Source organism: Nycticebus coucang, chromosome 6 (assembly GCF_027406575.1).
Source record: "Nycticebus coucang isolate mNycCou1 chromosome 6, mNycCou1.pri, whole genome shotgun sequence".
NCBI classification, from domain to species: domain Eukaryota; kingdom Metazoa; phylum Chordata; class Mammalia; order Primates; family Lorisidae; genus Nycticebus; species Nycticebus coucang.
In genome coordinates, this window is record NC_069785.1 from 52,967,117 (window position 1) to 53,038,568 (window position 71,452).

The 71,452-nt window shown below is 45.9% G+C and overlaps 2 protein-coding genes and 1 long non-coding RNA gene across 3 annotated transcripts; 2 read left to right on the plus strand and 1 right to left on the minus strand.

Moving 5' to 3' along the window:
* The first annotated feature begins 3,605 nt into the window (after positions 1–3,605).
* Positions 3,606–19,053, plus strand: LOC128588581 (uncharacterized). The gene is made up of 4 exons (XR_008380804.1): positions 3,606–5,171; positions 13,832–13,898; positions 16,385–16,461; positions 17,263–19,053. It is a non-coding gene; the product is annotated as an uncharacterized LOC128588581 (long non-coding RNA).
* Positions 8,805–44,815, minus strand: TNFAIP8L3 (TNF alpha induced protein 8 like 3). Its single transcript, XM_053595484.1, has 3 exons — positions 44,679–44,815; positions 21,676–21,814; positions 8,805–10,740 (listed from the first exon to the last, which is right to left on the minus strand). Exons 2-3 carry the CDS (start codon positions 21,695–21,697, stop codon positions 10,178–10,180), a joined length of 585 nt encoding a protein of 194 aa, XP_053451459.1. The 5' UTR covers positions 21,698–21,814; positions 44,679–44,815; the 3' UTR covers positions 8,805–10,177.
* Positions 44,816–64,774: 19,959 nt separating this feature from the next.
* On the plus strand, positions 64,775–64,990 carry LOC128589200 (zinc finger protein 706-like). Its single transcript, XM_053596134.1, has one exon. It carries the CDS (start codon positions 64,775–64,777, stop codon positions 64,988–64,990), a length of 216 nt encoding a protein of 71 aa, XP_053452109.1.
* The last annotated feature ends 6,462 nt before the right edge of the window (positions 64,991–71,452 follow it).

Below are 71,452 nucleotides of genomic sequence, written 5' to 3' on the forward strand. Positions count from 1 at the left end.
AAGTCATGGAACTTAGAAGAAAATTTCTTTGTTTTCTTTTTTCTTTTTTTGAGACAGAGTCTCACTCTGTTGCCCTGAGGTTGAGTGCCATGGCATCATCATAGTTCACAGCAACCTCAAACTCTTGGGCTCTAGCAATCCTTAGGCTTTAGCTTCCAGAGTAGCTGAGACTATAGGCACCCACTACAACACCTGGCTAATTTTTCTATTTTTAGTAGAGATGGGGTCTCACTGTTGCTCAGGCTTGTCTTGAACTCCTGATCTCCAGATCACTAGGATTACAGGTGTGAGCCACTGCCCCTGGCCTAGAAGAAAATTTGAACTGTTACTTTAGAACAGTAGTTCTCAATCTTCCTAATGCCGTGGCCCTTTAATACCGTTCCAGTGGGTTGCGACCCACAGGTTGAGAACTGCTGCTTTAGAAGGTAATTAGAGATGAGAAACAGAATAAATATAGCAAATGTGAAACTCACAACATTGCCAGGACAACACAGGCCACGTATCCCAAGGTTGGATGACTTTTAGCAGTGTCCACTTCATGAAGGCAGCTATCTGAGGACATCCTGCTGACAGTCTCTGGTGATGGAAACAGGAGCAGACGAGCAATGGAGTGCGCGTGTGCTCAGTGGGGGTGCCTCATGGAGCAATGGAGTGCGCGTGTGCTCAGTGGGGGTGCCTCATGGAGCAATGGAGTGCGCGTGTGCTCAGTGGGGGTGCCTCATGGAGCAATGGAGTGCGCGTGTGCTCAGTGGGGGTGCCTCATGGAGCAATGGAGTGCGCGTGTGCTCAGTGGGGGTGCCTCATGGAGCAATGGAGTGCGCGTGTGCCCAGTGGGGGTGCCTCATGGAGCAATGGAGTGCGCGTGTGCCCAGTGGGGGTGCCTCATGGAGCAATGGAGTGCGCGTGTGCTCAGTGGGGGTGCCTCATGGAGCAATGGAGTGCGCGTGTGCCCAGTGGGGGTGCCTCATGGAGCAATGGAGTGCACGTGTGCCCAGTGGGGGTGCCTCATGGAGCAATGGAGTGCGCGTGTGCCCAGTGGGGGTGCCTCATGGAGCAATGGAGTGCGCGTGTGCCCAGTGGGGGTGCCTCATGGAGCAATGGAGTGCGCGTGTGCTCAGTGGGGGTGCCTCATGGACACAAAGGAAGAAGGGGGTGGGCTTAGTTTCAGAGCTGAAAAGGGTAGAGGTAAAAACAGTTCAGGAAGGAATTGCATTCTCCAAACCCACAGAATCTGAGATGCAAAGACTTTCAAGTTGAGCCCCCTATACTGGGTCAGCAAACTTTGCTGTGTCTGAAAATCACCAGGAATCTTAACTAAGCAGATTCCCAAGTCCTAGCTCCAGAGATTGAGTTTAGGTAGTTTGGGAGTGGGACCTGGAATTCTGGATTTTTGCTAGACTCATCCTCCATCTCTGGGAATTCTGATGCAGGTGGTTCGTGGTCCACATTTTGAGGTCCTCTGCCCTCTACAATGCCTAAATTTGTTCTGTGGCACTGCAAGCACACAGCCATTGACTCTGCATCCAGCCGGGGGGCTGCAGCATGATGGAGTGGTCAAACTCACGCAGCCCTGGTGTCTAATCCACCTCCCTGCAGAGGCCTCCCCTGTTAAGAGGCTGATGAGGCTTTTTCTTTTTTTTTTTTGTGGTTTTTGGCCAGGGTTGGGTTTGAACCCACCACCTCTGGCATATGGGACCGGCGCCCTACTCCTTGAGCCACAGGCACCACCCGATGAGGCTTTTTCTTAAGGGCATGTTGAGGTGGGGGATGAGACAGGATGCTTAGGAAGGGGCTTCAAGCAGGGGACAGAAGGAAATCTGGGCCTGCTGAACTAAGAAGTCTGAAGGGCCCATACAAACGTAGATATAAAGCGACTTAAATAACCAATGACTAATAAAAAGAAACTATCAATGAAATGAAAACTACCAATAGAAAAAGGGAATACTGCCTAGAGACACAAAGAGGCCAATGAAAGACTTGCAGCCAATTTCAAAGGAAGAAGATATTTATACCCTGCAGGCCTGGACCTTTCTGTCTATCTCACCTGTGCTCCTTCATGAGAGGGACCCACTTCCAACTCTCTTTGGAAGTGCGCTAAACTTTCTCTTTGTTTTTCCTAAATAAAATTTTTCTTAGTTACCCTGAAAGTTGTGTGACTTTTGCTCTGTATTCAAGCTGCCTGTGCTGTTCCAATTTAATTGTTTCCATTCATTATTACTTTCAATTACCACTGTGTCTTGGTTGAACTTTCTAGCTCAGCCAAGTAATTGAACCACCAGGTCAGCTGGGTTCAGGGAAGTGGGACCCCCGACCCCCAACAGGGAACGTAGATGGCACTTAAGGCTCGTTTTAGGATACAGTTCAGCACAGTGAGTTTTCATCCCTCATATAATTGGGATTTGCTTGCTCTGCATTTAAGAGCACAGAACAATTCTGACATTGAGAAATTCTTATGATTTTTTGGCGGGGGGGAATCGCCTTTTATGTTGCTAATAAGATCTGAAGGTGGACAGGGAGGTGACTGATAAGATATTGGGTTTCTTTTTGAGGTGATGAAAATGTTTAAAAATTGATTGTGGTTATGGTTGCATAAGTGAGTGAATACGGTCAGGCACCAGTTAATGATGGGGATATGTTCCAAGAAATGTGTTGTTAGGTGAGTTTGTCAACTGTGTGAAGGTCATAGAGTGAGTGCACTTACTCAAACCTAGGCAGTGTGGTGTACAGCCTGTTGCCCTGAGCTACAAGCCTGTACAGCTTGTCACTGTACTGAGTACTGTAGACCGTTGTAGCACAAAGGTAAGCATTTGTGTTTCTAAACATGGAAAAGGTCTAGCAAAAGATAAAAAATGGTTCACCAATACAGGGCACATACTAATGAATGAGGCTTGCAGGACTAGAAGTTGCTCTGGGTGAGTCATGAGTGGTGAGTGGCCTAGGGCCTAGGACACTGCTGTACACCGCTGTACTTTACAGACACTGTACACTTGGGCTATAGTGAATTTATAAAAAAAACATTTTTGTTTCTTCAATAATAAATTGACCTTAGCTTACTGAAACTTTATAAATTTTTAAAAACTTTGTAGACCCTTTCGTAATAATACTTAGCTTAAAACACAAACATCATATAGCTGCATAAATAGATCTTTATATCATTATTCCATAAGCTTTTTTCTATTTTTAAAATTTATTTCTTTATTTATTTTTGAGACAGTGTCTTGCTCTGTTTCCTGGGCTAGAGTGCAGTGGCATGATCATAGCTCACTGAAACCTGAAACTTCTGGACTTGAGGGATCCTCCTCCCTCAGCCTCCTGAGTAGCTGGGACTATAGGGGCACAGTCCCACATCCAGCTAATTTTTTCACTTTTGGTAATGACAGGGTCTTGTTATGTTGCTCCGCCTGGTCTTGTATTCCTGCCTCAAGCAATCCTTCTGCCTTGGTCTCCCCAAATGCTAGGATTATAGGCATGAGCTACTGTGCCTTTTTTTTTTTTTTTTTAACTTGTCAAACTTTTTTTGTTAAAAGCTAACAAACACACCCCTTAACAGGCTTACACAGGGTCAGGATCATCAAGACATCATCAGGTGATGGGAATTTTTCAGCTCCATTGTGTAATCTTAACAGGACGATAGTTGTATTTTTAGTCAGTTGTTGACTATATGTTAGAAACCCTGAATTGTACACTTAAAATGGGTGAACTGCGTGTTACATGAATTGTATCTCCATAAAGCTGTCAAAAAAGAGGTCTGAGAATCCCATAAAATGTTTCATTTGTTGGGGGAATGGCTTTTAAAATATATTTTAAGATAATTCAGATAGTATCCTATGTTTCACTTAAATCAGTAATGACTTATTTATGACTTTGCTTATTACCTGATTATCTGTCCTGAGATATTTTACTGGAGTCTGACACAATTTCAATTTGGAATATATGTCTTAGTTGAGGATTGGGCCTAACATTGACTCCCTGCAGCTCCCGCTAAGCTGACAGCCTGGCTGGCTACCTGGGCCCACCTCGTGCAGTTCCCTGGTCTTTACAGACTCTTGTTTTACCTTGAGTCTTCTGGCTGAAAGCTTTTTCCCTCTGAAATCCACGAAATTAGATCTTCATTCAAAAGTCTTAAAGAAAATAATTGAGTTATTTGTCAATTTGGAAGCTAGTCTTTCATTTAAATAATGAATAGATTTTCCTTCTAAGAAAACTACAGGGCAGAAATATCCAGAGCTGCTCTTCATGTTGCTCAGGACATGGAACTGTGGGACCGTAAGGATTCAGAAGGATCTGTGCAACAGTTGAGGTGAAGGGTAAGGACATCACCAGGTAGTGGAAAGCTAAGACTAAGCCTCCTGACTCATGGTTGCTGCCATGTCCTACACTTCCTGCTATCCACGCACGCTGAAAAGAGCAAGACACTCCAAAACACGCATCTCCCCTGTCTCCCCAAATCCAAATCCAATGATCTATCTCTAAAACCAAGTTGTAATTGTTTCTGAAACACAAAGTAGGGGCAGTCCCATCCCATTACCAGAGGAAAGGTGACCCTCTCAGCAGGAAGCTGGCTGATCCGGGAGGTGGATGGAGCCCAGATCACTCCTTGGGGACCAGCACATAAGCTCTGCTGTCACAGGCGACAGAACCTAAAAAGCACTTCTCTCCCTAACATACCCTAATTGCTGCTTCCCACTAGCCTCCGGCACTCACTCCATGCCAAGCTCTGGCTCCTATCCAGCTGCTCTTCAAGCTAAGAGCCAAATCCCATACTCACTTGTCCTAGGAACTGGTCCAGAATGACCTTAGTAGGAAGCTAAGAGGAGCTCTATATCAAGGCCTGGGAAGGCTGGCTGCCCAGACTCTGGCTGCCTGGGTGGGCGGTCTGGACCCGTCTCTGCAGAGACCTGCCCCAGCTCAGGAGGAACAATTAAGGAAAAGGCAAAGTTAGTAGTGGTGCTGAGGTGCTGCTGGGGGCAGGTCTGTTTGCTCTGGCCAACCTCTCTTTCTTTCTGGGACTGGGAGGAGGAATTTGATGCCACCAGTATCTGAGGGACATGTACCTCATTCATCAGGAACAAACTCCTGGGACTTGGGAACCACACAAGGTCTCCTAAGGCCCGAGACTGTCTGCATGCCAGCAGTTGAGGCTGGAACTTAGACAGCGTGAGCACGTGCAGGTGAGTTCCTTCTCCCCAGTTCCTCCTCCATTCCCTTCCGTAGGAGGAAGTGTCTGCTTTGTCCAGAGATGGACACTCTTTAGTCTCAGGGTTGCCTGGATGGGTTAGTCAATTCTTTGATTTGATTTAGATGTGGTAGCTTTTCTTGGCCTGTCTTGGCAGGCAGGACGTGTGGAAACCCACCTGTATGTGTAAAGCACACCTAGACCCCACCCGCTAACTCGCCTTTCAGCCTTTGAGCTCCCACAAATGAGTCACTGTTGAGGACAAGGTGACATTCACTCCTGCAAGCCTCCACTTTCATATGTGTAGCAATGTCTGTCAAAATTGAGCACTCACAGAACCACAAGTTATGTCTGACCACAAGTTATGTCTGTAGATCTCTGGGAGATGCCAGACCTCTTTTAAAAAAAACACAAATAAATTATTTTCTTTCACTTGAGATGCTCCATCAGCACAAACAACATTGCACACACAAAGAGAAACTCCGACTCTGAAACCAGATGGTATCACATGGCTCTAAGTTCATCTCCATGATTCAGAACGTACTTAGGTTAATTTTAGCTTTTAAAAGAAAGTTTTCAGAATAAAACAAAAAATTAAGAACTTCTCTTGAAACTCATGGACTCCAGCTCCCCCCGGGCCCTGTTCTAAGGACTTTCAGGGATTCATTGATGCTATTTGGAGGAATATTGTTGTAGAAGAGTCTTTCCCCCAGTAAGCAAGACCTCCACCTAAAGGAATAGCACAGGCTGCGCCCAGTTTGGGCTGTGGGTCATATCAAAGGGTCAGAAAAAATAAGGGAAGCCATTTGCCACATGACTCTGTGTTGGGAGGGCCTTGGTGATCCTCTCCTCCAAGGCCATCTGATTGTCAACATCCTAGTCCATTGTTGGACAGCTCCTGCTAATGTGATGTTTTCACAGCCAAAGTTGGCTAATCAGAATTTTCACTGATTGGTTTTGCTCTGGGTCTCTGGGATCATGTTGAATTATTAAACAAACAAAAACCAAAACAGCCGGGGCGGCGCCTGTGGCTCAGTCGGTAAGGCGCCGGCCCCATATACCGAGGGTGGTGGGTTCAAACCCGGCCCCGGCCAAACTGCAACCAAAAAAAATAGCCGGGCGTTGTGGCGGGCGCCTGTAGTCCCAGCTACTCGAGAGGCTGAGGCAAGAGAATCGCTTAAGCCCAGGAGTTGGAGGTTGCTGTGAGCTGTGTGAGGCCACGGCACTCTACCGAGGGCCATAAAGTGAGACTGTGTCTCTACAAAAAAAAAAACAAAAACAAAACAGCCCTCACAGAACCACAAGTTAGGTCTGACCACAAGTTATGTCTTGTGGGGGGCAGAGGACATACAGGCCTGATTTGAGCGCCTTTCTCTCTCTCTCTCTCTCTTTTTTTTTTGCAGTTTTTGGGTTTGAACCCGCCACCTCCGGCACATGGGGCCAGCGCCTTACCCCTTTGAGCCACAGGTGCCGCCTAGCTCCTTTCTCTTTTTATATTAATGGATATCTGCAGTTCATTGGAGCAGCCAATGAATCTACAAGGTGTCCCAAAAGTCACCCCTAAAGTCCCCAAATGCAAGGAAAATGGGAAATTGTAGCTAAATGTACCTTTATTTCTAAAATACTCTTTTTTACAAAGAGGTGGCCCACATGTTGAGAATATTTTGAAAATATTGTTTTAAAATTTTATAATGAACATTTTGGAAATAAAAGGACATTTAGCTACAATTCCCCCTTTTCCCTATATGGCTACGTTAGGGGTGACTTTTGGGACACACTGTACTGATTTGTTTCTGAAAAATGTACAGATGGGGGAGATGGGAGTCTGGAGAAGAGGCGCAGATGGAGAAGTCTTTTCATTTTGATTTGTCGCCGAGCAGAGACCTGGAGTTACAGAGGGTGTTAAGACGCACAGATGCAAACGCAGGGAGGCAGAGTGATGCCACACATGGCAGGCGGCCGCTGGCAGGCAGTGTCTGCAGGGTTCAGAGTCATGAGGAAGGACACGCACACCAAAGGGCAGGCTGGGAATTTCATCACCAGTCCCCAGGCTCCCCTGTGGGGACAGAGCTGAGTGTTCGGGGAGGGAGGGTCGAAGACCAGTGAAGCTTCCAGATGACTGGTAAGAGCTGCTGCCTCCACGTCCAACCCATGACGAGTTATGTCTCTGCTTGATCCTGAGCCGGGCACTGCTCTCTGAGGTCCGTGTGGGGCTTCTCAGTCGAGTGACTTTGCACTGTTGCTCCTTTTTGAAATTAGTTTCCTTTTCCCATTTTTGCAAAATGATTATGTTCGTTGTTGGGGACACCTAATTGTGGATACCTCTATCTTTGCTTTTGTGGTTCTCATTACTGGAAGTTGTGTACAGAGTTCTGAGCACAGATGCACACATACAGAGAGGCCTGTTTTCAAAAGCATCTGCCAGACTCTCTCACATTTTTCCAGCCAAAACAGATATTCGGGGCCACCAGATGTGGTTAGCGTCCTCAAGATAAACCAGTATGACTGTGTAATAAGATTCTGTCTTTGGTCTCTAGATTTTTCTATGAAGTTTTTGACATGTGTAGGTCTTTCAAGCTGCTTGATGAAACTCGAGAATCACTTGAGTTTGGATGCCAATAGCATGTCTGAAATGTGTGCTTGGGATTGGTTTTGGCTTTGTATTTTTAAATGAGTTGCTTATGGGTAGGCAGCCCTGCTCCCTGGCCTTAACTCAGGGCCCTTGTATGGAGGGCCTACTGGTTCCTGCAGCAAGGGAACCTGAGGCAATTAAAAGATGTTTGGGTCCACACTCTGCCACTGTGCCTGACCAGAGCAGGAGGGACCTGGTTTCCCTAGGGACTCGTGGGCTGTCACAACCCAAGATAGCCGCTCTTCTGCCACCACTGCTTGTGCTGTGGCCTGTGGAGGCAGAAGCCACAACCTTCTATGGCTGCAGATCCTGCCCTCTTCCCTACTGTGTCTCACATGGACGGGAGACAGGTGCACCTGTTCCTCCCTGGTCTGAGTTCCCTGTAATGGTCCACTTAGTGAAAATCAAGCTTATTTCTAGAACCATTTCTTGAGCTAGAAAGCAGCCCTCGTCAGATGAGCACACCAAGGCAGGCCTTGAGAGCCCAGCATGGAAAAGTCTAGCTACTGACTACTGTCTGGCAGGCAAGCAGGAAGGAAGGGGAGCCAGCTCCTAGGAGCACTGCCAAGTGACCAGGACCGCCCCAGCCACATATGCACAGGGCATCCTCATTGAGCCCTTGCATCTTGAAAAGAAGCCCCAGGCCATGTTGGTTTGGTATAGAGAGCAGGGGCTGACTTCACTCTTCCATATTCTGTACTGAATATCCATCCTATAAACAATTCTAGCTGTTGTGGCTGAAGAACTTGCTGGATGGTTTGCAGTCATGTGGACTTGGGAGCCAGTTGAGGCTGAATGGCCAAGGTAGCCTCTTCGGACTTCACTACACACCCTCCCACAAACCATCTCTTTTTTTGTTTGCTTTTTGCTTTTGTTTCTATTAAATCCCACAAACCATCTCTTGATGCCCCTGCTGGAGAAAGCCCATGGGGTGCCATGAGCTCATATAGTTTTTTACATTATTATCAGATGCATGAAAAGCACATGAGGCTGGGAGGTGAGGCAGGGGGACCAAGTCTCTTAAAGTGGCACAATGTTGTAAGGAACTAAATACATTGTCCTGTTGGTTAAGACTGGGATGAAAAGACCTCTGAAGCTGCAGTGTGAGGATGGGACTGTGAGACCTTTGGAGATGGGGGTCTGTTCTGTGGGTTAGCGCCCCACCAGCTATTCACAATACCCACTGTGCTTTCCTGGAGCTACTTCCCCTGGAAACTGGGTGTACACCTCTTACTCTTCATTTTCTTCTTTTCTAGCTTGTTGTTCTTAATACTGTATGAAACTCAAAGGAATTTTATTTTATTTTTTTATTTTTATTTTTTGCAGTTTTTGGCCGGGGCTGGGTTTGAACCTGCCACCTCCAGCATATGGGGCCAGCGCCCTACTCCTTTGAGCCACAGGCACCGCCCAGGAATTTTGTTTTAAATCACAACTCTAAGACTGCTTTTTTGAAGGGTACTTTTAATTTATTAATGAACCAGAGAAAACAGCAGAAAATGACTGAAAGGCCTAGGACAGACAGGGGTGGTCCATTCTGCCCCACTCACATGCTTATTCCCCTTGCCCAGTGGACGGTGCCCTTGGGTGAGGGGAGGCTGGCCCTGCAGGAGGAGCACAGAACATCTCTGCTTCTGTGTTATGGGTGGGACACTCTCTCCCCAGCCCCCGTGAGAGGTTTCCCTACACGGGGTCATGAACCTGCACATCTAAGAACTCAGAAACACAGCTCTTGGAAACCAGTTTTCCAATTTGCAACCATACTTTGGCTTTCATCATGTTGGAAGCGGCACACTTAGAGGCAGACTGCAAACCCAGCCCATAGATTCTATTGTTCTTTTCTTCTCTGCTGGTTAATCGTCTAGATCCAGGTTTATACCTCTCACACCCAGAAGAGAAAATATGAAGACCTTACATTCATGTTCTCAAAACCATGAACATACATCATCTCATTCAGTCCTCACAACAGCCCTGTGAGGTAGGCAGGTGGCATCGTGGTTCCAGGACACGGAGGACAGAGGTGTAACTAGCAGAGCTGGGAACCAAATCCATGTGGTCCAGGGCTCCTGCTACTCCTTGAGATGAACTGAGCTCACTCAGTGATGAGCAAAGCAGCCTATCTGCTTGGAATAGATGAAATGTCCTTTCGGACTTGCAAACACAGGTGATTTTAAGTACAGACCTGGTCAGAGAGCTCAGAAGATAAACACACCTGAGCTTAGTTCAGTATCAGCATCAGAGGGACGAATGGACAGAACACAGACATCGTCAACAAGGGTTTCTGCTTAGCTACATGATTCTCACCCGGACCGTGGTTGGGTGCCATAATGTTAAAGCAGCAAAGTCCAGGAGGAGGGAAGGCATTCAGAGATTCAGAGGACTTTCTCATCTAGTAATTTATTGATTCCTTCACAAATCCTCTTGAGGTTGGGCCGACAGTCTCCATCTAGGCGATAGAGGGTGGAGAGGAACTCCAGGTCGGCAAAGTGGTTGAAGACGTGGTTGATGCGCCCGTGGGTCCTGGGCGTCAGGTGTCGCTGTACCAGTTCATGCACCAGGTCCTTGCACTCGTGCAGGAGCTTGGACAGCACGTTCCTATCAAAGGTGTATTCCACCTCATAGAAGCTGACGATGGTCATGGCGGTCTGGTTCAACTTCTTTCGGAACTTCTCCACAATAACCACCTCCTCCTGGCTGAACTGGTTGTTCCGGTAGAGGATCCCAATTTTGATTGCCACCTTGATTAAGTCTTTCATGATCTTGTGGGCTTCCTTCTTGTTGTGGGTGTGCTCTTTGGTGACTTTGTAGAGCTCATCAAAGATCTCGCTGCTGGTGTCATCAATCAACATATTGGCCACAGTTTTGCTGGCTATTTTGCTCAGAATCTTCTTCTGGGCTTGGAGGGCAAGACTCTTTGAACTAAAAACATCAGGACCTATGGTAAGAAAATAAATAAAGGTTACACAAATATGAGGACTGTTTATTATATTTCTACAAGTAAAGCATACTAACTTGAACTCACGTTCTTAGAGCAAAAACACATGTGTTTGTATTCCCCCACTCCCTCATGAAACCCCACCGCTGCCTGGTTACCCCTCTTTCCTCTCCATAGGACATACTTATCACCCCTTCCAACCTTCTAAACTGTACTTGAGAAGTTCCCTCCATGTGACGTCATCTCCTCTTATCCAGGCCAAATCTCACCTTTTCAGACTTACTTCATACATAAAGTTTTCCTGACTCCACTAGCTCATGGAGAACTCCCTACAATTGCTGTCACAAACTATATGGAAGTGAGTTATTGCTTAATGGCAAGAATGCTGGGAGCTCCAATGTTAACCCCACACCCAAGGCCGACATGGATAGTTGATCAGGGCAGTCATTTTCAACGAGTCTCAGAATGCCTATTTCATTGAGTCTAAGATATCTTTTTTCACTTTTGAGATATTGGAAATTGGGGTGAGCCTTACAGTCACTTCTGCCAGGTAGCTGTAATTGTCATTACCCATGTACACATCAATTTATGCAAATAGGCATCAGAGATTTAGGAGAAAGTTAAAAGAATTTTTGTAAGAAGTGTTGCCTCCTGAGTGCTCTTGATGGCAGAAAATGGTACTATACTATATGGGAAACACGTACATCAATAACTCCAAGTTAACGATGCCACAGATGAGTAGTATTCCGAATATGAAGAAGCTTAGGAAACCACGGCCAATTTATTTTGCTGTTATTTTCCACTTTATGAACGAGGGATAGCCATATATATTTAAAAAACTCCACAACACTGTAGTCTAAAAAAGGTTCTTTCAATAAGCAAAAATGATAAGTATAACAATAAGAAAACAAAGGTTTATAATTTCATTTATCATGTATTTTTCTTTCTTTCTTAAAAATATGGCATCTTAACAATCTATGGTGTTTTAGATTTGATGAAAAAATATTCTACAAGGCCTCCAATTAGCTGGAGCTGACATGTGAAATGAAACCCCCCTCTACAGTGTGTATCCATATTATCCTGACCTTCCCAAGAACATTCAAGTTGCCTGAGGACAGAAACAATGTCTCCCATGGCACCCAGCTCAGCGCCGGGCACAGGGAGGGAATGGCACTTGTTGAGTAAACTACTAGAGAAATGGAGATGGATAAGAAAGTAGTAAAATGCAGCATGCACAGACTTTACTATGAAAAGCCAGTATTCCTTTGAGAATATCTGTCCAGTGCTTTGTGGCCCCCTGGGAGTGACACAGAGGTCAATTAGAGCAGATCGGGAGATGGTCACATGCACTGGCTTCTGTTCTCCTTGTCTGGCCCCTCCCCGACTGGTATCCTGCACCCTCCGCTCCCTCCACACTCTGTCTCACAGTGCGTAGTGATTAATCAGGGGACAGGACGCTCTGGCCTCACAGACACAGACTCAGTACACACTCAAACATGATTTAAACAAAGATCCCACATTCCCCCTCATGGCTGGCCCAGCCATACTCCCTCAGTCCTGGGTCTTTCCAGGACAACCTTTTCTACCCCCAGGCCTCTTCTAGCTGCAGGCCCCTCATGGCTGTGTCCAGGAGCCGTGGCTGCGGCAGGACAAGGTTTGGGGGCTAGAGGTCTTCTGCAACCCCAGCCACCTCTGTCCCCAGAGCCCGAGACCACAGAATTTTTAAACAACTTCACAGCCAAGTGACCCTGACGTGGCCAGGATTTTCCCTCTGCCTCAGTATGGAGAGAACAAACATGTCACGTAGAACATAAGAAGAGTAAAAGGTATCTCATGACTCTTCTTCAGGAAAAAGGTCAGGAAAAAACTCTGACTTCCTGATCTATGCTCTGGCAGAGTCGGAGGCAAACGATCTTCCCGCCCAGTCTCATCACCCACCATGGTCCCCAGAGCTTTGTGTGAATAACACTTATTCCCCTCCAAGTCAAATTTGTCCTCCAAAGCCAAACATTTACCAGCACCAGGGATGTTCAAATGACTGTGTGCTGTGAAGTCAATTCCGCAGAAGCAGCTTGAAGACTTTTGAGTAATAGCCTGTCGCTAAGTGTATGCCTCCCCAGGTGAATATGCTAATGAGAATGATGGAATCTAGATGGATCCATTCTAAAATATCCACAAATGAGTCATTGCTTTTGTAGTCCCAGCTCCTTAACACCGCCTGAGAATAACGTCTTTTTAAAAGCTCTTTAGAAATTCAGCAAGCGTGCATTTATAAAGAAGCAACAGATCAACTAAATCTGTGTCCCCTGGCATATTAGTACCTTGAGAGTAGGGACTTGCGTGTGTCTGTCTAAGCGCTACTTTACCCCCAGTGCCTGGCACATTGGCAGCACATGTTGAAAGAAAATATTACCATGAGAATGTGACCACTTCTCGCTCCCTACCATAGGAATGTGACCTTTTGTAACTGTTCCAGGAGATAGCCCCAGGAGCTTCAGCAAATGTTTACTATTAAGTAAATATTTGATTGTTAGTCTTGTCTTAAGACAGTTGAATAGTAAACTAGAGTTCTCCTTATCTAGTTAGAATCCCAGGTATGTGTATTCTTTCTTACTTTATTAGAGCCCCTGGCATGTCTGCTATTCCCGCCTACTTTGTAGTTTTTGCCTTTATAAGTTTGTAAAAAACTGCTGTGGGGGACTTGATTTCTCGGCTCCTAAAAGAGTTGTGAATCAAGTCCCCGTATACTGGAATAAAAATCCTCTTGCGTTTTTGCATCAAGCGACGACTCTTGCGGTTGATTGGGGTGGTCAGAGCTCCGGGCTGAGTGGGGGGTTCTGCCCCAAGTCTTTCAATGTCAGGTGGTGGCTGAACAGCTGGCTCTGTGTCAGGCACTTTACTCTTCAACCCCGAGAGCTGGGTAGAGATGTCCCTGCTAGCCTGATTCCAAACCCTGCTCTTTGTACTGCCAGCAGCATTTCCTCCATTCTGCTCTTGGAGCTGTGCTCAGATATTTGTTTACATATACCCCTAAGAAGTGTTTTTGTAATTAATTACATTTATCAACACTTACTTTATTTCTTTGCTACAGAGTCTTCTTAACTCCTGGGCTCAAGCCATCCTCCTGCCTCAGCCTCCTAAGTAGCTGGGACTGCCAGGTGTGTGCCATTATGCCCAGCCCCCATAAGAATTCTGTATCTCATAACGTCATTTTGAAACTTGACAGCAAGTATTTTTTATCTTAAGGTTAAATAGGAAAGAAAGAATATGTAATAATATAATTTGGAGGGGGAAGTAAGAGTCTGACATTGTTGCCCTCTGTAGAGTGCTGTGGCATCATAACTCACAGCAACCTTAAACTCCTGGGCTCAAGCGATCCTCTTGGCTCCGCCTCCCACAACGACACCTGGCTAGTTTTTCTTGTGTTTTTTTTTTGGTTGTTGTTTTGAGACAGGGTCTTGCTCTTCCTCAGGCTGGTCTTGAACTCTCCTGAGCTAAAGTAATCCACCCTCTTCTGCCAACCAGAGAGCTAGGATTACAGGTGTGATCCACTGTGCCTGGCTAATAATATAATTTATATTTTCAAATTAATCTGGTAAAGCAGTCTTTTAGATGTGTCCAATGTAACATAAGTACCACTGTGATGTAATAATACCCATTAATGTCCATTTAAAAAACGGCATGAACAAGGTTTTCTTTAAAAATTAAAAATGGGCCAGGTGTGCTGTCTCATGCCTGTAATTCTAGCACTCAGGGAGGCCAGAGATGGGAGGACTGCTCAAGGCCAGGAGTTTAAGACAAGCCTGTGCAAGAGTGAGGTCCCGTTTCTATGAAAAATAGAAAAATTATCTGGGTGTGGTGGTGGGCATCTGTATTCCCAGCTACTCAGGAGGCTGAGGCAGGAAGATAAATTGCTTGAACCCAGGAGTGTGAGGTTGCTGTGAACTAGGCTAAGTCCATGGCACTCTAGCCTGGCAACAAATTGAGACTTTATCTCAAAAGAAAGCGGGGTGGGGGTGAGATTATTATTTATCCATAAGAAACCTGGAGCACAAACTTCTATGGAAAGGGCTCCAGAGGGTTACAAGGATAGTATCTATGAATTCTTAAAGATTAAGTCTAGAACAAAGGAACCCAAATGTTATGGATCATCAAAATCACAAGGAAAGCTTTTTTTTTTTTTTTTTTTGAGACAGAGTCTCACTTTGTGGTCCTCGGTAGAGTGCTGTGGCATCACAGCTCATAGCAACCTCCAACTCCTGGGCTTAGGTGCTTCTCTTGCCTCAGCCTCCCAAGTAGCTGTGACTACAGGTGCTCGCCACAATGTCTGGCTATTTTTTGTTGCAGTTTGGCTGGGGCCGGGTTTGAACCTACCACCCTTGGTATATGGAGCCAATGCCCTAACCACTGAGCCACAGGCACTGCCCCAAGGAAAGATTTAAGGAAAAAAACAACAAACAGTAACCAACAAGTAGATTCCCGTACTCTATCCCAGATTGTCACAAGATCCCTAGGTGATCCAGACATGCTGAACACTCACTGACTTATGACAATGGACCCCAAGATGTACAGACCATTTGACCTGTTAAGTGCTCCAGGAAAGAAGTTCTGTGGTCAGTTAATGAGCTTGTATATGACTACATATGATGGCCTCCTCTTCATGCCCACCACACTGGGTAGCTTATTAAGCCTCTGAGAAGTCCTGCAGTAGAGGCACCTGTATAGTTTTGATTAATCCAATATTTCCCACATTTACTGGCACACACACCTACATCTCTATGTAAGTATATCACATTCTGTGGTATGCATTATAGGAAACACTGGGGTCGACTAAGAGAATAAACTCAGGACAATCTGGTCAATGCCATCACTGTCTCCAACATGCATACATGATGTTGCAAATGATTTAAGGGTGCACAGGGGAAGCAGTCCTACTCAAAAGACTTTAAACATGGAAGTCTTGGGCTTTTTTTCATCCATCTTTCTGTCTTAGCCTTCTGCAGAGGGTCAGTGTTGGGCACCTACCAGCGAGGGACACTGTAGGCTGAGAGGAAGAGTGTGAGCTAAGTCTTGGGCGCCAAGGTCAGGGGAGTGTTTGGGATATTTGGGGAAAAGGCCTCACTAGGAGATACAAGCTTGTTGGTGGGGAAACCCCATGAAATCTAGCATAGGTCTTGGCAAAAACTGGTCGTTGATTCCTATATACAACAAGTCTTTTGGCCAGGGATAATTCTCTTAATCATATCTGAACAAAAGTTCCTAATCTCCAGCCATGAAAGGTACTGAATTGTTTATAATAATTCAGAAACTCTGAGCATAGAGATAAAAACGTGATTATGCAGCTACAGCAAAATTTATCCTTGTAGAAAGAACAGGCTTCCAGGATTGATGGGAGAGCTAAAGGGAAGGGAATATAAAGGTAGTGTTTGGAGAATAAGTAGTGCCTTAGAACATTCTCGAAGAAAGGAAAAGTACCAGAACTACGTGGGGCGAATGGTATGACAATGTTTGTGAACTGGTCAGGAGAGAGAAAGAAAAGATAATTTAAGTGGGCCCCATGGAAAAGTGCTTGGGCCCATCTGACTTGCTGCTTTTACAAATGATGTTCAGCTGTGGAGTACAAGTGACGTTTCTACATTTCTAGAAAACACGAAGCTCTCCCCAGATGGTGAAATTCCAAGCTCATGGTGATAAACAGCAGGAAGAACTTCACCAAGCTGGGTGAGTGGGTAGAAAAGAGGCAGATGAGCTTCAGCATGGTAAGAACAAGGTAATAAATTTTAGGAAAAGTAAAGCAAATGGTGGTTATAACAGATGACAGGCTCTGAGCTCTCAGCTATAGGCCAGAAAAGTGCTCTAGGCATCACCCCAGGATGGAGAGGTGGAGAGGGCTAGGGAAAGAACATTCTTTCCCATTACTCACAGGACTCTGTCCCTTCTCTATGGAGTGTGTGGAAAACTAGAATGTAAGTATGGAGAGCTGTGTCAAAATTATAAAATGGGAAATTATTTGTAATAATTTGTAATAGCCAGCACAAAAGATAATCACTTCAATTCTGTAAATAGCTTAAGATGATGGCAGGAAAGAGAATTAGCTAAAAATGTTAAATAGAAGTTAGGAGTGGAGATGGTTCCCAGGGGAGAACCATCTGGAGTGCTTACGAGCAGCATCTGGCAGGGTGGGGGGCCCCAGGGGACTGGGAAGGTGGGAGGGAGGCCTAGGTCTAGGGGAAGGCCCTGGGCAGCGGAAGACTCATGTTAGTCCAAATTTCAGGCACTCAATCACCAACCAGAAAATCAAAAAAACCTCAAGCAGGCTCACAAACTACTTTGAATTTGAACTTGAACTTTCTGATAAACAACCATCCTTCTGCTCAGCTGCTGATGCAACCAAAAAACCTGACGGGACCCATCATGTCCCTCATGTTCCATCCTTCACTATAGATCAGGGGCCAGGAGCTAGGCATGGGGAGGTGAATAGTAGCCTCTCTTACCCCTCCCTATGTTCTCTTCCATTTTCAGGGTGAGTGATGAAAAGGGGTTTGCCGTAAGGGGTGAGGTGGTCTGCACGATGAAATATCCATGACAATGATAAAACACCTTCTGGAGAAGCCATTGCCTCTGCTTCAGTTCTCGGTTGTCCCTAAGCAGTTGTGGGGACAAGACTATTAAGGGATCTTAAGTAGTACTTTGAAATGAGAACTTAACACAGTTGTGGTTTCCAGAAAGACTAAGTTGTTGCCTGTCCAGTGGAGTCAAACTAAAGAACATTTTCCTTCCCTTGTATAAAAGTGTTGTTTGTATACTCCTGGAATATTTTTTTTTCACTATGTTACCCTTAGTAGAGTGCCGTAGCATCACAGCTCACAGCAACCTCAAACTCTTGGGCTTAAGTGATTCTCTTGCCTCAGCCTCCTAAGTAACTGGGGACTAAGATATAAGCCACAATGCCCGGCGATTTTTTTGTTGCAGTTGTCATTGTTGTTTAGCATGCCTGGGCTGAGTTGAAACCCACCAGCCCCAGTGTACGTGGCCCTAACCACTGAGCTCGGACGCTGAGCCTACTCCTGGAACATTAAAGAATACAAAGCTGGGAGAGGTGATAAGAAGTGAAATCAGCAAGGGATGGTGGACGCCTTGGAGTTAGGGACAAGCAAAAAAACCTATCCTCCCCCTGACCCTGGGAAAAGAACAAAGCTTAGAAGCTCATGAAAATTGCCTTTTGGGTCCAATTTCTTTCATACTTAAATGAGATGGCATTTTTGAGGCTTAAGAAATGTATTTAGGGATACTTTAACAGGCATCCGTGGCAAAAGTTAGATGACCTGGCCAGGCACGGTGGCTTATACCTATAATCCTAGCATTCTGGGAGGTGGGAGTATCCCTTGAGCTCAGCAGTTCCAGACCAGCCTAAACAAGAGCAAAACTCCATCTTTACTAAAAATAGAAAAACTAACAGAGCATTGTGGTGGACACCTGTAGTCCCAGCTACTCAGGAGGCTGAGGCAAGAAGATTGCTTGAGCCCAGCAGTTTGAGATTGCTGTGAGTTATGGTGCCAGAGGCAGCAGAGTGAGACTCTGTCTCAAAAAAAAAAAGTTAGATGACCTAGGAGTGTTCTGGAATGGATTTTTCTGGCTCAGGTTAACCGGTAGCACACCCTTGGGGACTTCTTGGGTCTGCTCCCTTCCCGACCCTCCAAAGAAGCCACGTGCCTCAGAGACAGACCCCTGAGCTCATCCCTACTTCTGGGAAGACCTGAAGTCCCCCAAATTTCTACCAACTGAACAGGAAGCAAACAGCTTGTGGGTCCCATGGGTGTACTAGTGGGGTGCACAAAATGGGAATATCAGAACTTCTCTTTCTGTTTCCTTTTTTATTTGTCTGTAATGAGATTAAAGTAAGCTTTATTTTTATTTACTACACAGACTGACCTTGCACCCCTCTGTTGTGTGGCATTCTGAGGAGGAGGGAGAGGTTCCCTTCACGGGGAGGAAGGAGCGTTTAGTGTACCCTTCCCTGGTTTGTTTCCTTTGGCAGTTTTGATTTATCTCAGTATATATTTACACCTACATGGCTAAACAGACTCACTGATTCTATTATGAAGTTTCACCTACACTAACCCTTGCAAAATGGACCACCAATTTGAAAGTTTCCTGCCAAGAAACAAAACCGGAGAACTGAAGACAATACAGTTAATCACACAAGCACAAATGAACAACCAGAAAAAGGCAGAGTGGACGATTTTCTCGTGCCAAGAGCTTTTCTGCAGCCAAACTCTTAAGGTAAAAGTAATGATCTAATTAGATCTGACAAGAAACAGGCCATAAAAATCTCAAAAATTTTAACAAGATGATTTGAAGCACAGATTTCTTTTTTTCTTGAGGCAGAGCTTCAAGCTGTCACCCTTGGTGGAGTGCTGTGGCCTCACAGCTCACAGCAACCTCCAACTCCTGGGCTCAAGTGAGTCTCCTGCCCCCGCCTCCCAAGTAGCTGGGAGTACAGGCACCCGCCAGAACACCCGGCTATTTTTTGGTTGCAGCCATCATTGTTGTCTGGCGGCTGGGCTGGATTCGAACCTGCCAGCTCAGGTGTATGTGGCTGGTGCCTTAGCTGCTTGAGCCACAGGCGACGAGCCTGAAGCACAGATTTCAAACATTTTTACTTGCTTTGAGATATTTCCCAAAGGCAGCAGGAAGCCATGGTGGTTAGCAAGATGATTAAAAGCGCTGTGTTTTTGATCTGCAGCATGTCCTTTGGGTGACAGGAGGAAGCATGACAAGGGATGGTGTGAATGCCTTGGGGGAGAGGGATGAGTCAGGATGGTGCTGAGGGTTTTCTCTAGCTCGGGGTGAGGTGAGGGGGTGTATATTAAGGCGCCACCAACTGAAAGAGGCATCTGGGAGGAAGAGCCAGCAGGTAGATGGAATCAGTCCTGAGTTGCAGGAGCCTGTAGGACACCTGGGTGGAGATGGTCACACCAGCCTGTCTAGTAGGGCACTTCAAACCTCACCTGTCCCCTGGGCTTCCCATTTTCCATGCAAACTTCATCCCTTCCCAGTTAAATAAGAGATGATAAAAGAGACCCATCATCTTGAAATAATTAGCCAGTTAGGGATCCTGAAGGATGAACAACCTCTTCCTCCATATACATATATATATATTTTTTTTTTTTTGAGAGAGAGACAGTCTCACTTTGTCGCCCTGGGTAGAGTACTGTGGTGTCGTCATAACTCACAGCAACCTCAAACTCTTGGGCTTAAGAGATCCTCTTGCCTCAGCCTCCCAAGTATCTGGGGCTATAGGTGCCTGCCACTGTGCCCAGCTAGTTTTTCTATTTTTAGTAGAGACAGGGTCTCGCTTTTGCTCAGGGTGGTTTCCAACTCCTGAGCTCAAGGGATCCTTGGACCTTGGCCTCCCTGAGTGCTGGGATTACAGGTTTGAGGTGCCCACCAGCCTTGGGCTCGTCCTTCAAAATGCAAACACCTCACCAGACACAGACAAAGCCAGCAGTCTTTGTCTTCCTGCCTCCGCCCTCATAACATTGCCCTCGGCTCCCTAAAGGCTGTGATTTCTCACTCACTAGAAACATTAAATAGGCCTTAATGTAAAGCTCCATCTAACTAGGGAAGTTACATTTCATCATTTTTTTTAAATACAAAGGGGACAGTCTCATGTGATAGAAAAATACCACATAGATTCATCAAAATGAGTAGAGATGTAGCTTTCATTTTTAGAGGGAATTCTACATATTTCAACAGAGTTTTATACTGATTTTGTTTTTCATATTGATTGTACAGCTCTGAAAAGTGAATGAGTGTTTGATAATTTTACTTATCAGAGCTAACTGAAGCAGATAATTGTGAAATCACTGGGGGGTGGTGAATCATCTCCAAATCAACAGGTTAATTTTGGAGATCGGAGAGATATTTTTGTCTCACTGCAGAAGAGCAACCATCCCTACAAACAACATCTACTTATACGATTTCCTTAAACAAAGCTTATCCCACCCTATACCCCCCTTGCATCTCATAAATAACTAGTGTCTCTCTGAATGGTGGATTATACCTAGGCATCATGATAGTAAAGTCCACCGATATAGACAGTGCTTGCTTTTCTAAGTGCTGTAGGCATAGTAATTTATCATCTTCTTGCAACACTTCCATGAAGTAGGCACTAATAGCAGCAGCAGCAACAGAAGCATTTTGCATCCAGGAAACCAAGGCAAAGAGATATTAAGCAGCTTGTCTAAACCTGCCACTTGGGAGCGGCAGAGCTAGATGGGGCAGTCTGCCCCAGAATCAGCCCTAGAGTCCTGGACTTCAGCCTGTTGCACTGACTGCTATGTATGGGGTGACAAATGGCAATTAGTAAAAATGTTTTTTGAATTATTGCCCACTTTAAGATGGCGATTAAGCAGTTTTTTCTTCCTGCAAGAATTATTTTTTTAAAAACAACAAAGCAAATCAAACACACAGACAAAACAGAAGGTAAGATAAGGAACACTTGTGGCTACCACCCAGATAGAACCATTCTTAATACTTCGCCCTCAAAGAGGGAGGTAAAGCCTTTTTTTTTTTTTTTAACTCCTCTTTTGCCTCCACCTCCTCAGATCTCACTGCACTTCAGGAGGTGATGTGTTTTCGAATACCCTCAATACCCTCCCTCCTCCTACCAATTGCTCTCCCCCATCCCTTCCCCTCTCCCTCCTCACCTCACCCCCTTGCTAGACTATATTTGGGTTTTATCATTTGTATGAACACATTCTTGTTTATATATTGGTTTCATATTAGTATTGAGTACATTGGATATTTTTTTTCCATTCTTGAGATAACTTTACTAAGAAGAATGTGGTTTGACTCCATCCAGATAAACATAAAAGATGTAAAGTCTCCACCTTGTTTATGGCTGAATAGTACCCCATGGTGCACATATACCACAATTTGTTAATGCATTCATGGGCTGACAGGCATTTGGGTTGGTTCCAAGACTTGGCAATTATGAATTGAGCTGCAATAAACCTTCTGGTGCAAACGGCTCTGTGGTAAAATGATTTCTGTTCTTCTGGTTAGACACCTAGTAATGGAATTGAAGGATCAAATAGAAGGTCAACTTTTAGTTTGTTTGGAGTATTTTTAAGCTTCCAATAAAAGGTGTCATACTACACTGATCCTTCTGCAACTCTGCATTCAACTTCCTGCTTTCAAGATTTATCTAGTTTAGCCATTAAGTTGCTTATATGAATATTTTATATATTCATGTTTTCTGTTGACGGGCAATTTAAGTTCTTTCCACTTTCTGCAGGCAAACAAGTCCACATACGTGTCCCCTTGTGCAAACACACAGCAGCCTCCCCAGTTCTGTATCTAGATCTTGACTGCCAAGTCCTGTTGCAAGGGCTGCCAATTACTTTCCCCAGCGACATTGCACTAATTTTCACTCCCAGCAGCAATGTCTGAGTTCCTGGGGTTCCACTTCCTCATCAACACTTCAAATCATCTAGCTTTTTAATTTCTGCCAGTCTGATAGGTACAAAATGGTATCTTATTTTAATATGCATTTCCTGCTTGGTACTGAGATTCAATATATTTTCATGTTTATTGGGCATTCAAGTTTTTCTCTTCTGTGCATTGTTTATTCATATAATTTACTCACTTTTTTTCAATACTTTTTTCATAGACATTTTCTATGTCTTTTCCTTATCAATTTGTAGGAGTTTTTATATATTATGAATTGTAATCCTCTGCTGATCACATGAGGTACAATTACATCATTCTTGTCAGTAGCATTACTTTTTAACCTTATGATGGTGTCTTTAGTCACACATAAAATTTAAATTTTAATATAGTCAAATTGATCAATCTTTTACTTGAAAAGATTTTTGTATCTCATTTTAAAAATTTCTTTCCTTTTTTTTTGAGACAGAGCCTCAGGCTATCATTCTGGGTAGAGTGCCATGGCATCACAGCTCACAGCAATCTCCAACTCCTGGGCGCAAGCGATTCTCCTGCCTCCGCCTCCCAATTAGTTGGGACTACAGGTGCCTGCCACATCGCCCGGCTATTTTTTTTAGCCATCATTGTTGTTTGGCGGGCTGGGCTAGATCCAAACCCACCAGCTCAGGTGTATGTGGCTGCCACCTTAGCCGCTTGAGCCACAGGCGCCGAGCCTTAAAAATTCCTTTCCTGCCATGAGATGATAGAAGAATCCCATGTATCTCCCAGAAGTTTTAAAGTTTTGTTTTTCACACTTAGGGTTTTAATCCACTTGGAAACTATTTGTACATATTATTTGAGATTGGGAATCTTTTTCTCCTTCCACTGTATTCTATTTATTGAATAGCTGACATTCTTCTGTTCCTGAAAAGGCCCCCTTTTTCTTATTGTTTCCATATTGCATACACCAGTTTCTGAGATTTTTACTGTTTTATTAGTCTATTTCAGTATCAACACCCCATTTTCTTTTTTTTTGAGTAGTTTTTAAATGTCAAATTAATGAGGGTATAAACGTTTAGTCTATATTCTTTTCATTTCTATAGTAAAAGTTCAAGTTGTAGTTGAGCCCCCCACCCAGGAGGCGTGCTGAACGCCCCCACATTGTGCACATTAGGTGAGCTCGCCCTCCCTCCTCCCCTTCCCCTGCTCCTTGCTACTGTACTTGTGTCTTTCTTTCTTTTTTTTTTTTTACAGACAGAGTCTCACTTTGTTGCCTTGGGTAGAGTGCCGTGGACTCACAGCAACCTCTAACTCCTGGGCTTAGGCAATTCTCTTCTCTCAGCGTCCCAAGTAGCTGGGACCACAGGCGCCCGCCACAGTGCCAGCTATTTCTTTGTTGCAGTTTGGCCGGGGCCACGTTCGAACTCTCCACCCTCGGTATATGGGCGGGCATTCTACTCACTGAGCCACAGGCATTGCCCTATACTTGTGTTTCAATACCACGCTTTCTTTTCTTTTTTTCTTTTTTTGAGACAGTCTCACTTTCTTGCCCCTGGTAGAGTGTGTGGCATCACAGCACACGGTAACCTCAATCTCTCGAGCTCAAGCGACCTTCTTGCCTCAGCCTCCCAAGTGGCTGGGACGACAGGCACACCCCACAATATCCGGCTAGTTTTTAGAGATGGGGTCTTGCTCTTGCTCAGGCTGGTAAGTGATCCACTTACCTTAGCTTCCCAGAGGGCTGGGATTACAAGTGTAAGCCACCGTACCCTGCCCAATACCACCTTTTCTTAATTGCTATAACTCATAATAAGTCATAATAAGTCACAAAAGAAAAAAAGAGGAACACTTCTCCATCTCTTCATTCTGCTTAGAAATCGTCTTCAGTATTCTTCCATATGAATTTCAGAATCATTTGATCAAATGCCATGAAGGTCCTATATCAATCTGAGATAAGCTAGTATCTTTATGATAGTGAATCTTCTCATTCATTAACATGAAAGATCTCTCATTTAGTCAGATCTTCTGTATACTGTTTATAGTCCTCACCGTAAAGCTTCTGCATATCTTTCATCAGATTTACTTCTAGGTACCTTAATTTTGGTGTTACTATTAGTACAACTTTTTCTATTACAGTTTCTATATGGTTATTAGTGACGCATAGGAACCCAAGTGATTCCTGTATGTTTATCTCCAGTTGAGAAATTTTGTTGAGCTTTGTTATTAGTTATAATATATTTTATGTAGCATCTCTTAGATTTTTTTCTCCATGTGCACAACATTGCCTGCACAAAATGATTGTTTTCTTCTACTTCCTATTTCTTTTTCTTTCTTTATTACACTGGTGGGAACATCCTGCACAGCGCTGAATAACAACAGTGCTATGCGCATCTCTGTTTTTGTTCCTAACTTTAACAGGATTGCCTTTAAAATTTCCCCACAGAGTATGATGGCTGCTGTGGAGTTTTGACGGATACCACTTATTAAGTTAAGGAATTTTCCTTATATATTTTCAATTTTGCTAAGGCTTTGTTTGCTTTGAAGTAGAAATGTGTATCTAATTTTATCAAATACTATCTTTGTACCAACTGAGATGATCATATCTCTTCTAATATGTGAATTTAACCAATTATTATTAAAAAGTCTTTTGATTAGGTTCAGCGTCTGTAGCTCAAGCAGCTAAGGCACCAGCCACATACACCGGAGCTAGTGGGTTCAAATCCAGCCTAGGCCTGCCAAACAACAATGACAACTACAACAAAAAAATAGCTGGGCGTTGTGGCAGGTGCCTGTAGTCCCAGTTATTTGGGAGGCCAAGGCAAGAGAATCACTTAAGCCGAGGAGTTGGAGGTTGCTGTGAGCTATGATGCCACGACACTCTACCCAGGGTGACAGCTTGAGGCTCTGTCTCAAAAAAAAAAAAGTCTTTTGATTATAATCATAATTGCATTCCCAGGATAAGCCCTTGTTGGTCATGATGCTCATGTATTTAATACACTGGTAAATTCTATTAGTAAATATTGTATTTAGCATTTTACAACTATGCCCCAAAGTGAGATTGGTCTATAACCATTTCCTAGTACAGTTGTCAAAATTTGATGTCAGAGTAAACTAATCCCATAAAATGGATGGCGTAGCTTTTTCTCTTTTTCCATTTCCTGATACTATGTAAGGAGGGGGATTAGCCAGTTTTTGATGGTTTTAGTAAAACTCACCTATACAGCCACTTGTGTCTAGTGTACATTTTCAGAATGGTGGTGAAGTGAGAAATCAATTTCTTTTATTCAGGTGTAGAAGGGCAAGCATCCCCTAAAACAACACACACTTAGGATACTTCATTTAACAACTGTCATAAATTCTCTAGGTTGTTTTTATCTCCCTGAAGCATCCACAGAGTAGTTGTTCTGAATGGTAGGGTCACTGTCAGGAAAAAAAAAAGGGGGGGGGATAAACATTCTCCGCTGGTATAATTTCCAATATTATCCTCCTTATTTTATTTTCAGAAGGGAGACTGAGGAGTTATTTCTAAAAATATTTTCTTTCTTTAGTACTTTTATTAAAACATTTTTATCTGTGCTCTAAGAAAAGTTAGAAAAGACAAATTAAAGGAAGAAAACGAGACCCTGCAGTCCCAGCACATCCCAGTTAGCACGCACATATTCTCCCAAACGGTCTGCCAGGCAAATGCGCTTTAAACATCCATAAACATGGGATTAGTGAAGGTTGTTTCTTCATCGGCCTTCTCACTCAGCCTTCTGAGGGTATCTTTCCAGGCCAGTAAATGCACTTCATCATCATTTTTCGATGACAGCGTATGCCACCATTTCTTCTACCAGTCCCAGATTTCAGTCTTTCCAGGTTTTGCTATAAAGTGTCTGAAGAAAGTTACAAATCAGGAACCCAGGCTGTCTGTTGGGGAAAAGGCTAACAGCGTCTATTGCCAAAAAGCAGCTCGCCTGTCCATGCGGGTGGCTTTGCCCTAAACCTGCTGGTGAAGACAGCCAGGAATGAGAGCGCCCCACAGAACCTGAGAGCAAGGTGGTTCTTCCTGGGGGCGGTGCCAGGGCTGCCAAGCTTGCCCTGACCTTCTCCCGCCTGTAGCTGAATCCTGCAGACCCCCAGCCAGGAGGAGGCGGCCCACAGGTTGTTCATTACAGCCGAGGCCCCCTCCCACCGTAAGCCTCGGCCACCCTCACTCACGTCCCTTCAGCAGAGAGGGTGGCCCTGGCGCCCACTCGGACGTGGCCGGTGCCCGGGCTGCGCCGTGGCTGCATCTCTGCCTTCGGCCCCTGGCGCTGAGCTCTTAGGGACTGAAGCTCAGAAGACCTGAGTCGCCTTACACAAAGGACAGTGCCTGCGGCAGACACTGTTCACCACGTGTCCAGTAATGAATGACGGAGTGAGCCATTTGACGCGTCTGTGTGGTTCTTTGAGGCCCAGATTCCATCTGTTGTGCCTCCCCGACGTGAACCGCAGGCGCTCACACCCCCTCACCTTTCACCCAGGGCTGCCGGCTGGCCCCAGGGCAGCAGCCTCACCCGGGGCCAGACGCGCCCGCTGTGCCCTCCGTGTTCCCTCGAACAGGAACCCGCCCTCCTTGGCAGCAGCACCCCTCCCTACTGCCACCCCGGAGCCTCCCCATTCACGCCCCTTCACACTCAGGAGCTATTTTCATACTCAGGAGCTGCCAGGCGTGGGAACGGCACAGGGCGATCCCCTCTCTGCCGCTCACAAACTGCTCTCCACCACGGCAGGCACCCCAAATCCCAGGCTCGGGCCACCAGACCGCTAACAGGGACACCAGTGGGAGCGTGCCATCACTGTAATATGTGAAATTATAAAGAGAATGAGGCGATCAAAATGTCAGTGGTCGGAATGCTTCAATTTTGGGAGCATAGATACAGGATCTAAAATGTTAAAAAGCAGGGAATAGGATGGAACAAACTCCAGTCTACATGCGAAAAAAGAAACAATTCACTGCCTGTGGCAGTGCGTATTTAAACCTCAAGACCAGGCTACTAGAAGGTGCTCTGATTAATTGATACCACGATACACAAACCCTCTGCTTTGTACTGGAGAGGTGGGAACACGTGAGGGAGGAGGAACCAGAAGGCACTGGGACGATCTGGCAGGCAGACTCCAGCTTGTATTACTTGATTTTTTTTTTATTGGATACGAATGTTGTACAATGACATTTTTGGATTTCAGTCAATGTGAATGTGGAACAGCAGGAAGGAGCACATGTGATACATTGCTGATACTTTTCCTTGTATACATGCTGTAGTAAATTGGTTTTGTCTATGGATTTGAGATCTGGGATGTGAATCAAGCCACATCTGGGGTACCTGCCAATGTCCATGGTCAACATCTGGCCTGTGGAATGACAGCATTGAAGGATGTAGTTTGCAGGTGGCAGGTGGGATGGCACCCACGGGTCCCCCATGGTTGGAGCTCTCAGATCTGCTGAGACCCCTCTTGTGATGGGACCACTCTTGAGTCCAGGGGAGTCCCTGCGATACCATTCAAGGGAAGGAGCCGACTAGCTGTGGAGGCTTGACTTCCAGAAAGTTACTCAGAAATGTGTCTTTCTCTGCGGCTTCCTTTCAAAATTAAACTCTCCCATACTTGTCTCTAAGGCAGTAAATAGCTCAGAATAAAATTTTTTGTACTTCATGGTAATACAAAACAGTATCAGCAAAAGTTTTCGTTACTTTTCAGCTGAGTCACCAGGAATGGTCACTCAAAGATGCTGAGAATGGCTGTCCTGCACCTTCAAGATGCTAGTTATATCCATTTGCTCCCAAACACTGGGTAAACCAGAGAGCTCAGCCCTGGTCCTGACTCGCCGCTGCTGAGCCAGTATCGGGGAGCAGAGGGGAGAGTCTGGCCTCCCATCGTCTCCGGCTGCCCCAACCTGCCTGCTCCGTGCCCGTGGGCCCATCTCTTTACTGTTCTGGTTTCTCAGTCTGTTAAGTGAGGAAACACACTAGATGGTTCTGCTAATTCGTTTTATATTCTCAATTTAATAGTAATCTCTTAAGTATCAGAAATTGAATTTTAAAAAATCCCTTTATCGTCACACTGGTCACAGCCTCCTCCTCTTCCATGCTGGCTCTCTGCCACCCCTCGACCACTCTCCTTGCTTTTGCTGTTCTTCAGAAATGGAATGTCGGTTCGGCGCCTGTGGCTCAAGTGGCTAAGGCACCAGCTACGTACACCTGAGCTGGCGGGTTCAAATCCAGCCCGGGCCTGCCAAACAACAGAAATGGAATGTCTTCTGCTTTTTCCTTGCTCTGAAACACCTGGGACCTTCACGGTGGAGCTTCCAGCTGTCCTCCAAAATGCTGCCCAGCCACAGAGCAGGTGGCTGTGCTGGCTCTCTATGAGGCCTCTTCCTGTGATGGCCTTGGTTCCCTCAGGCCAAACCTCAGACTGCCAGCCCCACCAGGCCCTTGGCCCTGGCAAGCCACCCTGTGCTGGTGTGGATGTGTGTGGGAGCTGTCTCTGAAACCTTAAGGCCAACTCTTCCTGCGGGCCTTACATCCCTGCTGCCCCACCGAGAAGGCAGCATCTCCTCTGCCTGGCCTCACCCATTTAGCTCTGGCCATCTTCTCTCCAGATCCAGGCACGCCCTGCTGCCGCCCTCACCCTTGAACAAACTCCCCACAGCAAGGCCTACTGAAGGAACTCTGGCAGTTCTAGGAGTGGGTAACCTTTGACTGCCGTGTCCACTGTGGCATCCCTGACACATGGTGGGAACTCAAGAATACATTCAAACCTCAAAGAATAAATAATGACTGGTCAGCTGGAGGGAAAGTCTGTAGGACAGTGGAGCTGTGGATTTGTCCTTCCCTGGTTTTCCTCCCACAGTCAATGGTAACTGCTCTCACCAAGGTCACCACAGGGTCTTTCAGTTGCACATTCAATTGTCACAGCATATGAATGGGGGGTTCTGCAGGGGATAGTGGCAGGAGTAGATAGGATAACTATCCTCAGTCCCCGACAGGGAACACCAAAGGCATCCCTGAGACCCTGCTGCTAAGGTATGGGCCCCTCTCCTGGCCCTCCTCCATCTTCCCTGTGTGCTTTAAATCTGGATGTTCTCTTGAGTTCACTCAGGGCACTCTCCTGGAGTGTGAGGTGCTACCCCTGCCCACGTGCTGACCCCTGCCCAACATGCTCCCCAGCCCAGGGTCCCTCCTCCCACCTGGAAATGCTCACCTGGCCTCTCTGCCTGGGTTCTCACAGATGTCTCACCCTCCACATTTAAAAACTCTCTTGGCTCCGTTCCTTAAAACCCCTGAAGCCCTCTTCTTGCATTCTCCATGGCTCTGCCACCTGCCCCCTGTCCAGACAAGGGCCCATCCTTACCTTATTTCTTGGTCTCACTGCCCACATCTATGGGGCCTCAGACTGTCTACTCACCGTCCTTAGCACCTTCAGATGCACCTGCCTTCCTCTGCCTCACTCACACTGCCTTACACGGAGCTCCTCATTTCTTCCTGGAATGCTTGTCTGCCTCCTTCCTCATCTTTGTGCCCCAGCTTCCGTTCTATTTCCTCACTGGGCTGAGAACAGCCTTTGATGATTTCTTCTCCAGTAACATCCTCATCTGGATTCCTATGCCCTTCAAGACCAAGTCCAGATTCCTTAGCATGGCACGCGAGGCCACTCAGCTGACCAACTTCTGCTCAGCCTCACAAACCCTGAACCTGACTCCAGCCCACATGCAGGTCTCCCCTCCTCCAGCTCGCTCATGCCTTGTCCCCTGTGTGCCTTTGCATGTTCTGTCCCTGGACTTGGACACTCAATGCCCTCTCATCCTGTCCCAGCCCCATTCCTACTGCAGGACTTCTAACCTCTGGGCAATTTCTCTCTGCGGTCACCTGCCCCCCAGTACACTCTCATCACCCAGTAGAGTAGTCGGTCTACCTGAACAAGCATTTTTATCTCCCACCAGTCTGTGAACTCCTTACAAGGAAGAAACATAGATTACATCCCAGCAATTACAGTCAGGGATCGAAACAAGAGAACGTCCATTGCATCTCGGTCTTGACGTATTATTGAAACGCGTTCACACTCATGTCAGGAACAATAACGACAACTGGAGCAGCATGACCTCAGACCCTGGAGCCTGCTTCCTCCAACCAGGGGCCCGGGGTTCCCCACTATGCCCCTCCCCACCCGGGCCTGGTCACTGCATCACCCCCTGCGCTGATCTGCCCCTTTCTTTCTCATTTCGTTATTTGTACATTTATTTTCAAAGTAATACAGGTACATTATTTTATGTCAAATTATTTTATAAGGTTTACCCCCAAATAATGTATCCCTCTGGCCCACTTCTGATGTTGGCTCCTTCGAGGGATAACAATTATTTTAGGTGTTTTAATAAATAGTTATCTCTGTGTATTTAAATTACGTGTTTATTTTGTTCCTGATTTTATTTTCTTTTCACTTCCTAGTATAGAAGGTGACAATTTAGCCTTCGTTCCTATTCATGTCTCCTTCTACCTTCCAGTTTGGTTTTTTCTCAACATTTGGTTAAATCAAACTTCAGCGGTTGCCTCACTATGATTTAGACAGGTTCATAGCTGAGTCACAGCGCGTTCTTTGACTGACATGCCTCCATTTCCTTTCTTATTCATCTTGTTTTCCCAGAGTTCAAGCCAGCTTGCTTATCCTTTGGTTAGTTTTCTGTCTGGTGCTAATTCACTCTCAAAGTTCCTAGCAGAATATGAAGTTCTTCTCAATATGTTCAAACACATCAACTTATCTACCACTTAGATTTTTTTTTTTTTCTTTTTCTTTTTTTCCCTTGGGGACACCTCCAGGAGCTGCTGTCCTTAGCTCAAGTCTGGGCTCTTCTCCTTCCCCACCAGATGTACCTGGGTTCTGCTCCATCCTTACACCTTCTCTCCTGTCTTGTGTCCTGATTCTAAGATCTCACAGTTCCCCTTTCTTCACTCACTTCCCTGTTTCAGTGGAGCACTTTGTCTAGCATAGGCCTCAGCAAACCATCTTAAAGGTCCAGAGAGTAAATGGGCCAAAGGCAAAATCGAGAATATTGTGCAGGTGACAGCCTGATTTGGTCTGGAGGCTGCTGTTGGCAGGTTCCCGATTAAGTAGCTATTTACGCAAGGGGCATAGTCAGGTCATTTAGGGGGATCTAACGTGCCCTACAACGACTTTGTTCTACCCATACACTTGATGGATGGTTTGCCTGGGTCCAGAGCTCTATGTCGGAAATCATTCACCTTGAGAATTTCAAGGCATTTGCACCACTGTCGTCTAGTGCTCATTGTTGCTATTGAGAAAACTAGCACATCGGTGATAGCTTGGTTTTTCTTTCTGGAAGCTTTTAAGATTTATGCTTCAGGGTGGCGCTTGTGGCTCAGTGAGTAGGGCACCAGTCCCATATGCCGGAGGTGGCGGGTTCAAACCCAGCCCCGGCCAAAAACCAAAAAAAAAAAAAAAAAAAAAGATTTATGCTTCATGACCAGTCTCCAGGAATGCCCACAGAACTTGGAGTTCCCACTGCCTCATCCCTCGGGTGCCTGGAGGGCCTGTGTGGGTGTGCGGGGGCCCAAGGCAGAGGACATAGAGAGCAGCTTCTGCACCTGAGATACTGCTCGGGAAGGGCAGACTCCAAGGATGAGGTGGATGTGGAAGACGGGGGAGAAGTCAGGAGGAGAAATTGCTTCTGGGGCATGGGAAAAATGGATAGCTCCCCACTTCTGCCTTGGGTTAAGCCAGGCCCAAGAAAGCCAGGGCAGCAGTGACTAGCAGCCCAGCTTTAGGCCCTGTGACTCTCAGGAGAATGGGGCTGTCCTGCAGCACCCCTGCGCAGGACCCCCACTTCCTCAACCATCTGCCCAGCACTCTTAGCTCCTGCCCAGGCTTGGTTCTGCCTGCATGATGTCTTGCTCCTAATTGCCACCTGCTTTCAACAATCTTCATTCTTTGCTCAGGCTCAGACACTCTCATTGGGTTATGACAATTTAGTAGAGCTATTTTTATGTAGAGCTTGTTTTTTAATAAAACAAAACAAAACACCAAGGATGGCTGGAAACAGACCTCTTCACCCATCCCTGGCCTCGGTCTATCACTGACTGTCCTCCTGGGGTGGGTGTTTGGTAACAGTCCTTGCACCTACCACGCTTGCTGGTCTTGGGATGAGCTGTCCGTCATTCTTGGCACACACCTGCTTTCCCCAAGTTCACTCCTATCTCAGTCATTCTGCCTCTCATATTCTCTGATCTCTCCTCTAAAAATCACAGTGGTCATATTCACTCACTTGCCAATTTAACAGTAAGGAAAGATGGCTTTCCCCAAGAAGGGAACTAAGTAAGGTTTTACTGCTTTCTACTTGAAAACTAAGAAAGAGTGGTCTTGTTTTCTTAAATGGGGGGAGGAAATGTTCTGGAAGGGTGAGAAAGCATAGTCTATTCATTGTCATTCACCACTTAATACTAGGCATGTGTTCTGAGAACACGTTGTTAGGCGATTTTGCTGTTGTGTGAACATAATAGAGTGTACTCGCACACACCTAGGTGGTGCAGCCTACTGTACGTTCGCACTACACGCTGTAGCCTATTGCTTCTAGGGTACCAACCTGCACAGCATGTTTCTGTACTGAATACTGCAGGCAGTTGTAACACAATGGCAAATATTTGTGTATTGAAACATATGGAGACATAGAAAAGGTACAGTTAAAACACAGTATAAAAGATTGTTAAAAAGATATACCTTAGGGTGCTTATCTAGGGTGCTTACCAAGAATGGAGTTCACAGGCCTGGAAATTGCTCTGGGTGAGTCAGTGAGTGAGCCGGGAGTGCACACAAAGGCCTAGGATGTTACTGTCACTTCTGTGGACTTTATAAACACTGTCACTTGGACTGTGCTACATTTATTCCAAATGTTTCATTTCTTTAATAATAAATTAACCTTTGCTGACTATAACTTTTTACTTTATAAACTTTTTAGTTTTTTAACTTCTGTACTCTTTTGTCATAACATTAGTTTAAAACACGTGGGGTACAGCTGTACAAAAATATTTTCTTTATATCCTTATTCCATAAGACTTTTTTTCTATTTTTAAAATTAAAATGTTGTTTTTTTACTTTTAAAACCATTTTATTAGAAACGAAGACACGAACACATACATTAGCCTAGGCCTGGGTAGGGGCAGGTGACCAGGACATCACCAGGCGATAGGATTTCAGCTGCATTATAATCTGTCGGCCTGCTTGGATGGGGTTGGCCACTGATTAGAATGTTTGTGGTACCTGACTATTATAATTTTTATCTGAAAAGGAGTAAAAATAAACCATTTTAAAATAATATAACCAAGAAAGGAAATGAAGCTAGACAAAATCCTGGCTGATAGGGAATAGCAAGCATTAAGGGTGACTGTGGCTAATACTAATAGAAAATTAGGTTACAAACTCTGACAAACTTGAGTCTAAACAGTAGGCACTGCTTTCTCCTATGAGCTTCCCAACAGGGCTACCTGTATCTGGTAGGTGAGAGCAGAATCGGGGGAAGGCAGAAGGGCAGGAAGGAACATGGGGACACCACATAATCTCTTATTTTCAGCTCCCTGATGCACCAGGAACTCTTAATTAAATTTCTGCCTAATTCCTTCAGAAATAAATGCACACTTGATATCACACCACTCCTCAATAATAGATTTTTTTTTTCTAAGAATGATGGACTAATACTTCCTAAAAACGAATAATCCTATTCTAATGGATTTCTCAATGTCTTTTTTTTTCTAATTTTAAAAGTAGTAACAACACAAAGTCAATACATGTAAATGAAAATGTGAAAAGTGAAAGTCATTTATATTTAAGATGGGGTCATGGACAGAGGAAGGGTCACAGAGGGAGTGAGGGTCGGAGCTGCCAGGTGCCCACAGCACTGGCCACCCTTCATGACAGACAGGACATCTGTGTCCACAACCCACCCAGCAGGTCTGGGCAGCCAGTCTGTCAGCCTCATCACCCACCTGGGGCCCAGGCCAAGAGGGCCTGGAGGAGGGGCTGGTGAAAGGTGGGGTCACCAGAGGAGCAGTCCTGGGAGGAGCCATGACAGGGCCACGGAGGACTGCTCTGGGGGAAAAGGAGCACAGGGAACTGAGGGAAGAGCAAGCTTAAGGAGAAGGATGCAGGGACTCGGGACAAGGCTGCAGGAGGGTGAGCACTAGGACAGGCCCCTGTATTTCACTGGGTTGCTACTTATAAAGCACATTACCTGATGAAAGCTACATGGACTCACTGAAGGAAAAGCCGGAAGAGTACTAAGAAGGAAATCAAAGTTACCTGTCAACTCATCACATAGAGTGGTTTATTTTGCTTGAGCACGAAAACAATTCTAAGTGTTCCCCTGTGTGAATGTGATGGGATCTTTCCTTCAAATATGCGTGTGTGCACATTTGTGTATACACACACAGACAGCAAACGTGGTATCATAGGCTATTTTGCCCTCTTTGTACAACATTATAATGTGAACATTTCTCTGTATCATCAAATGTTCTTTAGTTTTTCTTCACAGCTGAATCACTGTGAGAAATGTCATATGTTTTTAATTATTCAGTAAATGTTTGACTAAATATTAAAGTTGCTTATTGAGGTTGGGTACTTAGTTTTGTTTCTGCTCCCGTCCCCCTTGAGACAGTTTTAGTTAATTATTTCTGTTCATTTTATTTTTGGGGGGGATTAAATAGTGAAAATCTGCTACTTTTGTGACCGTGATACTTTAATCACTGTGAATCTGTTTCTTCACTTGTAAACTGGGAATAATAATACCTGCTTTATGCATGTCATAGGTTTGCTATGAGAAATGTGTATCTGATGTTTCATTGTTTTTATGACTTCACGGTTTCATTTGAGGGACTTGGTGGCTGTCATGGCCACCAGTAGAGTTGGGAAAGGTAGTGGCCAGGAAGTGGATGTAGTGAAGTGTCCCCTGGGCAGTGAGGAGAGGCCTGGGGTCTTTGGATGTCAGGACTCTTGTTCAGGAGTGAGGACTGGGCTGGACCACAGCTTTGGGAATCTTTAGCTTCTCAAAAGCTTACAACTTTCATTATAAAAATGAATGATCTTTTCCAAAAGGAAATGTTTTGTCAGAAAAGAATAAGGCAAGAGCTCTACCTTTGGGGACTCACGTAGGAAAAAGAAATTGATGAGGGATGCAAGAATAATAACTGAGGAAGGTACAAGGAAACCAGGATTGTACAGTCGGAGACCTTAAAAAGAAAGAGTCAAGGAAATGCAGTTTTAATTCCCGCCAGCTATCACTCTGGGCACTCTAAAGGTTGACCATGTGCACACTTAGCTCTGCCTGCCTTGTTCGACTGAGACACAATGAGTGACTTAGGAAGTTAACTTCTACAACTTCTAACTTCATCGCTTAACAGAGATGAACAAGTTTACAAGTTTCTATACAATTACAAAGAATCAATCCAAAGAAAGATAAAACATAATTGAAGAACAGTTAATAGCCATTTAAACACAAAGTAAATTAACCTTTGCAATTGTCCCTGGGCATCTGCAGAACCTACCAAATGACTCTCAGGTATTAAATATGAAAAAAAGGAAATAATCGTCTGAAGGCTGCACACAGACTCTTTGAACTGAGAAAGAGGAACAGGCCTGACTCCAGGGGAAGGGGGCTGCTGGGGAAAGCACTGGTGTGGCCTGTGGTGGGCTGGCCTCAAACAGTGCCCAGCATGGAGAAACCTGAGAAGGGAAATGCAGGTGAGAGGAGGGAGCGCTGAGAACCCAATGGAAGATGTCAGAAGGAAAAAGAGCAGAAGTCTTTTTGATACCTTAATACTCAAAGTAACTCAGATCCTTTTTTTTTTTTTTTTTTAACTACATATGTTTTTGAGGAAGGAGAGAGGATTCACAGAATCTGGCCTCTAGTTCTGATTCTCACACTGCCTGGCAGTGTAACCAAATGTTTTCAGCAGCCCCTGGTAAACATTTCAGAAGTGAGACTCTCGTTCTCTTCTAACCCCCCTCTCTCTAAATAAAGCTCTCTCGTATCTTTTCCAGATTGCTTTTGGACTGCATTCTTTCCTTTGGAAGAAGAGCATCCTCTCTCAGGGCTCAACCTCATTTTCTTCCTTCTACTGTTTTCACATAATCTACCATGAACTTAGACTTCTTAGGTCAGGAAATAACGTTACTAAAAAGCAGTAACTAAGCGACAATACTGGAAACCCAAACTGAGTCACCTGGGCTTTGAATCTCAAGTTCTTTCCACTATGCTGAAGTCACACCTTTGAGCCAAGTCCTAATGTCACCACCTCCTGGGGATTCTACATTTGAAATGGTTCTAAATGTTGGGGTAGAAAAAAAAAGGCTTAGGCCCCAATTTAAGCATTCTCTGAAAAAGGAACATTTGTCTTTGGCACCTCTCTTAACCCTGCTTTTCAATCCACCATCTCTTACCAGGCCCCCAGGAACTAGAAGCAGCCCATGGCTGCTGAGTCCTTCCAGGGCCTTCTTCCTGCAGCAGCTTTGTGCAAACTCTCCCCATCTTCCCTCCCAAACCGCCCTTCACAGCCCCATTCTGGAGCCCATGTCAGCCAGTCCTTACCTGCCTGTTACTGGGCTAATGCAGGGAGTGTCACAGCTTGAAACAGGGCCTTGAAGAGATACAATGTCCTGACCCAACAGAAGGGTCCCATGGTCAGGGTTCTGGGCACAGTGGGAGCTGAGTGGGGGAACATAGCTGCACCCATCAATCTAACCTGTGGTCTGCCTTGTAAAAGAGATGAGTCTTGGGAGTTAGACTGGCTTCCTTTCCATTGATAAGCTGTATAATCCTGAGCAAGTCAATCTCTCTGTGCCTCAGTTTCCTGATCTATAAAATGGGGCTATTTATAGTATGTAGCCCAGAAGGTTGGTAAAAAGACTACCATACAAACAATGAACCCAGTGCCTAATACAGTGTAAATGCTAACTGATATGAAATAAATACAAATTCAAAATATCACTTTTATTTTCCATTCAGTACCAGCCCTCTGGGGCTGGGCTCTTGCTGGGAAAGATCTAGTTTCTTTAACCTTTAACCCCCAACCTCAGTCTTCTCTCTCTCACTTTCTCAATATTATCCAAAAGAAACCAAGGAACCAGGATTCAAATGTGGCAGGAAAGAGCTGCCGCAGATGCCCACCAGGCAGACAGCCCCCCCATATTCTATTCCTTCTTCGCCACTTTCCCAGCGTAACCCACAGGCCCAACTCGGGAACGTGGGATGTGCATGCTCCCCAGCAGCAGCTCTGTACAGAGCTCCCTCCCTCGTGCAAAACTGGATGCCACTACTACAAAAATATAAACTGGGAGTCTCCACAGATCTACGTATCACTAAAATGCTTCCTTTCGGGGTTAGAATCGTTTTACGGAAAGCATATTTTACTTTTGACACAGAACCTAGATGCCAGTGGCTGCCCCTGTGGCTTTTCAACAGTTTAAAGCAATATTAGACATCACCGAAAGTCTCTCTCTCTCTCTTTTTTTTTTTTTTTTCCCAGAGAACCAAGTTAGAAAATACTGGTTTCTATTAGGGTGTGTCTAGCACTTTCTGTGCTGCCAAGTCTTCCATTTTTATAGTCTGCACACTGGTAGATTTTCCATGAAAAGGCTCAGATTTATTCCCAGGCAATGATGTTTAGGAAACCCAATATGAACGTGAAGACTGTTCTAAAGCAGCCTCAGCATTTGTGCCACAAAGTTGCCTAAAAACACCATTTCTGATACATAATAAAATAACATTTTCCAGCATACCTTTATATATGGGGGTTGCAGGGTATTTGCGCTCCTTCTATGATTTTTTTTTTTTTTTTTGGATTGAGCTGTTAGAGGAAACTTGTCTTTTATACCCTTCTCTATCTTTTTACTTCTATACTTATATAGAATACAGCCCAAACACCCACCTACACAGGCATTTTACATAAAGAGTTGGAAGCCAAGTGACTGAAAAAACAAAACAAAACTATTTCTTTATAGAGATTCACGTGTGAATTCAAGTGAAAGCTGATGGTGACTTTGGAGGAAGATAAACCAGTTGGAGAAATGTGCTAATGGAAAGTGTGACTATAATTTGGCTTTGCTGACGAATGAAAAAGCAGGTGCTGTATCTTTTTAAGAAAAAAAAATGTAGAAAACAGAGCTTTATAAGTACAAACTTGTATATATTTTCTCTCTACCTCCGACAGCCTTCCTCCTCCAACTGTAAATCACACTGTCCCATGCTCCACACCCTATGTTATTTATTGCTGGTGCTGCCCAATTTCACAGATTCAGTTTTGGTTGGGTGTTTTCTCTAACATGGCCGCAAACCACTTGAAGGTAGGGCCATATCTAATTGTGTCTACTACCGCAGCACCCAGCACCACTGGGAACACAAAACAGCCCATCAAGCAAAAGCTGTTGGATTGTGTGGATGGAACAGACAGATGCGGAGCTAGGAGGGGAGAGCAGACACTTCAATCTGGCAACTTACAACTGGCCAGAGAGGTCCAGCTAATGTTTACAGTGCAATGACCAGCCACTGAACTCTGCCGGTAGACAGGGCTGCCGTCCCTGATGAAACATCCTTGCAGAACTGTGCAGCCCCCCTGCAGTGGTCACTGCTACAAACTGCCCTGATTTCTCTTCAAGAACTGAAAGGAGTAGCCCCTCTCAATGTCACACCCTGTTCCCTGGGATGCCTCATTTAGGGGCATAAAGTGTGGCCCCTCACTCCAACTCAGGACAGTTCCGAAGGGCCATTCCAGCCCATCCCAGAGCTCCCTGTGGGCTTGGCGGTTGCCCAACCTGCACTGCCGCTCAGCTTCTCTCTCTGCCCTCTCTACCCGCTTTCCTTCCCTTGCCTTCTACAGCTATTAAACCTAAGAGAAGTCCCAAACAAACCTCCACACACTGCCAACCTCCGTCTCAGAGTCTGCTTCCTGGGGAACCAACCTACAACACCATTCACGCACCCATCTGTCCATCCATCTAGTCAGCCACTGCGTTCAGGGTAGCTGGGTAGTGTGGGATGATAAAGATGGAAAAAAAAAAAAAAAACCCAACCCCAATCCTTGCCCTTAGGGAACAAACTTACAGTACAGGAATAAACCATAAAGTACACAATAGATAAAAAGTGACTGGAACATACATAACCCGGGCTGTAATCCCAGGCAAGGGAAGTCAGAGTCTTCACGCACTTGCGGGCTTGCAGCCATCAGCGCACACAACCTGTCTCCCCACCCAATTTCTGAAGTACACTGTAGACCGTTTCCTTCTCTTTCTTTACATTCCCGTGATTCTTAATACAGTGTCTCCAATAGTGCAAGAAACTTGAAAACATAAAACCAGATAAAACTCTGAAGCAAACAAAGCTTGGGCAACTATACTTTATAGCATCAGCCCCCAAGCTTTTTGGTTTCATGGAAGACAGTTTGTTCGCAGAAGAGAGTGGGGTGAACAGGAGGAGGAGGAGCTCAAGCGGTGGTGCTGTGCAGCCGGCCTCCTCTGACCCCTCCCTACAGGTCTACAGCTGGGGGTTGGGGATCACAGCTTTATAGGACGGGTTCCTAGATGCTGGCTTGGCCTTTCAATGCAAAGTTCTCAGGAGGTTCCTCAAGATGCTCTGTCATTTACAAAGTCCATAAAATCTCAGGAACATGGAAAAGTACAAGACAAAATCCTGACTGCAAAGCAACTGCTCACCGTGCTGACGAGGTGCAGATTCGTGCACATTTCTACAAACAGGCACAAGAAATGGGAATATGACTAATAGCCAAATGGCACATCATCCCAGGCTGCCCCTTCCCTCAGCTGGCCAGCCCATCCATTGTCCATCTGTGACTTGAGGAAGACAACCAAACAGCTTCCACCTTACAATGAGAATCACCAACCCCCCCAAACTCACAATCCCTGAAAACCAGTGCAGCTGCATAATTTACCAGGGGAAAGAACCTTTAACCAAAGAACCTTTAACCCCCCCTGACAAGTGGCTGAAGGAAGGGGGAGCATCTTCATCCAACTCAACATGCCACCATCTCCTTCCACTCTCCCTCTCTTTTTACCATTTGTACAATCTGTCACAACTTCTGTTGTTGATTTCTCTGAAATGCCATTTACTTCCTTCCTTTCTGCCTTAGTGTCACTGCCCTTTCCTGTGCCGTGGCCACACACATCCTGGGGGCAGAGGTGACAAGCCCAGGTAAAACCCAAATTTCTCCATCTCTGCTGGGTGCAGCTTCTGAAAAGCCAGCTCTCCTATGAACACATCTCTGTTCAACAATCATGGGGGCCCCCAGGCACTCAGGACCAAGGTATTAAGACCCTGTTATAATTGGCCTTCTTACACTCACCTAGTTTTATTTCCTGGGACTCTCCAGTATATGCCCGCTATTCTAGTTGCCTGTATATCTGTGTCTTTGTTCAAGCTGTATCTGACTCTGGGAGTGTCTTTTCTCCTCCCCTACCCATTTCTTGTTACTTGGTTAGGACATATGGGAGTAGAGAGACAGGAAAGGCAGAGTTATAGGCCTGCTGTTTCCCCAGTCCTCTCTTTCTCTTGGGGTTCCCCTACCATTCCAACTCCATCACAAGGATGCCCCCTTGACTCCACTGCCCTGGACCATCTATTTGGGGGGGGGAGGCAGGGTTGTATCTGCCCTCTGCTAGGTAGATGCCTTGGTCTTCCAAGCCAGAAAGGGAAAAAGTTGACGTCGCTAACGTTTACTCCCCTGTTGCTTCTTAGGAAAGACTCTCAACTACTCCCGAGAGGATACACCAAGCTCTAAGATTTCTGAGAGATGGATGGTGGGTTTGCCAAAGGAGAAACTGCCAAGCTGAGTCCTTGGAATGAGTCCAGTGTTCCATAAACCCTGCCTTTTTCCTAATCATAGAAAGATCCATAAAATGATAGAAAGGCTGAGGAGAGCTGCAGGCAGCAGAACGACCTAGAGGCATCCCAGTGCTTTCTGAAAAACAGAAAATCCAGGAGGAAACAACCTCCCGCCCCCTGCCCCGCACCACATGCGCGCAGTGGGGAGACCTTTGGAAGAGTCTCTTGAAAGGGTACAATAAATAGTGAGTGGTCTGTGGAGATTTCCTCCCTCTTCTGCCAAATGACAGGAAGGTGACCATGATGGGCAAAGGTGAAGGGAGGAGGGTCAGCACCTCTGGGGCCTCCTGCCACCTTGAAGGGAACAGGTTTACCAATGGAGTAGGGGTGAAGGGAAGGGGGTTGCCCCCACTTCTTCTATGTGGAGCAGCAGGAAAAAAGAAACTCCTTCATTTCCAGGTTAGCTGGACAAGGGGCCCTCTGCTTTCCACAATTCTCCCTAGGGAGGAGGAGAGGGTGGTGAAAGCTGCGGATTGGAATGTCCCCATTTTTTTTCTTTTTGAGACAGAGTCTCACTCTGTTGTCCAGACAGAGTGTTGTGGCATCATAGCTCACACTAATCTCAAACTCCTGGGCTCAAGTGATCACCCTGCCTCAGCCTCCTGAGTACAGCTGGGACTACAGGTGCCTGCCACAACGTCTGGCTATTTTTTAGAGACTGGGTCTTGCTCTTGTTCAGGCTGGTCTCAAATTCCTGAGCTGAAGCAATCCTCCCACAGTGCTAGGATTACAGGCATGAGCCACTATGCCCGGCCACCATCTTCATCTCTTGAGCGGGAAGATGGATGATGATGAGAAAGAGGTAAATTGAAAATACCCCTCAACACACACATACACACACTAGAGAGAATGAGACTGAAAAGGGGGAAAATTCCAAACAAATCTCTTTAAGCAATTATATTAATGCAACAATAATGATGAAATATTAATCATCTTACACATGCCTAACGATTACTATTTTATGAAGCTGGGGTCTGTTGTTCAGCAATCTTCTTACAACAATTAAGCCAATCAAGTGATAGTCAAAGTAGTTACCATTTACTGAATGATTACCAGGAACACTCTTGTGTTCTTTGATTTAATTTTTGTAAGTCCCGGTAGCACTGTTGTTCTCTCCATTTTACAAAGAGGAAAACTGAGGTTAGAGAGGTTAAGTAACCTTAACCTTGCCCATCCAGTGAAGATGGAAATCCAGGTCTGTCTGATTCCAAAGTCCAGCCTCTTAACCTTATAAGGTCCATTTTATGACAAGTCTTCACAAGTCCAGGCAGGAAAGGGTGTGGAGTTGGGAGCAGCTCTCTCTTCTCAACTCCCTAAGAGGCTGGCCCACACAGAAACACACCTAAGAACTCCAGAGGCCCGGATCACTCTGCTGCCTTTCTCAGCTACACACTCATTCAGCTTGCACAGTGCAGGTCCTCAGAGCACGGTGCAGGTCCGCAGAGCAATGCCAAGTTTCTTGCACGGCCAAAGGTCAATCTCTAGGGGTGGAATACCTGTCATTTAACTTGTATCTGAATCTGCAGCAAGGGTTTCCGTTTGACAGGAGGCAGCCGTAAGCAAAGCATCCACTTGTGAAGCTTTGTCACAGAGAATACTTTAAGACTAAAAATAATGAGGGAAACTGAATGCCGTGTCGAAGAATGGCTTGTGACATTAAAATAAATGTTCAACTTGTGAGATTCATGCACATGCAGAGAGAAGAGAGGACTATAGCAAACAAATGGTGACAGCTCCGTGGAGCTGGCCGCCCCACTCTTCATCCCACCCATCTGACCTTAGTGGTATGTTTGGTGTTAGCTGTGCACAGGCTTCCGACACAGACTCATGTAAGCATACTCAGGGATATCAGACACCAGGGTGGGCTGGGGGAGAAAACAGCAGGGTGGTGAGAACTTTCTCCCAAGTACCAAGGAGTCTGCAGTCTCCTCCCCTCCCCCACTTCTCTACAGGCCTTCTCCTCCTCCCCCCTCCCTCAAGCAGCAAAAGGGATGGAGGCTGTGGCACGGGTAGCCTGAGTGTTTGTTAGTCCCCGGGATTTTGAGAGACTCAAGTGTCAGTGTCAATGTGCCTCCTCCCCCTTTATCTCTGGAAATGTACTTAGATACACACAAAACACCTACAGCAACTTTTAACGATGAGCCCCCTGTGAAGCAAAATCTTCGTGCTTTATAGTCACAGAAACACAGGCATGCAAAGGGCTCATGTTTATGAATTACATCCACACATACCTACGCAGAGCAGGTGGCTCTTGCACACATGCGCGCACACACACACCACACACACACAGAGGAATCCTCGCGAGGCCTTCCCTCTCGGCCAGGCATCCATCCACCTACCCAACTCCATGGTGTAGACCACAGCTGTCCTCTGAGGGACCTGGTGCAGGTGAAGGGTGTCACTTGGCCCTGCCTACTGCCTGGCTGTGAGAGTGGGGCAAGCCCCGGAACCTCTCTGGACCTCTGTAAAATAGAGATAATCCCCTGGCGAGGTTCTGTGAGGACGAAGGGGAATAATAGACTCAGGGCGCAGTCCTGCCTGGTTCCTTAACCTGCCTTTCCTACACCCCCGCCTGGGCTGACGGTGCCTCTCTGTCACTTGGTCCCCACCCTCGGCGCTCTGGTCTGACACAGGGAAGAGTAGGTGCTAGACCCGGGCTGCGCTTGGCACCAGGAGGGTCCCAGCCTGTGACCCGGCGCTGACCTTCAGGGCTACGCGAGCCCGGCGGGCCGGTGCGGAGGGCGAGCGGGTCCCAGGTGCGCTGCCCGGTGAGCGGGGGGAGGAGCCGTCTGGCGGAGGCTGGCAGACCCCGCGGCAAGGCAACCCACGGCGTGGGTGGCTTCCTCCTGTTGCTCAGTATCAGGGAGCGGCGGGGGAGGACATTCATTTTTCCCCCGAAGTATGCATCCACCTATTGCTTTGATAACTATCGACTGTGAAAAGCCGGCGGCGCCTCTTAAAGGCGAAACCCGGCTGCGGTGCCCCCGCGTCTGGGTTCGGGGACCCTCCCCCGGACCTCTCTGCTGGCTGCGCGGTAGTGATGACGAGCGCTTCTGCACCGGCTGGCCAGGAGCCCCAGGAACCGCAGTCATGAGCTGTGGTCTGACCCCGGCCATTCACTCGCGGGTCCTTTTCTTCCCGGAGTATATCCCTCTCGGACCCGGTCACCTGCTCCACAGCGTGGCTTTGGCGCCCGGAGTTCGAGGACCGGGCCGGAGCTCGGAAAGTTATTTCAAAAGGCAGACGTGTTGCAACACCGGCCGCAGCAAACTACAGGAGCTGGTTGCCCTACTCTTCCCCACCCCCACCCAGCCGGGGCGACCCGAGCCCGCCGCAGTCTCGACTGGCAGCGCAGACAGCCACCCGCGAAAACGCCTTCTCTCCCCTCTGCGCGCCCAAGTGCTGTGAGCTGGGGTAAGCCCCGAAACAAACTCAGAGAGCGGAGCAATCCCCAGTCCTGGCCTGGAAGGGATCCGGCTACTGGCGATCGGCCTCCAGCCTGGCAGCTCCAAGAAATACTCGCGATTTCCTGCCCCAGCCTCCCCTCCTCCCCAGCCCCAGCCCTCCCGGCTGGGCAGCCGCGGCCCCTCGGTACCTGCGGCGGACACGAGCTCGCCCTCGCTCTGCTCCCCGGAATCCGAATCCATGCTGCGGGCTGCTTGCTGGGCGTCCACGACCACTTGCCGGTCTGCGGGGCGCTCGGGGTGCCGTGGCGCACTCGGTGCGGGCAGCCGGGCGGCTAAAGCCCGGGCAGTGCGCTGCGGCCGCGGCCGGGGGCTGCTTCGCAGAGGCGAGCGCCGCCCGCGCCCAGCTCCCAGTGCCCGCCGGCCGGTGCCTGCGCGCCAGGCGAGCGCGGGGCGGAGGGTGGAGCACTCGGGAGAGAGTCGGGAGGAGGAGGGAGGCACGAGCGCTGGGGAGCCGGAGCGTCCGGCGCCCAGCGGGGTCCGCGCTGGGGTTAAATACTTCGGGGGCGGCGCCACTCCTCCACGCCAGCGCCCGGCGCCGGGAGCCCTCCAACTTGAGGAGCGCAGCGAGGTTATGCCAGTCGGCGAGACAGAGCCCCTTCCTTAGGGTGTGGCCAAGTTTGCGGATTCGGGGGCTAAAAAGCCCCTCTACTCGGCGTAGGAAAAGGAGGGGTTCCAAGTGTTCCGAATTCTAGGGTTCCCGGGGTTCAAGTCTGACTTCAACGCTGAGTAGACCTCGGGAGAGACCCATGTGTGTGTCTTTTTCCTCTCCTGGAGGATGGGACGAAGGGGTGGGAATGACATTTTCCTTCTCCTGGGGACTGTGGGAGGTAAATAAGATGCACGGGAGGGACCAGCGCTGGGCCTGCTTCCGGAGAGGAGCGAACCGCATGGGGCAGGTAACGCTAACTCCAGCCGCGCTGGGTCTCCGGAGTGCGCGGCGCAGGGGGGCAAGACGCCGGGGGCTGGCGAGTAGGGACCCCCGGCTGGCCTGAAAGGCTGGGCCCGCCCGGCCGATCGAGCAGTCAATCAAGCGCCTGCGAGTCAAGGGGCGAGAATTAATCTTGAAACGTCTTCTTTCTGGATGGGATTAAACGCAGAAGTGCTGAACTTCCTGAAACACCACCTCCACCCCCATTTTCTTTAAAAAAAAAAAAAAGTTTGTAAACCTATTTACTAATTAAGAACACAACCTAGGGGGAAAATTTATGGAGCAGTAAGATCTTTGTTTTTCTTTTTGTTTTGCACCAATAGCCACTCTGTTGCCCAGGCTAGAGCGCCATGGCATCAGCCTAGCTCACTGCAACCTCAGACGCTTGTGTTCAAGCGATCCTCCTGCCTCAGCCTCCCCAGTAGCTGAGACTACAGGTGCCGCTACCACACCCGCCTAATTTTTCTATTCTTGCTCTTGCTCAGACTGGTTTTAAACTCCTGCGCTCAAGTGATCCTCCTGCCTTGGCCTCCCAGACTGTTCCGATTGTAGGTATGAGCCATCACGCCCCACTCTTAGTTGGTAATTCTTGATTATCCCTGCGGTTTTATTGTCTCCCTGACTTAAGGCTCCAACACTTCCATAACCTCAAGCTGGCTTCTCTGTCTATAAAGTCTATCCGGAGAATGCAGAGTATGACCTGCAAGGCAGGAAATCAGGGAGAGGAAGAATGTTTCCTATGCCCTCTTGTTTAACCTGTACAAGGACCCAGTGAAGAATTTAAGCTGAACCATTTGAAAATACCTTTTTGCAGGCCAAAAATGGTCAAAGGTTGGCAATTTCGTAGAATCCAACCTACTAGTATTATCACCCCCATTTTACAGATGTGGAAACTGAGTCCAGAGAGTAGAAAACTTCCCTGTGGTCTCAGGTGTTATAAGTGGGTGTGAAGTGGGGTTGAAATCAGAGCTGATGCCCAGAGCTGCTCCCAGCCACTGTGCTGTTGTGTCAGGGGAGAGTTTTGGCTTCTGCTTTCCCCCAGGGCTGCCTTCTTTCCTGCCGTTGTGGCCACCACAGGGCCAATACAGCTCTATTCTCAGAAATAGTGTTCCGTGTGACCAAACTCGTGGCCTGCAGAGATGAAAGTTGGATGGATTTCGATGAAATGTTCGCACCACATTTGTGATCTTGGGAAAATGGCTTAACCGTCAGCTTCCTCAGGTGTTGGCATCTCCTTCATAGGGTGATTATGAGAATGAAATAATCAGTGTGGAAGCAGTTACACCATGCATGGCCCACAGTTAATGTCTGATACACAGAAAGGACATTAATTCCAGATCTGAGGGATTCTGTTTAGAAATACAAAAAAATTTAAAATTGCATTTTTAAATAAAAAGGAAAAAAGTAATATGGCAAAGTTTGGATATAAGTTGATACTCAAAAACCGAATAACAATCAATTGATCTTATGGAGATAGTAGAGTGACAGTTGCCAGAGACTGGGAAGGGTTGGAGGGGGTGGGTGCAAAAATATAGAGATAGAATGAATCATATTTACACAACAAAGTGATTATAATAAACAAGTAAGGGCATACTTAAGAATAACTAAAGGAGTGGAGTTGGAATTTTCCTAACAGAAATGTAAAGTGCTTGAGGTAATGGATACCCCAGTCGATTACGGTGATTTGATTAATTCACGTTGTATGCCTGCATCAAAATATCACACATACTCTATAAAGATATAAATTATTATGTACTCATAATAATTAAAAAGAAAAAAGAAAAACAAAAAAAATCAGGTCATTTAAAAAGTTAGCCATATAGCTTTGCAGTCTTAAGGCAAAACAACTGTGATAGTTTCACAGAACAGAGCATATTGGATTGGAAAGCATTCAGCTTCCCCTACAGGGCAGGCCTGGAGTCAACAACAGGAAATGTAAAACTTTCTCTATTTCCCCAGACCTCCTTCCCTGGCACATTTTGGAAGCATTTTAGGTTTTGTTTGTTTATATTTTGTAATGGACAGGTGACCTGGGTTGCAGGCTGAGAGAGACAGAAATACCATGGAGACATCTATGGAAAGGAAAAACAGGGAAGCTCACGTACTGGAACTTGATTAACAGGAGAGAAAGTACTGGGACTGCACATTTGCAGCACATGCATGCAGGTTGGTCACTGGGGCTTTACTGTGTACCTAGTACATTTATTGTCCAGAGATGAGTGCTTGGGGACAAGGAGAAGGAAGAGCTGGTTGGGGTGGCACCTGTGGATCAAAGGAGTAGGGGGCTGGCCCCATATGCCAGAGATAGCGGGTTCAAACCCAGCCCCGGCCAAAAACTGAAAAAAAAAAAAAAGAAGGAAGAGCTGGTCAACGTGCCCTGAAAAGTCTCTGAGGTGAGTGCTTTGATAAACAATACCCATTCATTTAGCTGTTTCTGTATGTACTCGTGATATATTTCTGCAAAGGGAGGCAAATATAGAATGAAAAATTGAGTGTGGAATTAAACAATGGAGAGGAGAGATCCAAACAAAATAAGGTCTTCATTCCAATTTCCTATGACATGCAATCTGTTGTCATAGGACAGAAAGACAAAGGGAAATGCCTGCTGGCACGCATGTGAGTTTTAACAAGGAGCATTAGTGGAACATACCTTATCTGTCCTCCCAGTATGGAAAAAATCTGGGTAAGAGAAGGAAGTCCTTAAAATAGTATCCCAGACCATCACCTTCCCCCCTGCCCCAGCATTAAAAACAGTAAAGTCTGAGGTGGTGAATCTCCCTTTGCTAACCAATTCTGGTATATTTCTTAATAAAGAAAAAGAGAGAGAGGAGACAGGGTTTCTGTGGTTCCTCTGTATATTTTTAGAAGAATGGCATCACTCTGCAGACTTGAATCTAGAGTCTGAGGGTTATAAACCTCCTTCCTCAGTATTTCCACTACATCTTTTCATCCTGGCAGCTCTTCAGACATGAGTTTCTAACTCTCATTGGTCATTTTTTAACTTCAGCAAATGAAATTGTTGACTTTTTAAGGGAATTGTGAGTCTGGTGGGAAAAGCATATCTATTTGTAAGGTGTCAAGAGACAGATAATAAAATAGATCCATTTCTCCTAACACAATAATACTCCTTTAGTCGGAGCCAGTGCTATGACTCATCTGCCTGTCTCCTCTTGTGGGATGGAGCGGGAGCTGTCTGCAAGGCTTCAGAAGTGGAGGGAGGGAGGGAGAACCTTTCACATGCTAGGGCTGCTGCGCTGCTCCAAGAACCTATGGGCTCTGAAACTGTAGTTTTCTTTGGGCTGAAGTGCCTCTTGGTCTTTAGGGGTGAAAGCTTGGCCAAGACAGGCCCATTTTTAATAACTCGTCTCAAGGTAGACCCTGGTCCCAAGGAAGCTTTTGCCCAGAGCCAAGGTGGCTTCCAGGCAAGCTGGACCATAGGGTCCGACCTTGCTTTATATCTACCTGACGGGACAGCATGCTGGAAAACAGCCTTGAAAGAGGGAATTTTCCTATTTTCTTCTTCTTCTTTTTAAAAACAGGGTCTTGCTTTGTCACCCAAGCTAGAGTAGAGGCTTTGTCATCCAAGCCTCACCAGAGCTCACTGCAACCTCAAACTCCCAGGCTCAAGCAGAGGCCTCAGCCTCCTGACTTGCTGGCACTATAGGCATGAACCACCACACCCAGCTAATATTTTTACTTTTTTTGTAGAGACAGGGTCTCCCTCTTGCTCAGGCTGGTCTCAAACTCCTGGTCTCAAGCAATTCTCCTGTCTTGGCCTCCCAAAGTGCTAGGTGTATTTCTTTCTTGCTAGTAAAGATAAGCTTTTATTATTCCTCCCACCCTACCTTTCATTTCAAGAACAATGCACATCACTATAGAAAAACTGGAAAATACATATAAGCAAAAAAGAAGAAAATAAAAAATCCATTCATAATTCTACCAGTTGCAAGTACTGCTAACAATATATCATTTGGAAATTTTCCCTTTGTGTATACAGTGTTCTGCATTTGTAACTTGCTTTTTCCTTTTGACAATATGTTATAAGCATCATTTGAACATGATTTTTTTTTTTTTGAGACAGAGTCTCAGTTCTTGGTAGAATGCCGTGGCATCATAGCTCACAGCAACCTCAAACTCTTGGGCCCAAGTGATCCTCTTGCCTCAGTTTTTCATTTTTAGTAGAGACAGGTCTCACTCTTGCTCAGGCTGGTCTCAAACTCGTGAGCTCAAGTGATCCACCTGCCTCAGCCTCCGAGAGTGCTAGGATTCTAGGCATGAGCCACCATGCCCGGCCCATTTTAACATGATTTTAATAGCTGCACGGTATCCTGTTGGATGGATGGACCAGAATGTATCTAAACAGTATTTTTGGACTATTAGGTTGTTTCTCATTTTCTGCTACAATAGCATCAGTAAACATCCTCATATCTAAATCTTTGCATACATCTTTAATCGATGTCTGTGCATCTTTAGCAGCCTCCTGGGTTTACCTTTGGAGACAGAAGACAGAAAATTGCAGCTAACAAAGTAATCTCTGCATGTATCCTGAGACTTTAAAGCTACCAAGAATTTTTATGGGCTAGGCAGAGGGTGGGTTTTTGAATTTATTCTTGAATTTGTCAAGAATTGATCAAGCCCAGAGGGGATTCCTATAGGTTTAGGAGAGAACTGGAAAGTTTCCTTCACACTTTCTTTGTGGGCAACCCGTCCTCCGCACAGCCCCATCCAAGTCCAGACACCTTGTGGGAGGCAGAGGGTGAATAAGGCTGGCAACTCGGGCATTCAGCTGTTCTTCCAGGTTCTTAGCTTCTGCTTCCTGAACTGCCTCCAGGACAACTTCCTGAACAGCTAATGCAGTGACTCTAAAAACACTGATTCAGAGGGAGAGGAAATTGAGGAAGAGAAAAGAGGAAGAGAAAGAGGGAGAGAGAAGACAACTTCACGGGCCCAATCTCTGTTGTGCTCTGGCCAGCTTCCTGGGGGGTTATTCGTAAGCTCTTTACACAGCAGCACCAGAATCAGAAGTTAAGCCTCGCTGATTGCATATGGTGACTGGTCCTGCTGTGCTTTCTGTGGGAGCTACAGGACGAGACTGTGCTGCCCTGTGGGCCTGTTCTTGCAAGGATCCACACAGCTCCCATGTGGGCACCCTGAGTACTGTTTCAGCTGTGTCCAGTGCCTTCCCATCTCCCAGGATACTTCCTTACACAGCTCTGTGGCATGGGAAGGATTAATATTATTCCCACTGGGGAGAAGCCTGAGGCAAGATCCACGAGGCTACAGCAGCAACTAGTGTCTTCATCGTTTTCGGGAAGCCAGGAAGTACTCAAAGACTGGATGGGGCAATGCTGCCCCAGTTTTCAAATGGAAGAAGCTGCATTCCAGAAATACCTGATTGGTGACGTGTTTCTTGCTGTCTAGCAAAAGTTCGGAACAAACAGGTTTATAAACATTTAAAGAAAAAAATGGTGATCACCCAGCAGCCGATATAGGCTCCTTGTTATATCATACTATAATAACTATGTTGACTTTATTTAAACAGGATCATTATGTGTATAAATCAAGATAAGTTTATTCAAATTCAATGTAGCAAGTATTAGTTGAGCGCTCTCTGCGTTTTAGGTAGAAAGCAAAGAGAAATGACTGCCACAGATACCATATGTTGTGATTTAAGTAAAGAATTTGATGCAATCTTGTGCAATCTCCTTGCCGTTAGGTGGATCTGGAGCTGGTTTTACAATCCTAACCAGTGAGGCTTGATTCATGGCTCTGAGGGAACTTGGGGGGAAGTCTCCAGTGGAGTGACACAGAGCTCTGTTCTTGGCTTTGGTTTATTCTAATTTATTTATTTATTTTAAGAAAATAAAATTCAAAAGGTGCAAGAGGCTGGGTATGGTGTGTTCTAATTTAAAAAAAATAGTAACATTAACAGTGATTTAGAAAAATAATCTAATGGTGGTACTTATCAAATGAGTAGATTGCCCTGCTAGGAGAAGTCAGGGAAGACTTGAAATCATACGGAAAAAATATGTGATCGCTTCTTGGCCTTTTGGCTAAAATCAAGTGAAAAAATATGTGGATCTTAGCTGTTCCTAAGATCAACATGAGTCAACAGAGGGATAACAGCTGTATTGCTCCAAGAGGACAGGAATGGTTCTTCTGTATCAGAGCTAGTGCGTGTATTATGGACACCGGGGGTCTTATGAATGTTCGGTGCTGCACGGTAAGGAGAGGAGCCCCCTGAGGAGCAGAAGAGGTCTGTAAGCCTTTCTGCATGAGGAAGTTTGCATGTCAGGCTGGGCAAGGAGAACAACATTAGCAAGCAGGCATGACTGGATGTAGGTCCTCAAATATGCAAAGACTTACATTCTAGGCTGATGCAGGACTGGCGGGTGGAAGTTATAGGAAAGTAGAATTTGGATCTGTGTCCATCCTGGCCTGCTTATCCTCGGCTCCATCCCCTGGCCTTTCCCTCCTCTGCAAGGAAGAGGGACTGAACCCTGCAGGCTGCATTTGCCACACTCCTGTGCCAGCTGGTTTCTTGCTGGACCAAGCTAATAGGAGGCGCTGGCAGAAGATTGGCAGGTGGGGGATGAAATAGCCAGGAGGTTCCCCTCAGTCCTTTATCCCTTAATCTCGGCGCCTCCTACAGTGGCTGTGTCTCCTCTGTGGCTCCTGCTCCTACCAGTTGGACTGACTGGTTCCAGCTTCCACGAGGTCCCCCAGCACCTTCTCCCTCTCGGGCTTCAGCCCAGGTGGAAGTGGCTTCTTGACGTTGCTGATGTCTGTTGTCCTCTGTTTGGCTTCTTAGTTCTTCCACTAGCCATGTAGCCAGTTCCCTGCATTACATCACCTCTTTTGAAAATATATAAAATACTTTTTTAGTTGGACATTATTGGTTCAAATACACAAGGATAAGAAACAATTGTTTAATAATTACAACGAGGCTGGGCACGGTGGCTTATGCCAGTAATCCTAGCACTCTGGGAGGCCGAGGTGGAAGAATCACATGAGCTCAGGAGGTTAAGATCAGCCTGATCAGGAGCCAGCCCCAATCTCTACTAAAAATAGAAAAATTAGATGAGTGTTGTGGCAGATGCCTGTAATCACGAACTCAGGAGGCTGAGGCAGGAGGATCAATTGAACCCAGGAGTTTGAGGTTGCCATGAGCGAGGCTAATGCCTTGGCACTCTAGTCTAGGCAATAGAGTGAGACTCTGTATCAAACAACAACAACCAAAAAACTGACCCTGGTCAGGGTATTCTTTGGAGCTTTGTAGGAGGCTGGAGTCCAAGATCTTTAGGCTTCTCTGGAAGCTGAGGCACAAAAAGGAAATGACACACCCAAGTCCTGGAAGTGGCAGAGTTGGGACTGAACTCAAGGCTTCTGACCTCTAGACCGGCACTGTTTCCATTTCACATTGGCTTTCTCTCCTGCATGTATTTTTATTAGCCATCCTCCACTTGTTTATGTTAATCACCCTGCTGAGCTATGGAAGGGAAAACTGAATCTCCTAAATTCTTTTTTTCCTTTTAATTCTCTTGTAATTATGTGACAGCCCCATTCAATAATGCTTGCTAATTATTTTACAGAACAAATATTGCTCGCCAAGTGTTGAGTGGAACCTTTTTATTCCTCCCTTCACAGCATTTTCTACTTAGAAAAGCTAAATACACGTTCCAATCCGGAAGGTTCCATTTATGTAAGTCTCTGATTTCATAATGCCTATGTTGAATTGCGGGCTGTAGAAGGGAGAAGGAATGTTCAAAGTCACTTGGTTTAACCCCATTGCTTTGGGCACAAAGAAATAAATCTAGAAAGATGGAGTAGCTTGTCCAAAGTTAGGGACAGAACTGGGACTCAAACCCAGGTCTCTGACCCTCCTCCCGGAGATCTCATCATATTTCTGTGGCCCTCCACGGCCCTTGCTCTCTCCTTTACTATGTCCACTTTTCAGTCTCTTCCAAATCTCCCAATACTGATCTTTCCCTGTTTTTACCTCCCAGGTACCAGTGTTCTCGTGGCCCATCTCAACCCAGGATGGAATCATCAAAAGCTGGACTTGACCAAAGCCTTTTTCAATTTCTTCATCTCTTCAATGAATTCCTTCCCTATTGCCCCCTCCCTTTTATTCTTTTCTGGGTTTTCAAACTGTTCATTTCTCTCTTCTCTCTAGCCAACATTTTATTTCCTACCAAGTCTTCTCTTGGCATTGACCTTAAAGGGATCCCTCCCTTCTGTGTTCAGAGCAATCTGCCTGGTTGAAGGCATCAACACTTCTGAGGGAGGAATCTTCCAGTCACTGCATCTGATCCCTGGTTGCCATAAACCTTTGATTGTTCTCTGAAGAAAGGCAGACTTGATGTATCCCTTAGCAGCTGACACCAGGGCCTGTCTCTGTTATTTCCCCATCTCTTGCCTGTAGTTGTGAGTATCTTAGCAGCTCAAGCACTATTGCAGAGATAAGAAATCCTCCCATAGCCAAGAATATAAGATTTATTTTCGTTCGGACCGTTAACACGTATCCTCCCGTGGGAGCTTCCAATGTTTCAACAACTTTCTCCTTTGGCTGTCAGTATCAATCTTAGCTGGTTTTTACATCTTGCCAAATTTGTATTATCTAGACATTTATGGGTGGCTAGATTTATTGAAGCAGTTTCAGGATAACATCATTATCGTATAATATCTGAGTCATAGTGACCTTGGTCAAGTGAACTGGTCATTCCTCCAAACAGACATGTTGATACCATATTTCCAGTTGGCTTAATTATGATCTTCTATCCTCTTAAATACTGTGTTACTTTCCTCTAATGTGGATTTTATCTCAGTCACATAATTGTCAAGAACTCAGGAACATGGTTCATCCTCCACCCGTCTATAACTCATACTTTAATATCTCTTGATGAAATCAATAAGTCCAAGGATCAAATATTGGGGTTTTGTCCCAGAAAACAAAAGTACAGGACACCCTCCTTCTTCCTTATTATAGGTGTTATTGCTGCAAGAGTTAACAGGAATGGGGAGTTGCTGGCATGAAAGAGGACAGCCTCAGAAACAGGAATTGAAATCCCGTCATGCTCTCCTCGCCCAGTATAGAGTGGAGGGTGGGGTCTGCGCAAGGACTCTCAGCTCTCTCCAAACAATCACAGCTTTCCAACAATTACATCTCTGTTGCATCCAAGGTGCCAACAGCCCTCAGTTCCCTAGGCTCATAGGCTTCAAATTAGTTCCCTTATTTCTGTCTGACTTCCATGTTGGCATCCAAAGCCCTATCAAATTGTGATGCCATTTCTGCTATAAGCCTTGATTTTACCCTTTCCTTTCCATGTCTGTGGTCCCTCCTCCCAGCTCTCTGCCCGAGATACGATTGCTGCAACAATGCGCTCTTGGCTCGTCTCCCCTTTCCAGCCTTGCCCAAATCCAGCTACGCCCAAGCCAGAGCCCAGACTTTCTGAACCATCATTCTTCTTTGTCTGACAGCCTGCTTCTCTGCTCTCCTGCTCTGCTCCCCACCCACAGGACAGCCCTAAAGATAATATCAGAATAAAGAACTCAGCAGGGTCAAAGCCGTGATGGGTTTGTTACAGGCCAGCCCTGTCCTACTCCACTTCAGTCTCTGTCTGTCCCCTGCCCTGGCTCCCCACCCACAGCCCCCATTTCATTTCTTGTGTTTCTCTAGCTCTCAGCCTGTGGCAGCCCCATCCCTGGTGTGAGCACTCCTGCCTCCCCTTCTCCCAGATTCAGGCCTGTCTCCCATGTGTTGCTGTGACGGCTGTCGGGTTTGGCTCTCTGGCTTGGCCTCAGGCACTTCTTCCCTGAGTTATCCTCATGGGACCTTCTGGCCTGCATGCCCTTGTGTTCCTGGAGCCCATGTCTTCTTCCTAGCCTGCCTCCGGACAACTAAGCATTGAGTAATTTCTGCTGTGTTGGAGTGAAGACACCTGGATTTGTGTTCTGACTGTTCATGAATTTGACGTGGGGCCTAACTGAGTAAGTCAGGGACTGCATGTGCCAGGCCTCCTCAGATGCCAGTTCTGAGCACTTTCGGCTTGCCATCTTGCATGACTTGAACATGTCTTCTTGTGTCCTCCCTCCCCTGCTAGCTCCTGAGCCAGTCCTGACCAAGTCCCTTTCCCCGCCCCGAGGTGAGGGGGGATGCATCTTGTCTGTAACCTGGCACCCCTTGTGCCCTGAGCACCTGTCTATCCACTAGCCCTCAGTGTTCCCTTTGGCTCTACCCCAGAGAGTAGAAGTCAGTGCATTTGGCGTTTGCCTCAGTTTCTCCCTTTACACTCAGGTATCCCTCTTGGGACAACAGCCCCCAACCTGCACACTGACTCTGAGGTGTGGCCGTTTCCCATTACTTGAGGGGACACCAAAAAGTCAGTTTCCATCTGTAGAGAGTTTCTCTAACACAACCTGCCATTTAGTGGACTCTTATTTTGCTTCAAAAATTAATTTGACTAGACTTTACGTGACCAAAGTTTTTTGTTACTAACTACTGGTTGCCTTACAATACCTTTTAAGAATATAACCAAGAACCAGGGAGAAATCAGAACGTAAAGGCTCCTGAACTCTAAGAAAAGGTATTTTTTACTCTAGGGACAGTCCTGTTAGCGCTCACTCACAGTCTAGTTTTCTTCCTTCACCCCCAAATTCTATCAGGTGTGGGATCAGGAGGGCAGGTGGGGCAACTAGGCCAGGTGGCACCGGAGCCAGTAAGCAGGTGCTCTGTCCACGCCCGCGATGCCTCTCACCTTCCCTCGTCCTGATGGCTTCAGATTGCAAACACCTGTGGGCTTTCTAACGTGCCAGGGAGCTAAGGGGAGCAGCCCTCAAAGAATGATGGATAGATTTTGGGAATAAAATCTCAGTTCCTGTCCGTGGTGTGAGACAGCTCTGCAGTCTTACAGAGGGCCTACAGGACTGAGCCTACCGGCCCACAGGGGTAAGGAAGCTCTCGGCAATGCACCTACCTTGGCTGCCTTCCTGTCCTGTTTCACTCCCAACCCTGGCTGGTGCTTCCTGGGATCACCCGTATCCCAAACATACTACTTGGCCTCAGATCCTTATCTCAGGGTCTGCTTCTGAGGGAAACTATCCTAAGACATAAATCAAGAATGAAAATCTAAGGAATGATGGGAAAAGAAAATGGGAGAACTCTGAAAAAACAGAGTCAAGAACTAAAGGATTTGGGGGCCCTGGGGCCCTTTAACAGGGAACGTGGGGACACCATCAGGTATGCGAAATAGTTTCTGTACACACTTGAACTGGAGGGCTGGATCAGGGATTTGGATGGAATATATTCTTTCTCTTGAAGCAGCCCAGGGAGTAAGTGCCACATTTTAGAAAGAGTCTTACCTGAAACAGTGAAAATAAGTTGTAACGCTTGAAGAATAATTCATTGGATGTCTAGAAGCTTGAGTTTCCTGAATGCCCCTTTCCCTAATAGCCAGGATTTAATGTATTTTCAGTTGAACCAGAGTTGTTACCTTCAAGCTTCAAAGCTCCTGGTTCCAGCAGTTTGTTTCCTTAAGATTTATATCCTTCATGTTTTTCAGATGTTGATTTCATGTCTCTCCATCCTCTATTTGCATAATGGAGTTCTTTTTAAAGTCTGCCTTCCCACAGAAGTCCCCTTTCCCCCCTGGGCATTTCAATGGCTCTTGTTAAACACCATTATCTCATTCCAGGGTATGGGGTTCAGCTCTGCATTCAGTATTCCAAGGGCAACTGCACTGAGATTTATACTTCTGTTTTGCTTCCAGTCCAAATTGATTATTTTTTTCAGTTTTCATCCAGATGTTTGATATCATGTAAACACAGCTTGAAAGTGTTCCTGAACGGCCTACAGATGTATGCCAGTGAAACCCTTTCCAAATTATATATAATGATGCTCTGGGTCTATTTATATCTATGTCATAGTCTCTGGCTGAAGTTTTAGCTCTAAGACTAAGTTGAAAAGAAAGTGAAAAATTCACATATGTGGGTGACTTGTCTACTTGATTAAAGACTCCAGATATTTGGAAATATTCAGGGATTGATGCATTTTTTTCACTGAATGCTGGCATGTCTATAACCATGGTGTTGTGGCTAATATTTGTGTCCCTTCCAAACTCATAGGTATTTGGAGATGGGAACTTTGGCAGGTAATTAGGGCTAGAAGAGGTCATCAGGGTGGGACCTTTATGATGGGATGAATGCCCTTATAAGAAAAGACACAAGACCTCAGACTATACTATCAATCGATAGTGATCAAAACAGCATGGTACTGGCACAAAAACAGAGAAGTAGATATCTGGAACAGAATAGTGAACCAAGAGATGAATCCATCTACTTACCTTATTTGATATTTGACAAGCCAATTAAAAACATTCAGTGGGGAAAAGATTCCCTATTTAACAAATGGTGCTGGGTGAACTGGCTGGCAACCTGTAGAAGATTGAAACTGGACCTACACCTTTCACCATAGACTCTCACTGCATTAAAGATTTAAACTTAAGACATGAAACTATAAAAATACTAGAAGAGAGTGCAGGGAAAACCCTTGAAGAAATCGGTCTGGGCCAGTATTTTATGAGGAGGACCCTCCGGGCAATTGAAGCAGCTTCAAAAATACACTACTGGGACCTGATCAAACTAAAAAGCTTCTGCACAGCCAAGAACACAGTAAGTAAAGCAAGCAAACAGCCCTCAGAATGGGAGAAGATATTTGCAGGTTATGTCTTCGACAAAGGTTTAATAACCGGAATCCACAGAGAACTCAAACGTATAAGCAAGAAAAGAACAAGTGATCCCATCGCAGGCTGGGCAAGAGACTTGAAGAGAAACTTCTCTAAAGAAGACAGGCGCACGGCCTACAGACATATGAAAAAATGCTCATCATCCTTAATCATCAGAGAAATGCAAATCAAAACTACTTTGAGATATCATCTAACTCCAGTAAGATTAGCCCATATCACAAAATCCCAGGACCAGAGATGTTGGCGTGGATATGGAGAAAAGGGAACACTTCTACACTGCAGGTGGGAATGCAAATTAATACATTCCTTTTGGAAAGATGTTTGGAGAACACTTAGAGATCTAAAAATAGATCTACCATTCAATCCTATAATTCCTCTACTAGGTACCTACCCAGAAGCCCAAAAATCACATCATAACAAAGATATTTGTACCAGAATGTCTATTGCAGCCCAATTCACAATTGCTAAGTCATGGGAAAAGCCCAAGTGCCCATTGATCCATGAATGGATTAATAAATTGTGGTATATGTACACCATGGAATATTATGCAGCCTTAAAGAAAGATGGAGACTTTACCTCTTTCATGTTTACATAGATGGAGCTGGAACATATTCTTCTTAGTAAAGTATCTCAAGAATGAAGGAAAATGTATGCAATGTACTCAGCCCTACTATGAAACTAATTTATGGCTTTCACATGAAAGCTATAACCCAGCTATAACCTAAGAATGGGGGAAGGGGGAGAGGGAGGGGAGGGAAAGGGAGGATGGTCAGAGGGAGGGTGATTGGTGGGATTACACCTATGGTGCATCTTACAAGGGTACATGTGAAACTTAGTAAATGTAGAATATAAATGTCTTAACACAATAACTAAGAAAATGCCAGGAAGGCTATGTTAACCAGTGTGATGAAAATGTGTCAAACGGTCTAAAAAACCAGTGTATGGTGCCCCATGATCGCATTAATGTACACAGCTATGATTTAATAATAAAAAAGCAGACACAACATGATTGCAAGAGGGACTTTACCTAACAATTGCAATCAGAGTAACCTGGCTTATTGTACCCTCAATGAATCTCCAACAATAAAATAAAATAAAATAAAATAAAATAAAATAAAATAAAATAAAATAAAATTAAATTAAATTAAATTAAATTAAATTAAAAAAGTAGACACAAGAGGGCGCTCTCTCCCACTTCTCTCCCTCTCAACCCCCACTTTCTCCTCCCACAGAGAAGTGTGGTGAGTACACAGCCAGAAGGTGCCCATCTGCTACCCATGGGAGAGCCCTCACCAGAAACTGACCATGTTGGCACCCTGATCTTGGACTTCCAGGCTCCAGAATGGTGAGAAAATAAATTTCTTCTGTTTAAGCCTCTTAGTCTATGATACGTTGTTATGACAGCCTGAACAGACTAAAGCACACGAAGACCCAGGCATTCTTGATCCATTTGGTTTATGGTCACTGTGACTCTTAAATCTCTGTACACCTAATGTAGACTGAACCAAGATCTCCTCATCCAGTGTTTGGCACCAGAAAAGATACCTTTCAAGGTCCTTATGTCTTCTCAGTTCTTACCAAAATCTTGGTTGCAAGATACAGCATTTATGGGTAATTGCATGAAGGATGTTGTAGCACACTGTATCTTCTGAAGATGACAGCGACAATATCTCCCATCCACATGCTTTTCTACAATGGACCTCAACGTGCCCCATGCACAGAAGTGGGGTCTGTGTCCTCTCTCCTTTGATCTGGATGGGCTTGTGACTTGGTTTGTAACCAATCAAATGCAGTGAAAGGAACTTGGTGTAACTTCTGAGGCTAGGCCAGAAAAAATTATACAGCTTCTGCTGGGCTGTCCAGGATGCTCATCTTTGGAGCCCTGAGCTGCCATGTAAGAATCCCAACTACCAAAGATGTTTGGAGAATGCTTAGGGATCTAAAAATAGACCTGTCATTCAATCTTACAATTCCTCTACTAGGTATATACCCAGAAGACCAAAAATCACATTATAACAAAGATACTTGTACCAGAATGTTTATTGCAGCCCAATTCATAATTGCTAAGTCATGGAAAAAGCCCAAGTGCCCACCAACCCACAAATGGATTAATAAATTGTGGCATATGTACACCATGGAGTATAATACAGCCTTAAAGAAAGATGGAGACTTTACCTCTTTTATGTTTACATGGATGAAGCTGGAACATATTCTTCCTAGCAAAGTATCTCAAGAATGGAAGAAAAAGTATCCAATGTACTCAGCCCTCTTATGAAACCAATTTATAGCTTTCATATGAAAGCTATAACCCAATTATAGCCTAAGAAAATGGAGAAAGGGGAGAGGGATGGAGGGGAGGGGAGAGGATGGGTGGAGGGAGGGTAATCAGTGGGACCACAGCAACGGTGCATTTTACAAGGGTACATGTGAAACTTAGTAAATGTAGAATATAAATGTCTTAAAACAATAACTAAGAAAATGCCATGAAGGCTATGTTAACCAGTTTGATAAAAATACCTCAAATTGTATTTAAAACCAGCACATTGTACCCCATGATTGCATTAAACAGCTATAATTTAATAAAAAGAAAAAAAAAACCTGAATCTCCCCATAAAAAAAAAATTGCGACTACCCTCACCTCTGTGCAGTGAGGCAGCCCTGGCCATGGGAGAGGCCATGTGTGAGTGCTCCTGTCCCAGCATCAACCACCAGACATGTGGTGAAGACCCTTCCAGATTCCAGCTTTCATGCAGTCCCTAGCTGAACCCCAAACAAACATCATGGAGCAAAGAAATGATATCCCTGTTGTGCTCTGTCCAGATTCCTCTTACATGAAATTATAAGCAAAACGAAAAGGTACTTGTAAGCTACTCATTTTTGGAATAATTTGTTATGCATCTGTCATAACCGAAACAAATGTATATTTCATTAATTCTTCTTGCAAGTAAGATCCTACAGTCCTGAATCAAACTAGCCCAGCAGAAATCTACCTTGCTTGGATTTTTTTCTTTGAGGCTCTCAGCTTTATAGAGATACTGTTGAGGAGGGGACAGAGTTTACTTAGACCTTAGTATAGGAAAAAATGTGTTTTTTTGAGGCCACTGATATATCTTGCCAACACTGTGAATGTTATCATTGCTCAGCTTTCCTTCTTTGATTTGGCTTCTAGGATGCTTGAGACCAACTCTGTGACCAACCTGTAATAATTAATATTATCTGTTTGTATTCTGCTATATTCATTTTTGTAAGGCTCATAAAAACATTTTTGGAACAAAGTGCGGTATAAATGAATTAATGGGGGGAATGATTTTCCCTCAAATCACTTTAATATTTAAAAAATTTTATAACTTTTTGTAGAGATAGAGTCTCACTATGTTGCCCAGGCTGATCTCCGACTTCTGGCCTCAAGCAATCCTCTTGCCTCAAGCCTCCCAAAGTACTGGGATTGGAGGCATGAGCCTCTAGAGCAGTGGTTCTTAACCTTCCTAATGCCTTGGCCCTTTAATGCAGTTCCTGTGGGTCATGACCCACAGGTTGAGAACCGCTGCTCTAGAGTGTCCCCAGCCCAATCTAATGTTTGAGATTATTATTAGACTGAGCTATTCCAACATGTAACTATTATAACTAAAAACAAAGCATACTTTATATTCTCTAAAACAAAAATTCAAAAAGCTAAAAGGGGCAATGTAAACCAGATGTTAAAAGAAATAATCATTACAAGGTAATATAATTAATATAATATTATTAGTGAGCAAAATAATGAGATACCTAGGAAAATAATATTTATTGAGCATATACTATCTCCCAGGCATAGATTTTCTAGATCTTTTATGTGCACAATTTCATTTAATCTCATGTAATCTTGATAAAACAGCTCATGGGCATATGGTTATCTTATTTTGCTAAAGCATAGATCAAATCCTGCTGTCCATGAAGATGCAGTTCTTTTGGGATGGGGTTTTGTTGTAACTAGTCATGTCCAGGAGAGATTCAGTGCCCCCAGGGTGTGGCTGGTGGGGAAGGAGGATCTGTAAGAGAGGGAAGAATGACACTCCTGTAAGGGACAGCCTCTTACCCAACATTCTGAGCTCACGTTTTCAGAACAGGTTAGTTCATCTTCTTTTTCCTCTTCCATATTATCAGCACTATGACCCAACCTCCTTTGGAAAATATCCCTGCTTCGTCCAAGGGACCTGCCTAGACAACCTCTCGGATGTCATTTCTGGCTGTGGGTGAGGCTTCTGTTGCTCACCAGCCAGGGAGCTGCTTGTTCTCAGAGAAGTGTGCCTTTTCTTCCAAGGTACAGACAGGAACTTGAGAAATGCATTCTTGGTATCAAAATAATTCCTCTCCCTGGACTCAGTCACGAGCAGATCAGGTAAGCATCCTGACACAGGCTTCTAGGCGGGGCTTGGACTCTCTTGTGTTTCGTGTCATGGGTTGTTCACTGTAATGATACCCTGTGTGCTGCCTCCTTGGCAAAGCAGTGATTTTAAGCACCAAAGAGGAGAAACCCAGACCTGTGAGCAAGAACTCCATCCAAGACCTAACTGCGAGCTGTTGTCTGTCTGTGTGCAATACTGCTGAAACCGGGACTTTAACTCATACATTTCCCTGGTGGCTTGTCTGCATAAATGATCTAACTCTTGGAGTTAGCCTTATAAGCAGGGCTAACTTATAAGCCCTGAAGTGGCTGTAGGGGTGTGATTTCAAATGGCTTGCCACTTCTCCTCTACCTGCCATAGGGCCTGAGTCCCACCATCAGTAGTTCACACCCCTGAATCAAAAGGAATTTCTCCATGTACAAGAGAGTCCTCTAAGGAAAATATCCCTGGATAGATACTTGGGCAGATATATGGGAACCCTGAGATGAGCTCCTGCCTTCTCTAAACTCAGCTTTCAGCTCTCCAATTCCCCACCGCTTACAACTAGTACCTGTGACCTTCACTGGGTCCCGGTTCAGACTTGGCCAATTCTGGAACCAGTTCAGAATGTTGGCGTTCTTTCCATACTGGTAGATGGGGTTTGGTAGTTCACTCACTCATTCATTAATTCTTTGATTCATCCAATACTTGTTGAGCAGATATGCGTGCAGGTGCCAAGCATTTGGCTAGACTCTGGAGATCCAGGAGTGAATAAAGTCCCTGCCTTCAGGAAACATGCATTCTAGTCTAGGAGGTGGAGAGTAACAAATCCAGCAGTAATGTACATGGGTCATGTGGTAATTACCGTGAAGAAAGTGAGAGGCTGGAGAGTGCTGGAGATGGGAGAAAGGAAAGACGTGTGGGATATTCTAAAAGGAAGACAGGGGCATCCTCTTGGCTAGGAGCTGACTGGGCAGAGAGCTATGAGCAGAGAGCGAGCCAGCAAGCTCACTACATGGGGACAGAGAGCCTGAGCCTGGAGTCTCCTCGCTGTGTCCAGGAAAGGCAGGAGGCCTGGATGGAGGCATGGGGCAAGCAACAGCAGTTGTTCCTGCTTCCTGTCCAGATGCCTGGAAACTTGGAGTGAGCTGTGGTAGGTGAGATGAGCGCTCACCAGGAGCTCTACCCATAGCCCCCGTTGCCTAGATAAGGCCCTGGAAACTGCCTGTCAATTCCCCTGGGGCTTTAACCCCATCTCTCCCCACAGCGTGAGCAAGCACCATCCCTGCTACAGGCTACTCTCTCTGTGCAGGATGGGGCAGGCACCTTACAGGTGGTTCCCCTTAGTTCCACCCCTGTCCTGTGCCAGCTTCTGTCCCCAGCCATCCTCTCATCCCATTCCTGAGCCTGGGCCTGGTTGCAAGAAATCACCACAGGAGCTGCGAGAGGGATTTTGGACAAACACCTTCCACCTGGCAACCGTGGCCAGGGCCCGGCCTGGGTAAGACTCTCCCGCCCTAGAGAAATTCACTGAGTGGTTCATTTGTGCCAGGCACTGTGCTTTACTTGTGTCAAGATTTCATTTACTCTTCCCAACTTCCCAATGAGATAGGTTCTACTCAATTTTATCCCCATTTTACAGATGAGGAAATGGAAGCTCAGAACAGCTAAGTCATTTGCCCAAGGTCACACAGCTGTGTGAGGTTTCGCTTGAAACTCAAACCTGTCTTAGTCCATTTGTGCTGCTATAAAGGAATACCTAAGGAATTTATAAAGAAGGAGGTTTATTTGGCTTATGGTTCTGCAGACTGCACAAGAAGCCTGGTGCCAGCGTCTGCCTCTGGGGAGGGTTCCAGGCTGCTTCCACTTAAGGCAGAGGGCAAAGCTGAGCTGGCATGTGCAGAGATCACATGGGGAGAGAGGAGGCGAGAGAGAGAGAGAGGGGAGGGAGGTGTCAGGCTCTTTTTAACAATCAGCTCTGTGACGAGGCGTAGTGGCCTCCCCTAAGGCTGAGGTGGGAGGCGCGGGCTGTTGCGCTCCGGGCTCTCCTCTTTCCCCTCGTTGGCGTTGGCGGGCAGAAGCGGCTGAAGCGGTGCTGGGCGCGCTCCCCTTTCCTCTCCCTCCAGCGACCTCCCCCGGCCCCCTAGCGCTGCGCTGTCTCTCCGACCCAAGACTGCCCCAGCCCAGATATGGCTCGCGGACAGCAGAAGATTCAGTCTCAGCAGAAAAATGCCAAAAAGCAAGCTGGACAGAAGAAGGAACAAGGACACGACCAAAAGGCTGCTGCCAAAGCTGCCTTAACATACACCTGCACTGTCTGCAGGACACAAATGCCAGGCCCTAAGACCTTCAAGCAGCACTTTGAGAGCAAGCATCCTGACTCCACTTCCTCCAGAACTGGCTGATGTTCAGGCATAAAGTTGTTTACAGGTGAATTCAGGACACCGTTGACTCTTCTACTGTCTCAGACCTTAGTAACAAACCTGCAGCTGCTTTTCTAACAAACTGTTGATCAGCAAAAATAAAGGGGCTGCAGAAACACTCGTTTTTATGCTGTTACCTTTTGGGCTTCATGCAAAGACAATTCTGTGTAAATGTACAGTTGACTCTGATTTGACAATCTGAAAATCATCCTTGTTATAAAATTTTTTTTTACAATTGTAATTATAGTGATGTTCATATTGTGTAAAATAACTCATTTAATAAAGTAGTACTTTGATTTTACAACATCACAGGATAAAAAAACAAACAATCAGCTCTGTGTGTGAGGGGAGTCTCCTGGGAACAGATTGAGAACTCACTCACTGCCCTGGGGACTGCACTGAGGGGTCCACTCCCAGGATTCAGACACTTCCCAGCAGTCCCCACCTCCAACACGGGACACCACATGTCAACAAGAAGTTTGCAGAGTCACATATCCAAACTCCTGCCCACGATGCTCACCCACCAGGAGTGACGATCTTGGGAACTCTCCTGTCATCCCCTGCTGGTGCCAGCTTCACTATTCCAGCACCCCAAAATGGAGCTCCAAGATGGTGCTCTGGCCTGGAGTTCCCTGACTCCAAAAAGGAAAAGGCCTATACTTGTAATATTTTCCTTGATGTATAAATGTTCTTTTTCCCAGCCCTAATGATGGGCCTCTTATACCAAACATTCATTGAATACTTTGTGGGCAACTGAGGATTGGGGACATAAGCTAGGGATGGCCTGGTCCCTGCCATCATGAGGACCCCAGAACAGAGGACCAATTGACCCCTCAGGTAGCTGCCCCATGATCCTGTTTTCCTGAGGGAAAGGCCACACTACTGCCTGTCCCCTTTCTCTTTGGGGCTGCAGGTTTCCACTGAGCACCTGTCAACTGTGGGGCCTGGTCATGGGCCTGCTGAGGATGCAACGGGAAATAAGACCCTCTCAGTTTTAGGGAATTAACTAGCCAGATTTGAGGGTGAGGGTTTCCTGCAAAACAAGTACCCCAAACCCTCTGCTGGCAGGCAGAATACAAACCTCTTCTCCCTGAGCTATATGCTCAAAAATAAAACAAAAAATAAAAACACTGCCATTTCAACAAGATGAGCCTGAAATGAAAATGGAAATAATATTAAATTTTTTTCATATGACATTTAAACCGAAAATCATTTCTCAGTAAACTAACGTTTGGAAAATTTTTCACATTTACTTCACATGATTTTTCAAGAGATTACCAGTAGCTTAGGGAGCTCTTGTGGAATGGGTTGGGTTAGTTTTCATTCAGTCTCCAGATGTAAAACTCACAGGGGAGGTCAACCCCCGTGTCTGGGAGTATCCACAAAATCAGAACTGTGCCACTTTCTCTCATCTCAGAAGGGCTGATTTGGTTTTTGTTACTGTTCATTTGGTTCTCCCCACTTCCTCAGAGAAATCTGGTGAGGCTCCTGGCAAGCCGAGAGAGGCCCAGCTGTCCCCAGAGGTGTGAGCCACTGGACGCTCTGGGGACACCATTCCTTCAAGTGGCACCTGTGGGCACAAGGGAGGAGGTGGCTGCTGGCAGATGGTGTAATTTGGAAAGTGCCAAAATGCCCTCTGTGCTGCCAGGCTTGGTCTCAACAGTCTGCTCTAGTATCTAAAATTCCACCATCCCTTTGATGATGTTGTTTTCAAACTTTTTTTGTGTGTGTGGGGCATGATGGTAATGTGGGAGAGCTCTTTCTGGACCAAACACCCAGATGTGCGTAATGCAGATGTGAACTAAGGATCTCCTCTCCTTCCATCCCAGGTGAAATTCTCCAGGCAGCCCCTTCCTGCATCCTCCCTGTTTCCACAGCCCAATAAAGCCCAGGGTGTTGCAGTCTTGTGGTCCTCTCGCCTTCCAGCTCCACGTCCCGTTTTCTCTCATATCCACCTGTGAGCTCAGCCACGCTCCGGATCCCATGGAGCATCATCATGTAGAGTGCTTTGTGAGTTTCCTGAAGGTTCCTGAAGATTCTGAGGGGGTCACGGGAGAGTTCCCTCTGCTGTCAGGCTCACCCATCTATCCTTTGACTCATCCTCACACTTAGATTCTCCAGGGGCTCCAGATTCTCCTCCCTGCTCTGGACTCCCTGTGGTGCCCCAGCTCCGCCTGGCCCAGCAAGTCCCCCCTCCCCAGGACACACACTGCCCCATTCTCCAGCCCTGCTGAGGCTGGAGCACTTACCCTTGCTTTGTCCTCCCTCTCCATGTCCCGTGTCCAAACACCACATCCTGTGCCTGAAATGCCCCTAGACTAGGTATCAAATTTCAGTATGGGGGGCTTAGGAAATGACCTGCTGGTGGGAGGATGGCAGGGTTGGGGGCTTCTTTCCTAGCTGCTGGGGCATAGTCAACGTGCTGTTTTAAAATGACTTTCTGCTTATTGGGGTGACTTTTGGAGATGCGTTGATGGGAATTATGGGACAGGGCTAATGTCCCCCAACCCCTCCACCACCACCACGATTACTTCTTTCAGGGCTCTCTGCCGAAGTGTACCTGGAGAAGGGCGGGACAAGCCCACAGCCTCCCCGCCCAGCCGCGGGTCTCCTCCTTCTCCAAGCCCGGTTTCTTAAAGCTGGAGCCAGTCATGCTGTTTCTCAGCTTCAGTGGTTCCTGTGGCCTTTTAGCTGAAGACCCAAATCCACCATTAGTGACCCCCAGGGCCCACTGTGGCTGAGCCGGCCTCTCCAGCTGATCCCCTCAGATCAGCCTGTTTTCAGGGCCCCGGGTGCACCTGTGGGGTGGGCACCGACAGCTCCATCTGCCTCCACTTGGCGAAGCAGAGTCCTCTGCAGCTCAGCTTAGCCACCCAGCCATTGTTTCCTCTGGGTTATGTTCCTGATGTCTGAGGCTAGCTGGGAGCATGCTGCGCTCTCTCTCTCTCTCTCTCTCTCTCTCTCTCTCTCTCTCTCTCTCTCTCTCTCTCTCTCTCTCTCTTTTCCCTGCAGATAACAGCAATAGCCCCAGATTGAGGGCTTCCCTTGCTCACGGTCTTCCAGCCTGCTGTCCTGAGAAGCCATTTTGCCCACCCTCGCATTCTCAGTATCTGGCACAAGTCTGGCACATCATAGGTGCCCAGTAAATATGTGCCGAATGAATGAATGAAGAGGGTACCAAAGAGCTGTTTCCACGTGAAAACAAATCTCATGTTGTTTCATTTGGAAAAGAGACGACAGGCAGGGGCAAGGAGGCTGTGCATGCTCACCACCTGAGGCTGCTGCAAGAGATTGTTGGAGGATTAGGAATGAGCCTAGGCAGCCTCCACTGAAGTCGCACCCTCCCCACCCTGTCCTCTCTGCACCCTCCACCCTGCAGATTGAATTAGCATCAGCAAACAGAATTCAGAGAAGCACTGGGAGGGAGAACTTTCGAAAAGAACATTCTGGAAATAAAACGGGTCCTTATGATGACATCCCTACCCCGACTCCTGGTGTTGACACAGGTGCACCATACACCAGAGGGGGTAGAAAGAAGATGGGCCAGGTCTTCTTTAGATTTCCTTCTCTTCTCAAGAAACTCTCTGATTCTGTCATCTGGTTTTGTTTTTTTTTCTTTTGTTGCTTCGATTTAAAATAGGTGTAGGGATGGTGCAGATTCAAATATGAGAAAAATCTCAGGAAAATTATGTTACTAGGAAACCAAAATGGCTTGGCATTCTTTCAAGCGAAATTTCTATTTGGCCACAATATATTGTACCCGAGGTCCTGTCAAACCGAATTCTTTATCCATGGCCGGTCTTCCTGGGGCTGGATCCCCTCTCCAGATGCCAAGGCTCAATGTCTCTGAGCACCACAGCTACTTGTTGGATGTGACTTTTCTGCTCTTTAAAAGAATGAAGCAGAGTTTTTTGAAGTATGCTTCTTATCCCAAGCAATAGTATAGATTTATTCTGGACATTTTGGGCTCTGTCAATAAAATATATAAAATGTCTAGGTCAGAGTTTCTCCACCTTGTCACTAAGGTATTTGGGGGCAGATAGTTCTTTGTTGTGGGGGCTACCCTTTACACTGTATGATGTTTTAGAGCAGCGGTTCTCAACCTGTGGGTCGGAATCCCTTTGTAACAATGAAAATACATCGCAGCATTAGGAAGGTTGAGAACCACTGTTTTAGAGTCACCTCTGGTCTCTACATCTGGATGTCAGTAGCATCTCCCTGGTTGTGACAACTAAAAATGTCTCTAGATATTTCCATATGCCCCCTGTGAGAACAAAACCAACCCTGATTGAGAGTCGTCTAAGGTTGAGGTTCGTATAAAAAGAGTGGAGGTAGGTCAGTCGTGTAACAAACCAAATTATACTTGATACCCAGATTTCTGGCCTCATGACTGGGGTTTAGAAGGCAGGATCCTAATGTGATTAAGGTCAAAGACCCAGAGGTCAAATGACCCGCCTTCAAATCCTGGGCCTCCTGTTCTCTAAGTTATCAACCCTGTAAGCTTAAGTTGCGTCATCTCTGAAGTGGGGCAATCGCAAAGATTAAATGAGATACTGTTTGCAAAGGCTTATCACAGTGCCTTTAATAAGGCTGCAATTTATGTGACCTATTACTATTTGTGATAAAAACTTCTTAGGGTAAAAAAGATAACCTATTCTTTGGCAAATAACTCCCAAACCTGCATGCAGGCTGCACTGGGCAGCATTGTCTGACTTACTTCCTACCCACTCAGTGGTCCAGCCCTGGAGGGCTGCTCTCCTGGGAAGCTCAGCTCTATGCAGTAACTTGGAGACCAGTTTCTTTCCGTCCCGTGGCCCTGTCTGCTCTAGATTCTTTCATAAAGTGTGAATTTTCGTGAAAATTAAAAGGAATTTGAAGTCAAATAAATGTGAGCAATAATACCTTTATAAACTCTTGGAAATTCAAAGTGTTCATGAGCATATGAAGGACCCCAAAGAGTTCTGCAAGAAACATGTTGGACTTTGTTTAACCCAATGTTTATGGAAAAATCAAACTTGACTTCCCATGCTTTTCAAAACTGTTGCTCTAACAGCTAGTAACATCCCATGGCATAAGCACCCTTTGGGAAATCTGAATGTTGGTTTTGAGCAGAGGAATGATATGGTCAGATCTGTGTTTCAGGACTGGAATTTCAGCAACGGCATGAGGGGTAGTTTGCAAAGACAAGTGATTGTATCCAGAAGGAGGCCCCTGTCCCAATCCTAGCACCCAATGGCCTGATCCGGGCAGTGACGGTGGGGTGGAGGAGAGGAACTAGACTATAGATCCATACAGTTTTTATTTGTCAATTATACTTTAATAAGGCTGAACAACAGCAAAAAGCCTCAGTGGTAGAATCACTTGGACTTAATAGTTAAGTGGCTGGAGAAATGAAAATGCCGATGTAAGCTGATCGTGGTAGCTCACACCTTATAATCCCAGCGTTTGGGGAGGCTGAGGTGGGAGGATTGCTTAAGGCCAGGAGTTTGAGACCAGCTTGGGCAACAGCGAGATCCTGTCTCTACAAAACATAAAATTAAAAAAACTAACCTGGCATAGTGACACAAGCCTGTAGTCACAGCCACTTCTGGAAGATTGCTTGAGCCTAAGAGTTCAAGACTTCAGTGAGCTATGATTGTGCTACTGCACTCTAGCTTGGGCAACAGGGTAAGACCCTGTCTCTAAAAAAGAAAAAGAAAAAGTAAAGAAAAGAAAGAAAGAAAGAAAAAAAAAAAAGAAATGCGAGGTTTTTTTTTATTTTTTGTAGAGACAGAATCTCACTTTACCACCCTCAGTAGAGTGCCGTGGCGTCACACGGCTCACAGCAACCTCCAGCTCTTGGGCTTACATGATTCTCTTGCCTCAGCCTCCCGAGTAGCTGGGACTACAGGCGCCCGCCACAATGCCCGGCTATTTTTTTATTTTTATTTTTATTTTATTTATTTATTTTTTTTGGTTGCAGTTTGGCCGGGGCTGGGTTTGAACCCACCACCCTCGGTATATGGGGCCGGCACCCTACTCACTGAGCCACAGGTGCCGCCCAGAAGTGCGAGTTTGTGTTGTCTATCCCATATGACAGAAAAGAGTAGATACTAAAAGCTGAGAACAGAAACTTGGAGGCTTGGAGGGAAGCTGATGTGATGTGGGTGAGCTCATCCAGGAAAGGGTGTAAAAGGGGAGAGCAGAAGGCCCAGGGTGGAGTCTGGGAGAACAACCTGTTTGGAACAGAGAAGGCTGTTGACGATGCCAGCTCCTATAGAGGGATCTTCTAGCAAACCAAAAGAAAAGCCACTATTGGGCTTGGATTTAAGAGCACAGTGTCACTGGGTGAGGAGAGAAAGCTGACCCTAAGGTTTAGTGAGGTGATGGAGGTGTTAATGGGAAAAAACCCAACTCTGTAAAATAATTTAAAGAGGTTTATTCTGCACATGTATGACCATGGCC

Coding starts and splice junctions, on each gene's coding strand:
- TNFAIP8L3 (XM_053595484.1), bottom strand. CDS start 21,697: ATGAATGCATTAACAAATTGTG. Junction 10,741..21,675: donor GAATGCATTAACAAATTGTG/GTATATGTGCAC, acceptor TTCTTACCATAG/GTCCTGATGTTTTTAGTTCA.
- LOC128589200 (XM_053596134.1), top strand. CDS start 64,775: ATGGCTCGCGGACAGCAGAAGATTCAGTCTCAGCAGAAAAATGCCAAA.